At 37.2% G+C, this 72,089-nt stretch overlaps 1 protein-coding gene and 2 non-coding genes across 4 annotated transcripts; all 3 read left to right on the top strand.

Moving 5' to 3' along the window:
• The first annotated feature begins 23,713 nt into the window (after positions 1-23,713).
• Positions 23,714-23,784, top strand: TRNAG-GCC (transfer RNA glycine (anticodon GCC)). The gene has a single exon. It is a non-coding gene; the product is annotated as a tRNA-Gly (tRNA).
• A 24,940-nt stretch (positions 23,785-48,724) lies between these two features.
• On the top strand, positions 48,725-54,422 carry LOC114280514 (proteasome inhibitor-like protein). Of its 2 annotated transcripts, none has more exons than XM_082919166.1 (9): positions 48,725-49,071; positions 49,145-49,316; positions 49,430-49,576; positions 50,267-50,332; positions 52,110-52,187; positions 52,320-52,357; positions 52,448-52,514; positions 52,616-52,693; positions 54,108-54,422. In XM_082919166.1, exons 1-9 carry the CDS (start codon positions 48,897-48,899, stop codon positions 54,178-54,180), a joined length of 894 nt encoding a protein of 297 aa, XP_082775292.1. In that variant the 5' UTR covers positions 48,725-48,896; the 3' UTR covers positions 54,181-54,422. The 2 variants fall into 2 exon arrangements, with proteins under 2 accessions (XP_082775292.1, XP_082775291.1); XM_082919165.1 differs by having other exon boundaries at positions 48,756-49,071; positions 52,613-52,693.
• Positions 54,423-54,812: 390 nt separating this feature from the next.
• TRNAS-AGA (transfer RNA serine (anticodon AGA)) lies at positions 54,813-54,894 on the top strand. Its single transcript has one exon. It is a non-coding gene; the product is annotated as a tRNA-Ser (tRNA).
• Positions 54,895-72,089: the final 17,195 nt, after the last annotated feature.

The raw sequence follows: 72,089 nt of genomic DNA, 5'->3' as shown, positions 1-72,089 counted from the left end.
CCACCCTTTTCTTATTTGTGATTCTCACATCACTCGGCCCTCAGGCTCTGTTTTTCTGAAAAAGCCCTTTCCTCACTTTTTCTCTCAGCGCATATCTCTCTATTCTTCAATCTCTCATTTTTTATCCCTCCCCTGGGTGGTTGATGGATAAACAGAAAGTTGCGGGTTCTTGCCCAACATAATCAGTTCGCGGGTATTTCTTCCGGTGACATCTGTCGATGCGCCGGATGAGGGAATGGAGTATCTTGATCCGTTCCAATCTTGTGCTTCGCATTTGGCTTGATATCTCGCTGCTTGGAGGATGAGAGAGCTTTCAACCCTTTCGCTGTCGCCTTCAGTTGTGCCTTTTATGGCCGGTAGAGTGCCCTTCTTGGCAAATATGGCGCCTTTTCTGGCATGTATGTTGACAATGGGGAAAAAACAGAACACCTGACTCAACTGTGCCCCTAGTTCATCATTTTGACCATTTTTTTTGTTTTTGACATTCTGTTAAAACAATTTTGACCAACATGAGAGTTAGATTAACATGCTTGTTTGATTTTCTGATTTAAAATCATGCAAGTTAGGTTATGAGCACTAAAAATTTTCCTTTTTGGGTCCAAGAAATGGTCCAGTTTTGGAAAAATTGAATAATTTTTCGAGAAAATTAGTCAATTTCATTAAAAAATTCTCAAAACTGTTTTTACAAACAACCGCTACTCAACGAGCACGGAACCTACTCTTGAGATGCACAACCTCAGATCCGAAGGAAAATTTCCCCTTGCTTGGAGGACATTGCATGGCAACGGAAAGTTGTCCTTTGTTTGAACGGCACCACGGCGCATTGAATGGCAACGGAAAGTTGCTCCTTGTTTGAATGGCACCGCAGCGCATTGTAGTCAATCCTCAGAGTGACGATCATAACCGAACTCCCGGATACAAAAAAAAGACAAAGATGACCAGAACCATCACATGGACATAGTTGAGTTTGAAGTGTTTTACAGTTGGACTTCAGAATGAAGTTGCCTACGTATCCCAAAGATGGGAATCAAGCCTTACGTAGTTCGGGGTTAAGGTACACTCGGGTATTTAACCTCTCCTTTTGTGCTCTAACTTTTGCCAAGGCCGCCCTTCCGGGTTTTCAACCTTGCGAGCTATGTTCTTCTTTTCTTTTCAATTCTTTTCATTTCTTTTATACTTTGTTCATTCTTTTTCAAAATTTTTCATTTCTTTTTCTTTATTTCTTTTTTTGTTCTTTGCATTTTTGTTCTTTTTTTTTTTTTGTTCTTTTTCTTGCTCTAACTTTTGCCTGGGTCGCCCTTCCGGGTTTTCGGCCCAGCGAGCCTCACAAGGGTAAAAGTGTAGCTTGGTCCATATCAAATGGTTCTGAGATCTCGAATCCGTCTGAATCCAAGAGAGTGGCCGCTGTTCGCTGACAATGCAGGAGTCCATCCCGTGGAGGCTGAATTTGCCCCTAGTGTTGTAGATCGGAACTCAGTTTTTCTTCAGCAATACTTTCTTCTTTCTTCCCCTCTGGGATTTGGCATTCTTGCCGATCTTTGTTAGCTTGAGAAACATCCCAATTTTTTTGACTCTTCGAGCACATCTGAAAATTTTGCCCCTAGTTTGAGGGCTTTTGATCTAACTTCGCAAGCTTCTTTTGAAAACACTTGATCTTCTTGATCTGACTTTTCTTGCTCCTAGTTCGAGGGCTGCTTCGAATCTGGCTACGCATGCCTTACATTATGGTTGACCTTTGAACTTTCTGAGTCCGAGTTTGAGGTTTGAAAGCAAGGAGTCGAGTCTTGAGGCTGAGAGCGATCCTAGGCTGCACAATCTCAAGAGCGATTCCACACAGGTATTCGCAAGACCGCGCAAAACATTTTTTGAAATCTTTTAAGAAAGCGACTAGTCACTTGCGCTGAAGACAATGTAGAACCAATCTGGATCAAGCCAGGATCCTTCTCAGTACTCACATTAACAAGCATGATCTCATTCATTAAGGGCTTAGCACGCCTCTCTTTCTCTCAGTTGATCAAATTTTTGTAAATCCCGAGGAATTCCTTCCTCTTTGTTTTCACCACAGTGTTAGAAAAAGTTTTAAAAACTTAGGTCAATGCAATGAGTTCAAGGCACAGAAAAGACACAGTTCTGGTCAAATACTGCCATCTCAATCAGAACTTTTGGCACAACTGGCACACGGCAGAAACAAATACAAGAGCGTGAAAATTACCGCTATTCCATTCAAATTTGTTGGTGTAACTGGCTCCAAGCAGGAACAGACTCAAAGAAAAATGAAAAGACAAACACAAAACAAAATGGTGATGCCCGAGGTAACACCCCCGGAATCACCCGACCTTTGTACAATAGGACTGACTCGATACAACAAGACAAACCCTTAATCAAGAAGACTGACTCAAGACAATGAGACAGACTCAAAACAAAACTACAGAATTGACTCAATACCCAAGTCAGAAACTACAAAACTAGCATTCGCAAATGCTCAAAATAGTGCGTGCCATACGCCACATCCGAGGTAAACCGCTTGCCGCCAGCAGGTGGTCCAACCCCTGATCACATACTCATACTGTCCTCGAAGTTCACTGACCCAGTGATGGTAGACTTCGCCGAGCTTGGCTGGAGGACAACCCCGTTGTCAAACAGATCCTGTACTTCGTGGCGAAGACAGAAGCAGTTGTCGGTGCTGTGACCAGTTTGCTGGTGGTACGCGCAGTACTGGGTACCATCATACTTAGCTGGAAGGGGACTCGGGAGAGGCCGAGGCTCGAGGGGTTTGAGATGCCCTTTTTTGACGAGGATTTTAAGGGCCTTAGACAAAGGAATGTAGAGGGCATGGAAGACCCTGCGACCTCGGGGCGGATACTTCGAGGTTTGCTGACTTTTGCTGGATGCACTCAAAAAAGGGTCGGCAGGTGCTGCGTTGGCTTTCTGATCTTTTCCAGGTGCAGGGTTAGGATTGGAAGGAACTGTTCTGGTACGACGGTCCCCATCTCGATTTTCCCTCTGGCTTAAACTGCTCTCGGCCTAAGTGGGAAAGATGTCATCCACAATTTTTACAGCAACAACGAGCACCTGCTATTTATTCAATCCTCCGGCTTTCAAAGCCTCAACAGCCCACAGGAGTTGTTCGTAGGGATCGGTGTCCACCTTCATCTTGTTCTTACCACTTACCTCTGCTTGGTAGAAGGTTTGAGTTGCTACATCAGAGTGGAGCCCCGTTGTTGTCGACATGCCATTGCCGGAACTTGGGATGGCTTCAGGTTGGCTAAGTTCGATTACAATTCGTCCCAATAGTGGGGGCTCCTCCAGTATGAAGTTCCCGGCATACGATGTGGTTGGTGGTGGAGCCGACATTCCGTAGGCTAGATCAGCCACGGATCTCTGAAGGTCGCCAATCATTCCCATCAACTCAAACGTGGTGGGCTCACGAGCTTGAAACAACTAGGGTGTCCAGACCGGGTGCGCGGCAGGTGACCTAGGTGGGTGTGGTACTTCAACGTCGGTCTCACCCTACAATGTGATTCCTTGGTCTATTGCGGCTGCCATAACCGCAATTTCTTCCGAATTTTGCGTCATCACAAGTTTTGTTGAACTGAACAAAGGTGATGTGACTGGTGACTGACGGATCAGATGGACTGGACTGGTGACTGATGGATCTAATGGACTGGTGGGCCTCGACTGGCCTCTTTCTGTCCTACCTTAGCGAAGGAGAACACTGGTTGCTCTAAACTGAATCTCTGATCCCCCCTTAAAGAGAAAACAGGCAGCATCTCAGCCCAATTTTACCAGAACAGATGTAAACAAAGCTGAATAACTGTATTCGACCACTGATCATTATTCTCAAATCACTACCCAAAACTAAATCTGATACCCGCAGATAACTGATTCTGAAAATGCTGAACTGGTGCCCACAGGCCCTTGATACCCAGAAACACTGAACTGGTACCCGCAGGCCTGATGCCCAAACTTGCAAACTGATACATGCATTCATATAGAGACGCACTCTAAAAGCACATAACAAACAAGTGAGAGCCAAAATACCCCTATGTTGGGGTAAGATTTCCCTGTCCTATTTTGTCAGGAGCTAGGGTTTCACTACGCACGCATCGGTTTCAAACAACCTATAATCAGGTAAGCAACCTGTCCTAGTTTGGAGTGGTCACTATGGATTCCGAATATGCACTAGGTCGAATGGTCAAAAAGGGTGCCCCGGTAAAACCGGGGTTTGTGCTCCCATACTGGCAGAGCCCGTAACCGGTCAGCCTTATGGCATGCTTCTCGAAGCAAGCCTCCGGTAAACCGTTCAGGAATAGTAGAAGGCAAACACGGTGTCATAGGCGCACCAATGCAAATGTAATGCAAAGAAACACATAAGTGTAGTCAAAACAAGATATCATGAGTTCGAGTTAAGTTCTCTAAATCCCCAGTAGAGTCGCCAAAAACTGTAGACGTCCCCGAACGCCCCGGGAGGATGAGTCCCGTTCTGTTCATTTGGGCTCACTACATGTTCGGACTCTCAAATTGTCATGGTTCTTAATCTGAACCAAAGAGTCCAAATCCGGCAAATCGTTTTGAGAAAACAGATTTTAAAAGAAGTGCCAAACATGGACTGCTTTGCCAGATACAGAGTCGCCACCTAAATGTTTTATTTTGGGGAAATTTAGGAAACCCTGACTCGTTTGCCTAAGGCCACGTGTCCGTCATCACCAAAGTTGCCTCGGCTCGGGAACTTAGGTCCGATTGGGGAAGGTCACTTCGTGAGCACCCCCGCTCGCCCGATCAAAGATCGGCCTCTACCAACCATGATATCTATTTTTGAAAACATTATACGTTCTTATTCCGGTTATTAGCCTAGATTTACTATATGATGCGCATAGCATACAAGTATAGACTGGGTCGCCTGAATTGGAACAAAACATTTCCTGTTTGTTTATTTGAAAATAGTTTGATGGTGCTACCCGCAAGTAGGCTAAGACGTGGATTTGCCACCCTCGGGTGGGCTTAGAAAACATGATTTTGCCACTATCTAGTGGGCTTTAAAACTCACAATTAATGAATTGTTCCAATCTAAATAACCTAACCTTCACCCACAGGCATTTAGGCAGTTTATATCACATAAGCATATAACCTCATGGTAAGCATGCTATCATGGCAGTCACTCACACGCATGCAAGGATGCTAAAGCATAAAACCTACCGAGTACTCCAAGCCAAAACAGAAGCTTATTAGAAATCCATGCATGATTCTAACTATACAGAAATGCCTAATGCAACACATACAAAAATGCAACTATAGAAGGCTCGGCTATTCTAAAGATGGCATGCGAAATGCTACAACTAACAAGTATTCAACTTGGAATTGAACTATAATGCAGTTAGTATGATGCGCCGAGCCCGGTGCATGCAAGACAGATGAATGAATGCAAACATGCTATCATACTGTATGCTAATTGAAACATGCCGTGATCTAACCATCATAAACTGATAAATAAAGGGAGAAAGACATGGGGTTGGAAGACATACATCACACACACGCACACTTATTACAACATTGCCCTCGCGCAGAGGGTCCGAATAAATAATATACAGTCCCAAATGAGTAATTACAGTCCAAATATGTACAAAACCCTAATTAATTAACAAATTAAACTAGGAAAGCAATAAATTGGCATGCAAGCCAGGGACTACCTCAAATCTGCTCCGGATGATGAATGATGCATGCTCGGGTTGCCTTGTGCGGAGAATCCCTCGCGATGCCCCGGTTTGCCTCTGTTTGCAATTGTTCTTGGAATGCGTGTCAAGCTCCGGAAGGCTGCTGATTTCTGATTTGCTGCAACAGAGAGCAACAAAGGGGCATGGCAAAGTATTTTCACATATGTATGCATGACTACTCTTCATGGAGTGTAGTCCTCGATTCTCGTGCCACCAATCATGCATATCGATGCATGACGGCCGAGGAGTCGAATTGCACGGCTCAATATGAAATGAATGCACATATAAACACAACAAGACCTAAACTCCATCATGGATAATCCGGAGTGTCGGTGACTGGGAATTGAGACACATTCCGTCACTCGAAGTACGAAACGTCCCTCGTTTCCCGTGCTCGGGCTAACTCCTATCCCAAGCACGATGCAACATGCATGACATGCATGAATGCAACTAATATACAACCTAGCATGCACAATGCTATGAAATGGCATACACAATGCACGAGGTAACATGGCATACACAATGCGCTAACATACAACCTAGCATACACAATGCTATGAAACGAAATGGCATACACAATGCACAATGGACTTACACCAACATGAGTGGGCCTCAGCCACACTCACATCAGTAGCCATGAGATGAAAATGAGACACTCGAGATGCATGCACACATGCACGCAAATCGAGGACCAAGCCTAAGGCATCAAATGTCACTCTACCCAAAGCATGGCAAGGCATGGAACATGATATGCAAACATGCGAATTTCAGCGCTGAAATGTGATACAAATCAACCCCGAAACATGGAAACATGGCACCTGATGCATGGAATGAACCCCGAAATTCGAAACTAGGCACATGGAATGACTTACAGCTATACAAAGCATGTATTATTTGATCATGAAGAATGAAGAAAGATGCAAGACAGTCCCAAAACATGCATATTTTCAGTTTATAACAAGTCTCAAAAATGAACACAAATAGGGCTAATCTATCATGTAAAAATGGCCCTAAAAGAGAGATCAAACACAAAGAGACAGCAGATGGCCCCAAATGGCAAAGAACTCTTCAACAAAGTTGAAGAGGGTCTCAAAACAAGGCACTTTACAGTTTATATCAAGCCACAAAAATAATCACAAATAAGGCCAAACTATCATGCAAGAAAAGTCCTAAAAGAGGGGTAAAGAGACAAGTGGCAGCTCTTTGACCAATTTTCTGAGCCTTTAACCTCTTCAAAACTGTCCCAAAGTGCTGGAATGAGGGATGGAGGCCTTGTGCTATGAGGTGTAGGGTAAATGGTGTAGAACTTAAGGGGTTTTGGTGCTGGGAGTAAAGAGAGAGAGAGATTGAATACAAGAGCTCCAAACAAGTTTTTGTAACCCTCCCAAATGCAGCTGGAAGTGCTGGTTTTATAAGGAAAGGAGTGCAGGAAAAGGGGGGAAAAACAAATTCAAATTCCCCCCCAAAAGACCCCTCCTCGGATACAGGATCTGGGGGAAAACAGAGGGTACAACTATAAGGAACCAGGTGAGAAGGTCACGGCCGGCCAGGTTCAGAAGGTTCAGGGGGCCGGCCGGCCACCTCCCATGGCCGGCCGACCAAGGGTCAAAAGGGTCAATGACAATTGCTGGTCGGCCACCTCAAAAAGGTGGCCTCCTATGTGTGCACAACACAACTATGTAGTCAAAACCCAGAAAAAGTGAACCAGGAGAGAGAAAAGACCATTTTTTAGAGGGGTTCAAAAGGGTCAGGCATAATTACTGGTCGGCCACCAAATATTGGTGGCCTCCCAGGTGTGTACAACACAAATATGGGGTTTAGGGTTCAAGAAAGTGGCCCCGGGGTGGTCAACATTGGCTTTCAAGTAAGGAAAACGGGCGTCGGAGAGCGATGAAGAAATAAAACTGGCTTTTCAGAAAAATTGCTGGCCTCCCACCCTTCTACAAGCTTCCTAACTATGAAAATAAGGTCTCCACCAAAAATGAACCAAACGGATGCAAAACGGAGATTCGTGGACCGAAACGCACGGCCCGGGGCCCCGAAAATGGGCTGTTAAGCACCGAAGGCGGCGTTCGACCACGAAGTTCGTCTCTCAGACCCTAGTGTTCCCCAAAAGGGAGGAAATAAGGTGTATGCCAAAAACCAGAGCAAATTGAGGTGGTTAAGCGATCCCGAACCGAAACACATGGCCGTCGGCTTCAAAAAATCGAAAATCGGGCTCCAAAATGGGAAAAATGGCCTACAACCACGAAACGTAGCCTACGGCCACTGAGAGATGATCTACGAGACCTCTCTCTCCCTTCGGGAAGAGAAAATAGAGAAAACAAAGCCTGGTTCGCAAACCGAGGCAAGGCACGAAAGAGTCCGGAAGTCCAAAGGCAAGGCTTGCAGCCGGGACTCTGAAACTTCTGAACGAGCACAATATGCAATATCACCGAGCGCTCAACTGGTGACGTCTGAGTCTTAAGGTCGGTAAAAAATGGGGTGTCTACAGTTTGCAGAATTATGAAGAACGAAAATTAGAGTCCTCAAAATCCAAATGAGGGTTGTCCTATTTATAGATAGAATGGTGGCTCTAGGTTTTTGAATTGAACAGGTATGATACCTGTTGGTTTTGAATTCAAACAGATTTGAATCTGTTGGGTTACAATTCAAACAGATAACAAAAAGGGGAAGGGCCTTGTTTGGGTGTACAGTAAATCCGAATCAGATTATTTTCAATTTAATACGGGAAGGGCCCTGTTTGGATGTACAAAAAAACCAAACCAGTTTAATTTGAATTCTGGATTTTATTTTACCAAAAATAAAATTAAATTCATATGTTTTTGGCCCAAAAAGATTAGTATTGGGCCGAACAAGCCCAACCCAACCTCACACCCGCGCCCAAGCCCAGGCCTAGCCCGCCCGACCGAACGGACAGCAGCGGCGGCGCGCGCGCACGTGTGTGGTGATTTTTAGGTCCAATGGGTCTAGCCCATTTTGCCCATAACCTCTCCCTCTAAAACACTTGGGTACCCCTTGGGACACACCCCAAGTACCAAACCCAAGCCTTATAAACCCTTTCAAAACCTCCCACCAAATCAATGTAGGACATGCCATTTTACAACTTTAAGGAATTTTCACCAAAACTCCATTTCCATGGAGCACACTTTGGCTTCAATTTCCCATTCACTCGGTAATGGTTTTGAGCAATCAAATATACCACGTGAATCACAACGTGGCATAGAACGCGTTACCACTTTGACCCGTGAAAATCGACGCACGGGGCCCACCTAAAAAATAGACCGAACTTAGGATAAAATTCTGGTTTTACCCAGAATTTATAACCATTTCCAACAATCCCCCACATGAATGGAATTTGATGACAACGGAAATGCAACAATATGCAGATTTATCGAAAGAGTATAAGTCGAAAATATCTTGCATCAGGATAGGTAGTTTTCGGCCTTGAACCTTCCCTAGTGATAACCTATCGGACTTACTGGCTAACCAATGGACGCGATGCCTTGAATTGTTCAGCCGTTTGTGTAAGCCAAGACAATAGATTTCACACAAAATATCTTCTAACACATCGTGGTTCTCACTGTTATGTTCATTTTGGCCTTGAACGCGCCTAGTTTTCATAAGTGTTTCTAGAGAATTTAGCCTCTTCATTCTCATAGAACAGACCCCAGTTCAACTCTCATATAGGTGATTCTTATTGTGAATATCTCCTTATACTCGTCTTGATTTTATGACTTAATCAAGATATAAGTAATCATTAAAAGCAAAGCATATCCTTATACCCCTACAGACAACATATGTTGCAGATATCACTCTCACCATAGGAATGGGTAGGAATTTTAATCCCTTGGTGATTTCTGGCGAGCCATACATAACTTAGTTGTCCCTTTGAACTTAGTTCTTGGGATCTCCAGTCATATAAGTAGGGTTACCATTATGACGACTCTTATGTAATAGGCTTTAATCCCATCCCCTTTGATGAACTATACACTAGCTCTTTTGTCAAACCTTTTGTTAACGGATCCGCAATATTCTCTTTAGATTTTATATAATCTATTGAGATTATTCCATTTGACAACAATTGTCTTACGGTATTATGTCGACGACGAATATGTCGTGACTTACCGTTATACATGTGATTCTGTGCCCCGCCTATTGCAGATTGACTATCACAATGAATGCAAATAGCTGGCACAGGTTTTGGCCACATTGGAATGTCTTCTAAGAAGTGATGAAGTCATTCTGCTTCTTCACCTGCTTTGTCTAAAGCAATGAACTCGGATTCCATTGTGGATCGTGCGATGCAAGTTTGTTTCGTGGACTTCCAAGAAACAACAGTGCCTCCTAGAGTAAAGACATATCCACTAGTGGATTTTGAATCTTTAGTATCCGATATCCAATTGGCATCACAATAACCTTCGAGTACTGCTGGATATCGAGTAAAGTTCAAACCATGATCACGAGTAAATCTTAGATATCTAAGAACCCGAATGATCGCTTTCTAATGGTCTTCTCCAGGGTTACTAGTGTACCTACTCAATTTACTGATAGCATAAACTATATCAGGACGAGTACAATTCATTAGGTACATTAGGCTTCCAATGATTTGGGAGTATTTTAACTGAGACACTGCATCACCTTTATTTTTCGATAAATAAAGACTGATGTCTACAGGTGTTCTAGCTAAATTCAAACCATCCTTGATAAATTTATCAAGAATTTTCTCAATATAATGAGATTGAGATAATACATATCCGTCAGATGGTTTAGTAATTTTCATTCCTAATATAACATCTGCGACCCCCATATCTTTCATATCAAATCTTTTGTTAAGCATCTGCTTAGTTGATTTGATCATGTTTTGACTGCTTCCAATGATAAGCATGTCATCCACATAAAGACAAACTATGACATATCCTTGGTCAGTGTTTTTAACATAGACGCATTTGTTACATTCGTTTATCTTAAACCCAATAGTAAGCATTGCATGATCAAATTTTTCATGCCATTGCTTAGGTGCTTGTTTTAATCCATAAAGGGATTTTACAAGTCGACAAACTTTCTTTTCTTGCCCCGAAACTACAAACCCTTCGGGTTGCTCCATATAGATCACTGCATTTAGATCACCGTTTAAGAAAGCTGTCTTAACATCCATTTGATGTATTTTTAAATTAAACAACGTTGCTATAGAAATAAGCATGTGAATGGATGTTATTCTTGTCACAAAGGAATATGTGTCAAAAAAATCCAGACCTTCCTTTTGTCTGTAACCTTTAACTACAGGTCTTGCTTTATACTTGTCAATTGAACCATCTGCTTTCATTTTTCTCTTGAATAGCCATTTATATCCAAGAGGTTTAGAACCTGGTGGAAGATCCACCAATTCCCAAGTATGATTTTGCATAATGGATTCAATTTCATTATTAACAACGTCTTTCCACAAAGGTGCTTCAGGACCTGTCATTGCTGCCTTAAAGCTTTGAGGTTCATTTTCTAACAGGTATGTCATAAAATCTGGACCAAAGGATTTTGATATTCTCGTTCTCTTACTTCGTCTTGGTTCATCATCAGTTAAATCCTGTTGGTCGAGACTATTACTAGTCTCTTGTGTTTGATTATCATTAGTTTCTTGACTTTGTGTACAATCATAAGTTCTTTTCTGTGAACTTAATTCCTGTCCTTTCTTATAAGGAAAGACATGTTCAAAAAACACAGCATTCCTTGACTCTATAATAGTATTCACATTTATATCAGGTATTTCTGATTTATAAGTCAGAAACCGATATGCACTACTATTCTGAGCATAACCAATAAACACACAGTCTACTGTTTTTGGTCCAATCTTAGTCTTTTTAGGAACAGGAACTTCAACTTTTGCCAAACACCCCTACACTTTTAAGTATTTGTAGGAAGGCGGTCGACCTTTCCACAATTCATAAGGAGTGTTGTTGGTTTTCTTGTGGAATATTCTATTAAGAACATAATTAGCAGACAATATTGCTTCCCCCCACAAGTTCTATAGTAAGCTTGAACTTAGTAACATGGCATTCATCATTTCTTTGAGGGTTCTATTCTTCCTTTCAGCAATTCCATTTTGCTGCGGAGAATAAGGGGCTGTAGTTTGGTGAATAATGCCATGTTGTGCACAAAATTCATTTAATGGTGCATCATATTCACCACCCCTATCACTTCTAATATAAATCAATGAATTTTAAAACATATTCAAGAAAAAACCAAAATAATTATGACTACTCAAGTCAGAATTAATGTTTTGACAAAATCATATCCTCATAAAAAATTTTGCCTAAGAATCAAACAATTCAAAAACCTATTTGATTGTATACATTCTTGCAACTCAATAACAAATAAATGTCACTATCATAAAAATATTTGTGACAGAAGAAAATTAAATTATCTCAACTAATGCAAGAGATACACCCCCATATTAATAAAATGGTTCATGGTTTAACAAATTCTACTACGCAAGTAAAATAATTATTAATGACATCTCATGTCACATAATTCAATAATCAACATAAAAGATTTCTTAAATTACTTCCCAATTAAACGGGCCGATATAATTACATACATCTTCATGTTTAAATTTCTCTGGTGTTTAAACACCCATTCAAAAATTGATTAGAAATATTCAAATTAACCTGCTTATGTCCAAAGTCGACATAACAATTTATCATTCCAAATCACTTGAAATTATTGTTAAGAAATAACTTGAGTTGATATCATACATGCATATCAAACGCATCAACTAAAAATAATGAATTAACAAAATAAATTAATCATGCATGATCCCATCACTTGCATCATGAAATAAAAAGATTCTCAACTCATAAATAAAATCCAACGCATTTAAATTTTAAACTTCAAAATGACAAAACATACCTTCATTTAATAAGTTTGATTTGTACATAAATAAATAAATTAAATATGCATTAAAATGTTCTTGTGAATATATATATATATATATATATATTTCCGACTCAAGTGCAAAAACAATTCAAGACTATGAATCCACATTGTAATAAAAATAAAATTAGTTTGTAAAACTAATATTTTACTCTAGAAACAAATTCTTCCAAGTATACTCACAATGAACTATGATAAAGTCAAAATAATTAACACATTTTCACAAAAGGTTCCAAAATAAGTGGTCTACCAAACGAAACCATAAGTTACTTACAAAATTAACAGATTGTGACCAAGTCACAAAATTACATGATTGATTAACAAAATTAATTTTCTAGTTACTAAAATCAGAAAATAAATTACAATACAAAATAATTTTATTTTTCCTGTTACTAAAACTAGTAAAATAAAATACCGAAATAATATCTGATTACAAAAATCAGAAAACCAAACCACAACTTAATTTTCTAGTTGCTAAAACCAGAAAATTAATTATAACACAAAATCATTTTATTTTTCTTATTACTAAAACTAGAAAATACTGTAATTTTATTTTCCTTGTTACTGAAACTAGAAAATAAAATACCACAAAACTATTTGATTACAAAAATCAGAACAAACACAAAATAATTTTCTAGTTACCAAAATCAGAAAATAAATTAAAACACAAAATAATTTTATTTTCTTTGTTACTAAAACTAGAAAATAATATAATTTTATTTTCCTTGTTACTAAAACTAGAAAAATAAAATACCAAAATAATTTTCTATAACACCAAATAATATTCTGCAATTGTTAATGACACCAGTATATTACTACTAGTTGTCAAAGAAAAGAGACAGTATATTACTACTATCTGTCAAATAGCATAAATCACTATTTGTTTTTCCAACAAGAATATTAGTTTGAAAACACAGAAAATTAAATACAATGAAGATACCAAAAAGGAATCTGTCTTAAGATTATTGGACACTCTTCACTGTATTTAAAAGATTTAATTCTATTGTGTACAAAACAACAACTAGAATTTAAAGAAATAAAGAAAATGAGAGAATTTGTTTGATTACAAAAATCAAACTCGAAATAATAAATAAATAAATAAAATAGATTTTATTCTGTTACAAAAATAAAATTAAAATCTGATTTAAATAAATAACAATAACACAAAAATTAATTAAATAACTTACTTGATTTAATTTGTTTGAATTATAATCTGATCAAGTCCAGTGTTTGACACTGTGTCCTTAAGACAAATTCGTCCTTTCCACGGTGCTTTCAGAATGTGGACGTCTATCTCCCAGGATAAAATGATCTACTACAAACAATAGCAGCACTACAAATTGTTTGTCTAACGAACATACAAAGTGTTTATACTCTCTCTGACAAGAAAATAATACAACAAAATGAAGAGGATGTTTGCAGAATTATGAAGGACGAAAATTAGAGTTCTCAAAATCCAAATGAGGGCTGTCCTATTTATAGATGGAATGGTGGCTCTAGGTTTTTGAATTCAACAGGTATGATACCTGTTGGTTTTGAATTCAAACAGATTTGAATCTGTTGGGTTACAATTCAAACAATTATTTCCGGTTTAATACGGGAATGGCCCTGTTTGGATGTACAGAAAAACCAAACCAGTTTAATTTGAATTCTGGATTTTATTTTACCAAAAATAAAATTAAATTCAAATATTTTTGGCCCAAAAAGATTAGTATTGGGCCGAACAAGCCCAACCCAACCTCACACCTGCGCCCAAGCCCAGCCCGCTCGACCAGACGGACGGACGGCGGCGGCGCGCGCGTGTGTGGTGATTTTTGGGTCCAATGGGTCTAGCCCATAACCTCTCCCTCTAAAACACTTGGGTACCCCTTGGGGCACACCCCAAGTACCAAACCCAAGCCTTATAAACCCTTTCAAAACCTCCCACCAAATCAATATGGGACAAGCCATTTTACAACTTTAAGGAATTTCCACCAAAACTCCATTTCCATGGAGCACACTTTGGCTTCAATTTCCCATTCACTCGGTAATGGTTTTGAGCAACCAAATATACCACATGAATCACAACGCGGCATAGAACGCGTTACCGCTTTGACCCATGAAAATCGACGCACGGGGCCCACCTAAAAATAGACCGAACTTAGGATAAAATTCTGGTTTTACCCAGAATTTATAACCATTTCCAACACTTTGTTATCTATTATTCATGATATTCTTTTTGAGATATGATGTCAATTATAAACGATAGTAGAGTACTTGTGCAAATCCCATTTTGATAAGATTATTGAAGATCCAACTGTACCATTATTTGATGCAACACATGATGGTTGGTTGGTTGTTTGACAAATCCCACAATTTTACCTGCAACAATCAAGATTAACCAATTGAGAAAGTACTACTATTACTATAATATGATTTGTGGGAATATGGAGGCCAATAGAAATAAAGAGACAGAAACTCAAAATCAGAAAGAGAAAATCACCATTTTATTAGGGTTCCAATTGCTAGAAGCTACAAAAAACAGAGGAACAAACAGTTAGTATAGCAAGTACAGTGAAGTCGAGTAATAAAAATGTCTATAGAGGAGAAATATGTACATTTGGGGCCGAAACAGAAACAAGGTGTCAGACTGTGAACACCTTCGAATTCCAAAACATATTTGTCTACATTCTCAATAGAAAGAATAAGGTAAAGCATTAAAAACTTAATCTTATTAAGAAGAAGGATGACATAACTTTTCTTTCAGTCACTCTTCAACTACAAATATTCTTCCCCATCCTAAGCTGCTTACAAATCCATCGCCATCCACATTCTTCACCACTATGCACAACTGTCAAGCCCCAAAAATACCCTCATCTCCAGCACTAGCACTGACCCACCACCAGAGACTTCAGATGTTCTTTTTTATTTTATGTTATTATTTTTATTAACAATACTCATTACATAGTTTGTAATATGGTTGGTAACATAATCAACATGAGTCCCACCCTTAATTGTTGCAATCGAATTTACAAAGCTGACCCGGAAAGTCATCAACCCATCAAAATTAAACATTTTCATCAATACAGTGTATATTATATACATCCTATTTATAGAACTACATTCCAATTCGAACACCATCTGTACCTGCTGAAACTGCCCTTCGGTAAGACTGACACATATCTCCCACCTATTGTTAACCTTTTCAGCAATCTTGATGAAATTGTTGAATTTGATTAGTAGCCTTCACAGGGGGAACTGTCCATATAGGCATGGCACTATACACTAATAAAATATTATATAAATTAATAAATTATATATATATATTTACTAATTAATATAATAATATGCAGTAATAAAATTTTGAACAATTTTATTTTTATAATTTATTTTGTGTGTTAATTTGATCTGTGTAATTCCAATTATATTAAATTCGCATTTTTAATTTTTTACTTCAATTGATAATATCATTAAGAAATAGGACAAAATGGCCTATTAAAAAAAGATTGAAATATTTTAAATTGCACACCAAATCCAAAATCACTCTGAGAAGAATAAAACTATTTTGCCTTTGGATTTAATACTAATTTCTAAAGGAATTTTGGCAATGGAATTGAATTGATGTAATGTGAAAAGTTTAAGAATAAACGAAGGACTAAATTGACACAGTTGCTCTAAAATTTTCTTTAAAATATGACACATTGATATAAGGTACACTAATAAAACTCTGGTATCTGAAACTAGAAACTAGAGCTCTAATAATGTGATATCATGTTACATATGCAAATAAACAAAAAGACAAATATTAATAAGTGTCCTTAATGCACTTATTAATATTGAGTGAGATAGTGTATTGAAAAAGTGTAAAAAAAAGCATGATTTATAAAAAAAACTATTTTAAATTTAATAATAAGCTTCTTGATATCTATAGATTCTCTTTCTTTTTCATGTGCTACCAAGATCCAAGATATATATACATAAGGTTTACAGTAATCAGTTCTGAATTCTGATAATTTTCCAACCAGTTGCTGTCAAATACACTGTTAGAGAGGGACAACATATATTTTGGGGAGATATGGGGGCAAGCCATCATAAATAAGCTTGGGCCCTGAGGGAACACTCCATGACCCTACAATCCACTGATAATGCATGCTAACTTTTCATATCATGCTCCCCGCCCCATCATCACACAAAGTGTTTGGCCAAAAAGAAAAGAAAAGAAAATAATAAGGGGGCAGCCCAATGGCCAATGGTTTGAAAAATAATTTTGTTCACAATCCTCTTTCTTGGGTGAAATCAGGAGAGTTTTGTTCACCTAATCAGACTTATTAGGGGCTTTAACCATTGTAGGGTTCTTTCAATTCAAAAAATTACACAAATAGTGTATAGAAAAACTTTATTATTTAATTGTGGTAGAGCATGATTAGCAATTACATTTTTTTTTTCAAATCTTTATTGCTAATAAAGTTTTTACTTAGAATTAGACAATTACACATTGTATAAAAAAAATGTAATTACTAACCATATTTTACTATAAAGTTTGTTCGTATACTATTTTATTTAATTTTGAACTTAAAAAAAATACAATGGTTAAAGGTCTTACCTTCATTCTTTCTCAGTTTTTGCTAAATAAGCCAGGCAGAGCAAGACCAAAAAGAAAAGATCATCACAAGAGTTCCTAACACCACTTTTCACAGATCCCACCGTGATCATGAGTCATGATTATTCATCCATCCATCCCAGAAGAGGGTCCACATTAGAAGTATGAAAGAAATTATAGAGAAGACCAATCACCTCAACCCCGACCACCTCAAATCTTATTGTACTTTTTAATTATACAAAATTACATAAAGATATGAATCTCAACTTTTGAGGAAACGAAATAATTTAGTTATCAGATTACTGTGTTTAATGAATCTTTCACTTTGATGAATCTTTCACTTTTTGGAGGTTGCACCTATATCCAGTTTATGGCTCTACAGTATGAACAAATTATGAATTTAAAAATTATAAAAGAGCATAATTATCAACAAAAGCTTGGAAGCAAAAGGAAAGAGCTAAAGAGCATTTATCAAACTGACAAGTGTATGGAATTCAAATGAAAAAGCTAGAGTAGATTGCCATCTGCCATAAAGTGTAATTATCCCCACAAATTTGTATTTGAGAGAAAAGAAAAGAAACCTAAAATCAAGGCCAAAAAAGCAAAAGCTAAAGCTAAAGAAACCTTTAACAAAATGGATCCATAAAATTAATGAATAAAATACAAAGCAAAATGAAAATACCTTCATGTAGCTTGTTGAGTTCTATCAGTCCATGGAGGCAAACCAACATTTACAGAAGAATTAAGCATGTGGGCATCTGAAGAACTTGTGAATTTGCCCTTCTTAGACCACAACCAGATCTTGGAGACTGAAAAGCTTTCACCTTTGCTTCTACTGCTAATTTTCTTCCCCTCTGTATCTCCATCAGTTGTGAAATTCACATTTTGTCCTCCTCTCCCTTTCACAAATTTCCCAAATTTCCCAAACCCAAACCCAAATTTCCCAAGAGCTTCAACGGGCAGCTTTCAAGAAAAAATCACAAAATCCCCAAATTTTAGAATCAATTTAGAACAAATCAAACCCAAATTTCAGTCAAGCAAAAATCAACCCAAATTTCACAAATTTAAATAAATTTCTGAAACGAATTTAGAAAATAAGACCTGGATTCCAGTACGATTGATGAACTTTTTCTTTGGGATTGATTTGCAGATGAGCTTCTTCTTTGGGATCGATTTGCAACCGTAGTTAATCCCAGTAGACTTCTCTGCTACAATATAAAACAGATATATATATATATATACATAAACCCTAAAACCATCGTAAAACCCTAAATCAATGACACTGAACAACACAGTCATACAAAATCAACTCACATGTCGTCAATGTAGATGTGGCCTAGAAGATGAATCGAGTAGGGCCATTCGTCCTGGAATGTAATCCCCTGCGTTGAAACCTAGAGAGAGAGAGAGAGAGAGAGTAAATTAGGGTTTGATAAGAAGAGAGATCAATAATAGAATAGAAGGATGGGTAGTGTATGTGCCTGGAGGATGAGGTCGTCGCAGATATCGGCGATCTTGTCGTAGGATTTGGAAGCCATTGCGTCACTGTGGATCGCTCACGACGGTTAGATCTCGACCTAGGATTCAAATCTGATTTAGATTTCGATGATCTTCTCGGATCCGGTAGAGACACCAGTGGAGAAGGAGGAGGATTATCAACGGCAGTGGGTGTTTAGGAGAGAGAGAGAGAGAGAGAGAGAGAGAGAGAGAGAGAGAGAGGCACCAGCGGAGGATGGAGGAGGATCATTGACGGCAGTGGGGATCTGCGGCGATGGCCGTGGCGATCTGTGCCGGTGGTGTTGGTCTGCGGTGAGGTGAGGCTTGGTGGTGAAGGAGAATTTGTGTGAGAGGTTTGAACAAATGGTTGTAAACAAAGAACAGGGGCGGTAATATATATCCCACTAAAAAAACATTTCACCTTTAGCGACTGAATTTGTTTTTTGTCGTAGACTCTTAACATATAACGACTAAAATTTGGTCGGCCATTGTCTACCAGTGCATTTAGATATCAAAACGACGTCGTTTTGATATCTGCGACTAAATTGTGTTAGTCGCTAAAAGATTTTACTGTTTTCGCCCAATTTTTCACCTCCTGACATCATTTTTAGCGACTAATATTTTAAATTGGTGGCAAAAAATCACCTTTTTGCAACAAAATTACTTTAGTCGGTAATAGTATCAACTTTTAGCTACGAAATGTATTTTGGTCGGCAAATGTCATTTTTTTGCGACAAAAATTTTTTTGGTCAACAAAAGTGGTCAGCAAATATGTAGATTCTTGTAGTGATTTCACATTTTCACTGTGCTAAAATCATTAACTGACATAATTGTTGGAACACTTGTTTTAATTATTTTTATTTCATTAACTATATTTATCTATTGTGCTAGTCATAATTTTTATTAAGGTATTATTATTTTTATTTGTAAAAACCTAATTCACCCCCTCTTACGTTGTCTTTTGGGTAACACAACGTAAACTTATTTTTTGAGTTTACTTTTTTTTTCACAGATTTATAACTGAGACAACCATTTATAAACAAAAAAAAATATCAAACAAGTTTTTATGACAATTTTTTTAATTTTTGTAAACATAAACTAAAAACTGAAAACGAAATGGTTACTAAACAGATCCTGGTGTTTAGCTTGTTAAAAAATCATACTAAATTGATTCATTATATAAATAAGGTAAGGCCTCGTTTGGGAATATATTATTTTAGTAATTTTTTGATTTTTTACGAAATGATATACAGAAAAGTAAAGAGAGTGATGTGACAACTTATAGGGTTCGTTTGACATAAAGGTTTGGGTTGGGTTGGGGCTATTTTAATCACAAAAAGAAAAAATAAGTTTTTTAATCTAATAAGACAAAATGTCACATCTAAACTACAATCATTTTATTTTTTCTCTCACAAAAGTCAAAAAATCCATTTCAAACGAGACTTTTTAACCCCATGCTAAAATAGTCAAAAAGCCAACCCACATCCCAAGCGAAAGGATATTGATTTTTTAACTTTTTAGCTAAAATTTATAGTTGACAAATGAGACCAGTTTAAACTTAATTTTAAGCTCATTAAAATCAAGTTTGAACAATCTACTATTTGACACGACCCATTTTCATCCCTAATTACCACATACTTGCATATTTTAATTTCTCTAGTATTGCCCAAAATGTTATCATATATAGGGAAGTTATTGGGTGCTCCTAGAGCACTGTCATATGGAGTTTCAAGAATGTTATGATTGGTGAAAAATGTGAGGCCCATGATTTTGTATTGAATAATTAAAAAATATGAGAAATATATAATATATGGTGATTAGTGGATGAATATGAATACGTAACGTTGCACTCAATAATTTTCCTCACATAATGCTTTTGAAACCTGCATGTATTGTGATAAATAAAAACACCGCATAGAAAGAAAATAAATGAGATTGACTTAATAAATCATCATAATCGATCAAGATAGATGTAAGTCAATTTTATCATTTCTTAACGATTGCTATTATTTGTCTGAAAGCACACTATACCAATTTGCACTTTTGGTGACTCCAAAAGTTATAGAATAGGCGACTAATAAACATTACATTGGTCAGCATTGAAAATAGTTTTAGCTACCAAATTTTTTTAGTAGCTGTATATTAATTATTGGCGATTAAAAAAAAATTAGTTGCCAATTATGCCACAATAGGTGACTAAAATTATTTTAGTCGGCATTAGTTTATGTTTTAGGCTACTAAAGTTTGTTTTAGTCATGATATACTAATTTTTGCATACTAAAATAAATTTAGTCGCCAAAAAGTAGCTTAGTGTTTGCTATTAATCTTTGGTGACCAAAGTTTTGGTCGGCAAATACTAATTTTCCGTGACCAAAACATTTTCAGTTGCTGTAAAGTAATTTTTGCCTACTAAATAATTTAGTCGCTAAATAAAAAGCATAAATTTCACTTTTATCTTTGGTAATCAAAAATTTAGTCAGTGAATATTTCTTTTCAGTGACCAAAATAACTTTATTCACCAAAAGTACTACAATAGGGGACCAAAATTTATATTGGTTGGCAATGATAGAAAATTTTTAGTTGCTCGTTCAATATACAAAATATATTTAACAACTATATCCAGGAGAAAGAACAACCAAAGAAATACAGGGAAGACATTTAGCAACAATTTACAATGAAGCATAATTTACAACGCTGAGAATTCTCCTCTTGTCCTGTGTTCAGGAACACCAATATGTCTTAGCTGAACTTTGTAATTATTAGTCCGTCCTTCAATTGATCCAACCAAGGCGAAGATTGTCTCTAGCAAGCAAATACTGCTGTAAATGTAAAGAATGATTCACTTGTCCACTTTCCGATATTTTTCTGCACAATGTACATTTCCTTTGAAGAAGATGAACAGTTTAATTCACTCATCATAACCTCTGATCTTTTTACCTTTGACTACCAAGTTTTACATGCATTTTTCTAGTATTAATGGGTGCAATTTTGTTTGTCGATGGCTTTTAGCATGGACTTGTAGATATTTTATTTTTTTGTACGGAGGACAATTTACACTTTTGTATAATCCTGCTAATTTTGTCATCCTCTACTTTTGGATGGATTAATATTACTTGTACAGATAACTTTTGGCATCGAACTAATAATTACTAGCGCGGTATATAGATTACCTTTTTTGTTGTGGTAGTGAATATATTTTTTGTATACAAAGGGCTTCATTTTTGTATGATTGTTTGTTTTGTATGGAATTATTATTTTTGTTTGGACTATAGTTGATTTGTATGAAATTTAACATATATAGTTATTCCTTTTTGGATGGCTGGAAATGAAACGGATGTAGATTGTGGAATAATTAATAATATATGTATTGTTATGTTTTTATGCATTTTACATGTTGCACGAAATACATGTAGGTTGTGAACAAATTAGAATTTTGAAAAAAAGCACATAAAATCATATTTTTGGCAACTAAACAATTGGCAGCCAAAAAGGAAGTACATATTTTAGTAACTAAATAGTTAGTAGCTAAAAAAATGAAAATGGAAAAAAAAAAAAAAAATTGGCGACTAAAAGTTTAGTAGACAAAAAACAATCAGACTTTAGGCGACTAAAATATTTAATAGCTAAAAAAAATGAGATGAATAACCAAAAAAAATTGGAGATTAAAAATTTAGTAGCAAAAAAAATTAGACTTTAGGCGACTAAAATATTTAGTAACTAAAAAAAATAAGATAAACAAAAAAAATTTGGTGACTAAAAGTTTAATAGCTAAAAAAATTAGACTTTAGGCAACTAAAATATGTAGTAGCTAAAAAAAAATAGAATGAAAAAAAAAATATTTGGCAACTAAAACTTTAGTCGTTATAAATAATTGAAGTTTTTGGTGACAACAGGTTTTAGTCGTTGAAAATGCGATATGTAATTTTATTTTAATGTTTTTGGTGACTAAAAAATTAGTCGGCAATTCAGTACTTTTGGCGAATAAACTTTTTTTAGTCGCCAATTATCATTTCCGACAATTCTTCAACAACTAATCTGGCGACCAAAAATTTTAGTCACTAAAAACCTTCGGCGACTAAAACTTGACTTTTGACGACTAAAAATTTAATTGTCAAAAGTAGTGTTGTAGTGACAAACAAGTATAATTGTAGATATATTAAATTTGGATAAATTACACTTACACCCCTGAAGTTTGGGTTTAATACCTATCACTTTCTAACGTTTGAAAAATTACACTAACCCCTTTATTATTGTAATTATTTAGACGGAATGAAAATATTGAACTCATGTACTCTCTTTTTTCTTACTTTGCTTTACTTTCTCTGTCTCTTTCTTTTTTTTCCTTTGCTTTACTTCTTTTTTTTTTTAAATGTAATTTCATCTGTTTTTCAACTAGGAGTTGTTGACTTTTATATAAGCAAGAAGTTTGTGAAATAGGAATATTAGCCATAGGGATAGGAATGTAATTTCTAGAACGTCAGGGAGTGAGATGTAATTAGACCAAATCTCAGGGGTGTTAGTGTAATTTATCCATTAAATTTGGATAAATTACATTGACACCCCTTGAGATTTGATCCAATTACTACCAACCCCCTGACATTTTGGAAATTACATTCCCACCTCTATAGTTAATAATCTCATTTTACAAATCCCCCATACTTATATAAAATGTAACAACTCCTAGTAGAAAAATAGAGGAAATTGCATTTTAAAAAAAAAAGTAAAGAAAAGGGGAAAAAAAAGAGAAAGTAAAACAAAGCAAAAAAAAGAGAGAGTGTATGAGTTCAATGTCTTCATTCCGTCTAAATAATTGCAATGATAGGGAAGGTTAGTGCAATTTCCTAAACGTTAGGAGGTGATATGTATTAAACTCAAATCTTAGAGGGTGTAAGTGTAATTTACCCCTAAAATTTTCATACCAAATATACCAAGAAAGACAATGTTGATTTAATTCATTATAGTGTTAATTTCAAAATATTTCAGCTGCTTGAGTCATGAAGCACCAGTGGTCTAGTGGTAGAATAGTACCCTGCCACGGTACAGACCCGGGTTCGATTCCCGGCTGGTGCAGTATATACATTTTTGGTCTGGTCTATGCTAATCCAAACACAGGTTACCCAATAAACAGTGACCGAACAACACCACATAAACTCCACTGATCCTAATTTGAGGAAGATTAAAACTACAACCATATAATTAAGGTCTATTTTGATAATTAGAAAAAAAATTAATTTATTGATTTATTTGAGTCATTATTTTTTTATATGTTTTTTTTAAAAACAATAAATAAATAAATAAATCACTTCTGCAAACTAGGCCTAAAGCCAAAGTCACGTACAAGACAACCATACAATTACTGATAACAAACACGAAAACCATGAGAAGAAAGTACTAAAACCCGTCCAACCAAAAAAAAAACACTAAAACCCCCCAAAAGGCCCACCAAGGCTAGCATAAGGATCTTCAAACAGCAACACCAGCCTCAAAGATCAAGTCACTGATGAAGATCCTACATTTTCTACTTTTGTTTAAGTTCATACTGCCTAATATTGCGGTGTGAGTTATCTATGGAATCGTAACTACTATGATGGATTTCTATAATCTATTAACGATTTTTTAAAATTCTGTAAATATTACAACTAATACTCTCGATATTGATACTTTACAATTGATACTCTTACATGTTTCGATACCGCGATTTATAATTTTAATCCCCAACAACCACTACTTTTTTGGGGGGTGGGGGGAGAATTCTTCCTCTCCTGCCCACTATGGTGGCCTCTTTTTCTCCTCTAGAAGTTGGGTTTATGTTCAATTTTACTTTAAATATTTTGTTCTCTCTCTCTCTCTATATGCATTTGTTTTAGATACTGTGGAAGCTATGAACCCAAAAGCATATACATACCCATTGGCTGATGCCCTGAACATAACCATAATGGACCCAAATTCAACAAGTTGCGAATTCCATATACATACATTCTTCTTTAAATTCACTTCCTCTTTCTATCTTGATGCACTTCTAATCATTAGATCATGTCTTAAATTTCATATAATTCAAAAATTCACACAATCAAATAGTTGGATGTGGCTGTTGAGGGGGACACCCCACATGCAAAAATGACCAGAATATTCATAAGCTGGCACGACATAAGATTTGCCAGCAAACAACTTGTGTCTTAAAATTAACATAATAAACCTACTACTCTGCTAATCAATCAGAATCCCCATAATGCAAGAGACATTGACTGACATGAACTACTCTCTCTGTTTTATTCAAATGCAAATACTCTGCTATTGCTATATATTGTCTCTTCTTCACTCCACGTTGTCCCAAAACGAACTATTACTTTTTCCCATATAATGGGGAATCTCTCTTTATTCAATTTGCTTAAATTATATGATTAATTGTACATTATGTCCCTCATTTCCAAAGCACTCCACCATTAGTCTAGCTCTGTGTTAACAGAGAGAGTAGTTCATGTCAGTCTCATTACATCCATTTGATCAATCTTATTAATCATTGACCATGTAAGACCGTGTCACCCTGCCTAATATTTGAAGTACCTTGTGAAGCTTTTTTATTTATTTACTATAGGATCTATAGACCACTCACAATTAATACATTGGAGTCTAGACGATTCAATATATCAAGAGAATCCAATGCATTAATTGTGAACAGTCTGTAAATTTCATGACCCATGGAGTCCATTGTAGAGCCTATTATTGGCCTCTCCTTGATGGTCCAATGCATTAGAGAGAAGCCGATCCCACCTAGTTGTTCATCTATGCATATGCACTTATTTATGTTGTGTTTGGTTTGGAGATTTGAGGAGAGATTTGAAAATAAAAATAGAAAAGGTAGATGAAATATGAATAAAATATACTTAAATTTTACATAGTTTACATTTTCCCTTTCCCTTTCCAAATCCTTCTCCAAATCCCCAAACCAAACACAGCATTAGTGACTCACATGCTATAGAACCCCCCAAATCATCAAAACCAGCCACCACTTAGATGCATGTATGAAGACAAAACATTCATGTAAATGTAATGTGTGTACTCATGCATTTGTATATAATCTGAGGCTATACATAAATTGAAACATTAGAAATCCATTGTCTGTAGATGTTTACAGACAAGTGATACCTCCTGCAATTTTGCTTCTTAAACACTGTGTTGACATGATTTAACAAGTTTTTCATTGGACTTGCCTATTAACCTTGAAGCTTTTCCTCAATCAACATTTAGATTTTTCAATTACAAAGGTCCATGTCTGATTCTTGTTCGATTCTTCCATTCATTTGTCTCCTATGTAATCTAATTTAAGATTGTCTTTCTAATTTTAATTGTTTCAATTTTGAATTTAGTCCAATTGATAATATCTGTTAATATGAAAAATTATAGGATCAAATTGACACAACAAATAAATTACAAGGACTAATGTTGTGATTTGCTCAAAAAGAAATTAAGAATCACAAAATATGTGTTCTCTAACCCTTTTTTTTTTTTTTTTTCTTTCAGCTCACAAATCTAATTTTAAATTTGTAAAAATAGAATTCCATAAGAAATAAAAAGAAAATAGAATTCCATAAGAAATGAAAAGAAAATATCTTAGAAAATTGTTTATTGGATTGATACTGTCAATATTACAATTACCAACAACTATGATTCCAAGATAAGTTTTATGAAGAAGAATTTACCTCAAATTACATTATTTATTGGCTCAAATTTCCTGAAACGACTTTATTTAACTTTTCCAACAATCTTCCTACAAATTATTGATAGATTTGTTGGAAATTGAGAAATTTTCAATTTCTAAAAGCCTATTTCTTTAACAATACAATCATAAATGCGTCACAATTTTAAAAATAAACACAGTAGGGATCGTGTCTCCTTAATTTTAATCCCTGTTGTACTCCAAATATTGTAATGCTGCCACGTGCATCGATCATTGATGATTCCTCCATTCTGCAGACAGCTCAATGAAAACTGACAAGAAGGTCACATAAACAAATCCCCCAATCGAGCAAGGGAAATTTCCATCAAAATACACCTTTATGAGATATTCTAATGCTAACCATGGTTTAAAAATAATGGTATTCTGATATGTATCTGTATTGATTGTGATGTAAGTATTTGGACTATAGGTATTGAGAATTGGGTGTTGTGGTTTTAAACTTTTTCTAAATCAGATATTGTAAAAAGAATTTTTATAGCAATTGAACTGGTTATATATCAATTGTGAATTGGCTATAAACTGATACATATTTAGAATGGGTCTGGCTTTGGTCCAGTCCATCATCGGACTGGACCGTGCTGTTGGGCCCGTGGGGGCCATCACAGGTCTCGTTTTGAAAATTTGAACCGTCAATGTGTAGAACTCTTCGAATACTATATATCTGTAAAAAATCACGTTGATCGGATATCGATAGTTATGTGATCAAATCAGTTTTGTATAAAAAAAAATAGATGGTGAATAAATTAACGGTTGACAAAAAACGGATTTGATCACATAACTATCGATATTCGATCAACGTGATTTTTTGCAGGCATATAATACTTGAAGAGTTCTACACATTGAACGGTTCAGATTTTTAAAACGGGACCCATGGTGGGCTCCCACGGGCCCAACAGCACGGTCCAGTCCGATGGTGGACTGGACCAAAGCCAGACCCATTTAGAATTGACCAATACAAATAATTTTCATTCCAACTAATATATTGAATTGTATCATCAGTATTGAAAAGATGAAAATTTAATGTTATGTTGAAAAGTTTGAATTTTTTATATTATGTCAAATTAGTCTAATTAATGACTCTCTTTTGGAAATTGAATTAAAATTAAGAGACATAACTGTTCATTAAGTCAATTAACAGTTTTTAATAATGTTAAAAATATGTTTCAATTAATAATTTAGGTAATTTTATTATTGAATAGCAGAGCAATTATGAATTTTATTTTTTCAGTTAATTCTGTTAAATAAAAAATTATAATAAGAGGGTATTTGTAATTTTTTAAACTACAGGGACTAATCTGTATTTTAGCAAATCTCGAGAGTGTATTTGTAATTTACCCATCATTTTATCCTTGATTTATGTTTAATAATATCAAGATTTAAAAAGTAAAATCGATACAATTCAAATTATAAGTATCAAATTAAAACAAGAGACAAATTATAGGACAACAACTATAATTTGTCTTATTTAAAACCATGATGCTAAGCTACCATAACCACTATATATAAGAACCAAGGTCACTGTCTAACCTACATTGCCTCAAACACCACAAAGCATTTCCATACATCTAATTTCCTCACAATGTCTCAGTTTCTTGTTCTCTTCTTGATCTTATCAGATGTTTTTTTCCTTCTAGCAACTGCCAATGAACCACCTCACACCATGGTTGAGCCAAATGCAGTAACTTTCTCAAACCCACCACCATCTCCTAGGCCATCTGCCACAGCTGAACCACCTACAATCCCAAAACTCAAAAACCACCATAGGAAAGCTGTGAAGTCATCCATTGTTGCACCATCTCTAAGCCCATCCATAGCACCACAAGCCGAAGATTTGCATTCTACGAAAGCAATCATCAATGCTTCAGATCAGCAGACTGAAATTGTCCAGGTGCAGATAAAGAAGAGGCGGCATTCGACTGATAAGTCAGTGGCTGGAGGCGGTGTGATTCTGGGGGGACTTGCCACCACATTCATGGTGGCTATTTTCTGTTACATTCGAGCTACTGGAAAGAAAAACGATGCAGATACTAATGGTGTTTAAATTTTTTTTGTAGTTTCAGAATTTGTAAATATATGTATGGGTGTGGCATTGCTTATAAGTTGCCTAGTTTGATGGATACTGTGAAGAAATGATTTATAGATTAATATGATTTTGCAGGCTTCATTATTATTTTAACATAAATAAATAAGATCATCTGTTCATTAAATTTTACTGTGTTTTTTGAATGATACTGGTGTGGAATGGTGTAGTGTCATCTGTCACTTATTACAACCAGTCCAAATGAAATTTTAAAAAGATTCAATCCCAATCTTCTCTATATATTTGTGTCAAAACTATTTTTCACCGTAAATTGATATACCAAATTAATTACATCATAAAAAACCCACAAAATGCATCTTTGATGATAAAATTTATTAAGAATCAATTACACAATTGAATGTGGGATGAGTTAATGAATAATTGCAACTAAATCATAATTTTTTTCTTTTCCCTAAAAAATCTTGAATTTTAATTTCAAACTCTCCCATGTCCCAAATACTATTTTCCGTAACATAATTAACGTTTCCCTTTTTCCCCAAACTTAAGGTAATTTTACTTTTTTTTAAATATAATTTCATTTCAGTGTATATTTAGAAAAATATTTTTAAATTGGTGATGAAATTTACAAATATTAAAAAATAAAATTCTAAACTTTTTTTTTTTTTTTTACAAATATATAATTAATGTTTAAAAATTTCACTAACATGTAATTTCCCCTAAATATTAACCCTGTAGGTTTTGGAAAATTTAGGAGGAAAGTAGACTTTTTAATAAATTTTTATTTTTATATTTTTTGTCTTTATTATCTTATTGTAATTTTTTTTATAATTATTTTAGAAGCATTTACAATCATGAATATGTGACTTTATATGTGTTGTTACCAATATAACCTATTTGGGCTTCGCCCTCTTCTTCTGAGAAGTGATTTATAAATCAATTTATTAATTTTTGATTTATTTAGATTATATTATTCTCTTACTTTTTATATATTTTTTATAATAATAAAAAAAATTAACTTTTTTAACACTTTTCAAATAGGCCTTATTCCCGAAAATTTATAGTTTATTATACCTAATCTTGTTTGGATCAGGCTTTTGTGTGCGTCAGCAATCAAACCCTGTGTTTCTTTTGGCGGCATGTGGAGTTAGTTAAAATACTCACAAAATAAAATAAATAAATAAATAAATAAAATATTATATTTAAATTATAATTATCTTTTTTTTTTCTTACAAAAATAAAGAAAAAATCATTTCAAACAAGATTTTTTAATCAAGTTAAAATCTATATATATATATATACAAAAAGATAATGGTCTTTTTAAGAACAATGATTGTGGAAATTCCAAACTCCTAAGCTAATTTTGTTAATTTGTTAATTTTTAAAGAAATAAAAAAAAATCTATTGGTTAGTTTCTTAAGTCAAAAATCAAAAAACAAAAAAAAAAGTTCTAATTATCTACAATTTTGAATTTTAAAATTCAAAACTGTTAGACTTATTTATTTTGATGATTTATTTGGAAGAGAAAAATAGATTGAAAACTTATGTTATTCCATTATTTTTTACCTAAACTTTTATCCTAAACTTTTATCCTAAATGTTTTTGGAGTGTATATATATATATATATATATTTGCTCAAATCAGGATGTAAATTCAGTCCAAAAACAATGCCTAAAACAGAGCCCAAAATACCCAGCACAGCAGCAGTTCAAACAGTCCAACTCAACAAGGCATCGGACGTCCGGGTGGACATCCGGCCGATCATCCGACTAGACGACCGACCAACAACTTTTTGCCTAATTTTGCTTCAGTTCAAATTTTCTTCTCACCAGCTGTCTACCCAACAGTATCCTCGACATCCGCGGAAGCCATCCTTGACGATCGAGACCCACCGGACATCCGGGTGGACGTCCCTCTAGAACAAAATTTCATTTTGGACAGACCACTCTGTTCTACAACGGCTTTTTTTCGAAGAGAGTTGTCATCTATCAGACCTAGGCTTTGTCTACATGCTTTGCCTCCTTCAAGATCTAATCAGTAATTGAGGAATACATCATTTTGAGTAGACTCAAACCATTTCAATGCACGCAACAGTCAACGGCTCCATAATCTTCTCCTTGATAAATAGCAAAGCTTCTGCTGAACAATATACAAGAAAATATACAAGCTAGAAAACATTCTCTGATTAATCATCACTCTCACCTTTCATTTACTCTCTGAAAAGTGTTCTTCAAATTTTGGTTTACATTTTTCTCTCAGAAATTATACACAGAGCCTTATAGCTTTAAGTTTATCTTACCGATGTAAGGTTTACAGAAAAATCAAAGTTTCATCATATATATCTATCTTTGAGAGATAACTCATGTAGCTTTCTTTGAAAGCAAAAACAACTTCATTTCAACCTTGTAAAAGTGTAATACACTCAGTGTTCTTGACTTTTTGAGTCTAATTGAAAGTCAGCTAAAGAATGCAATGGTTTAGACTTAAAAAGTCTGTGTAAAATATGTGGAGGATTGCTCCATTTGTGAAGAGGTTGCTAGCACCCCTGTTAAGCTAGAGTATAGTAAAAAATCTCAAGTGAAACTTGAGGAGTCGATGTAAGCTTGGTTGAAGCGAACCACTATAAATCTGTTGTCTCTCTCTTCCTTATCTCTTTATTTTGTTTAATTGTCATAGCTATATCTCACATTTTCACTATGCCAAATTCATTAACTTATGTAGCTGTTAGAACACTTGTTTTAATTATCTTTGTTTCATTAGCTATATTTATCTGTTGTGCTAGTTGTAATTTTTATTGGGGTATTATTATTTGTAAAAACCTAATTCATTCCTCCTTTTAGGTTGTCTTTTGGGTAACAATTGATATCAGAGCCTAGACTCTTACTTTAGATTTAACCATCTAGGAGTTTCGATCTATGGCAACCTTAGCTAGCACTAGCACTGCTGAAAGACAAGCCACTAATAAGCCACCATTGTTTGATGAAAACAACTATAGTTATTAGAAAGATAAGATGACTTTGTACCTTTAAGCCACTGATTATGCCATGTGGATTATTGTCACCAAAGGTCCAAAAATTCCTACCAAATTTGTAGACAATATTAGTGTACCTAAAACTGAAGATGAATGTGATAAGAGGGATCACAAATTAGTGCAAGTCAATGCTAAAGCAAAACTCACCCTTGTTTGTGGATTAGATTCTAAAGAGTATAATAGGATTTCAAGTTATGATTCGGCAAAGGAAATTTGGAACAAACTTGAGGTAACGTATGAAGGTACAAACCAAGTGAAAGAATCTCGTATTGATATGCTTGTTCATAGTTATGAATTGTTTAAAATGAACTCTAATGAATCTATTTCAGGTATGTTTACTAGATTTACTGAAATTGTAAACTCTCTGAAATCTCTTAGCAAAATTTATACTAACAGTGAATTGGTGAGAAAAATTCTTAGGTGTTTACCAAAGAATTAGGAAGCAAAAGTCACCGCCATTACAGAAGCCAAGAATCTCTCCACACTTAGATTGGATGAGCTTATGAGTTCCTTTATGACTCATGAGATCACTATAAAAAGGACATGAGGATGTTGAAAACAAAAAGAAAAGTGGTATTGCATTCAAAGCTTCATCCAATGAAGAAGAATATGAAAACTCCAGTGAGGATGAAAACAATGTCATGTTTAGTAGAAATCTCAAAAAGCAATTCAAGAAAAACAATTATTGAGGAAGAAGACCTTTCAAGAAAGAGTACAACAAAGAAAACAAGAAAGAACCTATTATTTGCTATAAGTGCAAAAATCTTCGACATATGAAGATGGATTGTCCAAAATTGAAAATCATGGAAAAGATTACGAAAGGAACAAAAAGGCCATGTTAGCAGCTTGGGGTGAAAGTGAAGAAGAAAGCTCAAGTGATGAAGTTGAAAATGAAGTAGCCAACTTGTGTCTCATGGCTCTTGAAGATGAAAACTTTACTTAAGATAAAGACTCTACTCAAGATGAGGTAACTACTCTTTATGAAAAATTTGAGAGTGCATTCCATGAATTACAAGATGAATTTAGAAAAGTTTGTGCTAAAATAATGTGTTGAAGAAATCTATTGCATCTTTTTCTAGTAATGTAGAAGAATTAAATAAAGAGAAAATTGTTTTGAAAAATGATTTTGACACCATCTCTAATAAGAAAACTACTTTAAAAAAAATATTAATGTTTTAACAAAAATACTTGAAAATTTTGTAAAAGGTAGAGATAATCTCAACATGCTTCTTGAAAATCAAATATGTGTTTTCGATAAAGTAGGCATTGGATATGACCCTATTAAGGAACAAAAGAATCTCAATACAATTTTTGAAAATGCACCTGTCATGACACACCCTCATATTACTTGTTATTATTATAGAAAGAAAGGTCATTATATATCTTTTTGTCCATTCAAAAAGAATATGAACATAGGAATTAAAAAGATTTGAATTGTTAAAAGATCTAAAAAAACTAACCAAACAGGACCCAAGAAATTATGGGTACCAAAAACCAACATTTGATTGCCATCTTATAGGTTTGCTTTAAGTCCAAAGCTAAAGAAGGGAATTAGTACCTTGATAGTGGATGTTCCAAGTACATGACCAGAGATAAATCCTTTTTTACTATACTATCATCCAAAGATAGAGGATTTGTTACTTTTGGAGACAACAATAAAGGAAAAATCATCGGTATTGGTAGCATCGGTATCTCTCCTAACCCTTCCATTGAAAATGTTTTACTTGTTGATGGATTTAAGCATAATCTACTTAGTATTAGTCAATTATGTAATAAGGGTAATCGTGTTATTTTTGAAAAATCACATTGCACAATTGAAAGAAAAAATAATCATAAAGCTTTATTCGTTGGTAATTGCCATGATAATGTTTATGTTTTTCATCTTAATGATCTCTATGCTCTAGTGATGTTAAATGTTTATATGCTAACAGTGATAATAGTTGGTTATGGCATAGAAGACTTAGGCATGCTCATATGGATTTAACTACTAAAATTTTGAGAAAGGATTTGGTCATTGGACTTCCAAAAATTAAATTTGAAAAAGATCGACTTTGTAGTGCTTGTCCATAAGGAAAACAAACTAAAATATCGTTTAAATCAAAATCTCATATTTCCACAACTAGATCATTACAATTATTGCATATAAATTTATTTGGTTCCTCAAGGACATCTAGTCTAGGTGATAAACATTATTGTCTTGTTGTTGTTGATGATTATTCAAGACTTACATGAGTAATATTTTTGGCACACAAAGATGAAACTTTTTCTTCATTCACAAAACTTTGTCATAGAATTCAAAATGAAAAAAAGATTTCTTACTACTAATATTTGAACCGACCATGGTAGAGAACTTGAAAATGAGAAATTTGAATTGTTTTGTGATGAACATAGTATTGGACACAATTTTTCAGCCCCTAGAACTCCTCAACAAAATGGTATAGTAGAAAGGAAGAATAGAACTTTAAAAGAGATGAGTAGGACAATGCTTTGCGAAAATAATATTTCTAAATATTTTGGGGTCGAGGCTGTTCACACCGTTTGCTATATTTTAAATCGCGCATTGATTAGACCTATTCTCAAAAAGACTCCTTATAAATTTTGGCATGATAGAAAGCCAAACATTAGTCACTTGCATGTGTTTGGATGTAGATGTTATGTGCATAATAATGGTAAGGACAACTTAGGTAAATTTGATTCAAAATCTAATAAAGCAATTTTTCTTGGCTATTCCTAACTAGCAAAGCTTATCGTGTTTTTAATAAAAGAACTCTTGTTGTGGCAGAATTTATACATGTGGCATTTGATGAAACTAATATCTCTTCTTAAAAGCAAATTGCTAGTGATGATATAGATTTGAAACCAAACGTGGAAGATTCAAGTATCTACAAATAAGAGAACCAACTGTGTGAGTTGAACAAAGAGGTTGAACAACCTATTTTCCCACCTCAAGAAGAAGAAGGAAACAACGATGATTTTCCAAGAGAATGGAAGTTTGTTCATAATCACCCTAAGGATTTAATCTTAGGTGACCCTACCAAAGGTATTGCCATTCACTCTTCATTTAGAAACATTTGTAGTAATTTGGCTTTTCTCTCACGGATTTAGCTTAAGAACTTTCAAGAAGCCGAATTCGATGAACATTTAATGATGGCCATGCATGAAGAGCTCAACCAATTTGAGAGAAACAAAGTGTGGGAACTAGTGCAAAAACCTAAAGATCATACCATTATCGGCACCAAATGAATCTTTCGAAACAAGCTTGATGAATTCGGTACAATTGTAAGAAACAAGGCTAGACTTGTCGCACAAGCATACAATCAAGAATAATGTATCGATTTCGATGAAATCTTTGCTCCGATTGCTAGATTAGAAGCCATTCGCATGTTACTTGCATTTGCATGTTATAGAGATTTCAAACTTTATCAAATAGAGGTAAAAAGTGCTTTTCTAAATGGTTTCATAAATGAAAAAGTTTATGTAAAACAACCCTCAGGTTTTGAAGATCATGTTTTTCCAAATCATGTTTTTAAACTATCGAAAGCTTTGTATGGTTTGAAACAAGTACCTCGTGCATAGTATGAACGCTTAAGTAAATTTTTGATTGAAAATGATTTTACTAGAGAAAAGATTGACACAACACTTTTTGTTAAAACAAAAAATGATGATTTACTTATTGTGCAAATATATGTAGATGACATTATATTTGGTGCTACTAATGAAATCTTGTGTAAGGAATTTGCTAAGTGTACGCAAGGTGAGTTTGAGCTGAGCATGATGGGGGAGCTAAATTATTTCCTTGGGTTTCAAATCAAACAATGTAAGGAAGGAATTTTCATCAACCAAGCTAAGTACACAAGTGTAGGCGCGCCCTTGGGCTTTGCTACTACAGTTCGGACTCAAATGTCACAGTTCTGGATCTAATCCCGCAAAGTACAATGCGAGATCGATAAATCACCAAAGAGTTCAAATCCGGCAAATCATTTTGGAAAACTGATTTTTAAGAAAGAAGTGCCAAACATAGACTACTTTGCCAGATACAGAGTCGCCACCTAAATATTTTATTTTGGGAGAATTTAGGAAACCCTGACTCGTTGCCTAAGGCCACATGTCTGTCATCACCAACGTTGCCTCGGCTCGGGAACTTGGGTACGATTAGGGAAGGTCATGCAATGAGCACCCCCGCTCGCCCGATCGAAGATTGACCTGTACTAAGCATAACATTTTGTTTTTGAAAACACATGTGTTCTTATTCCGATTTATTAGCCTAAAAATTACTATGTGATGCGCACAACACACAAGTATAGACTGGATCGCCTAAATTGGAACAAAACATTTCATATTTGTTTATTTGAAAATGGTTTGATGGTGCTACTCGCAAGTAGGCTAAGATGTGGATTTGCCACCCTCGGGTGGGCTTAGAAAACATGATTTTTGCCACTCCGCAAAGTGGGCTTAAAACACACATTTCGATGAATTGTTCCAATTCGAGTAATCCAACCTTCACCCACAAACATTCAGGCAGTTATATCATTTAAGCAAATAGCCTCATGGCAAGCATGCTATCATGGCAACACTCATACTCATACAAGATACTAAAGCTTAAACGCTTACCTAGTACTCCGAGCCAAAACAATAGCTAGTTAGTAACCAAATGCATGATTCTAGTTTATGTTAAGATAGCTAATGCAACACATGCAAAAATACAACTAGAATAGGCTCGGCCAATCTAAGAATGACATGTGAAATGCGACAACTCGATACACGTATTCAAGTTAGAATTGAAATACTATGCAGTTAGTATGATGCGCCGAGCCTGGTGCATGCAATACAGATGAATGGATACAAACATGCGAGCATAAGAATGCTAATTGAAACGTGACCTAAAACTAACCATTGAAAGCAGGTAAGTAAAAAGGAGAAAGACGTGGGGTTGGAAGACATTCACACACTCACGCACACTTGTTACAAAAGTTGGCCCTCTCGACGGAGGGTCTGAATAAATAATACAAACCGAATAATTAATCAACTACCCTAGCTAATTAAATATTACAAAACCCTTAACTAATTTAAACAAATTAACTAAGCTATGAAACTAAAGAGGCCGCCGCAGCTCCACCTCGGAATTGAATGATGCATGCTCGATCGCTTCACTCGGAAACCCGTTGCCATGCCACATGTTGCTTCTGTTTGCACTGTTTTACACCTCTGAAAACTGCACAAGTCCCAAGGATGCTTCCGAACCACTCCCTGAGCACTGTGGGATGTCACCGGCCAAAATATAGGAACATCGGCCATGCGGAATTGGTCATCGACCATTTGTGAGGATTTCGGCCAACAATGTTTAGTCGATCGGCACTGAAGATGGCCGACCAGCTATATCTTCTTGCAGAATGCTGTTTTGCTGCAGCAGAGGACAAACAGAGCATGACAATGCATTTTCAAGGCAATGTGTGCACAACCACCCTTCCTATCATGTCATGAACTCAAGGGAGTATGGTTCTCGACCCTCGGACCATCAATCGCGCATTTCAATGCATGATGGCCAAAGGAGCCAAGTGTGCAAATAAATATGGAATGAATACAACAAAAACATATGAATGCCTAGGACTCTATCATGCTTGATCAAGAGCGTCGGCGACCGAGGATTGAGGCACGTTTCGTCACTTCAAGTACGAACGCTCCTCATTCCTCGTGTTTGGTTTGACACCCCAAACCAAACACAATGTAATGCAATGCAACATGGAAAAGCTATGCAATGCAACATGAGTATGCCAAATGCAGTATGCCTCAAACATGCACACAAGGTCACGGTAACAAGCATGCCAAATGCAGTGCAACCTAAGTAAGCATGTGACAAAATACAAGCTAGCAAGCATGCAAAATGCAACCTAAACATACAAACATGCATGGCATGCAAAGATGGACAAGCATGCAACAACATGCAACATGTCAAGCATGCAACAACATGCAAAGATCATGCAAGATGGACTTAAACCAAAAAGGGACAGACCTCAGCCATGCCCAAAATCAGTGGCCATAAGTGCTAAAAAATGATGGTCTAAAAGTATATACAAGCATGCTAGTCAATTGGTTCACAAACCAAGCATGGAAGCACCAACTCTCAAGAGCATGGAAGAGGTACAAAATGTGAGGGTATGGCAGTGAAATAGGCTCTGAAATCATGCAAGGAATGATGCCAAACCATGCACATATGATAAACATAGCATGCAAATGGACTCAAAGATTAAAACTAGCCAAGGAACTTAAACCATGGCCATGCAAAGCAAGCCTGAAAGCGGCAAGGGCGATCAAAACAGTCCCAAGGCAGGTCAAGATGAGGCCAAAAACAAGCTTGAACCTAGCCAACACAAGCTAGAACAAGGGTCCAAAAGGCATGAGGCATGCAAAGCTAACAAGGGAGATTACACTACACTTATTACACCCAAACATGGCATGACTTAACCAATAAAAATCAGAGTTATGGCATGTCAAAATAAGCCCCAAAACCCACTTATATGGCATCCCAAATGCCTAAGCATGGTGGCATGCACAGTGATGCACTTTTAAGGCATGAAACACAAACCTTTCAATGCATGGAAAAGGTGATGAACGTGAATGCATGGCCACACTATATGGACTGAAATCTCATATGGGATGATGCCAAATCATGAAAAAGGTCTAAGTAGTGCATGCTAATGGCGTGGACACTCGAAGCTAACAAGCTAGGATATATGGTAGCTATACAAAGCAATGTATGTATGATCAAAGCAACATGAAACAGAGCTTTAGCATGCTGAAATATGTCTAAAAGTTCCTTTGAGTTGAGCCAAAGTGTGCAAGCATGATGGTCTAAATGCATAATACATGTTAAGACAAATAAGAAGATTGCAAGGCAAGTGCATGATGCATGTTAGAGGCTATTAAACCAACTTTGGACAGAGGTGTAACATGGCAAAATAAGGCCTAATACATGCTGAAATGAAGTCAAAATATGCTAAGCAATCATGTTACCATTATGAGCCAATAATGCAAGCAAATGAGACACAAGGAGAGAGGGGTGTCCCTCTCCTATACAAGATTCTAAAACCACCTTTCCACCACTGAAAATCCTCTGGATTTCAGTGGTAGAAAGGTCAAGCCAAAGCAAGAACAAAGGCCAAAAAGGATGACCCAAAATAATGCCAAACAAGGCCTAAGAGGGGGTGGACAACCCCCTACCCAAAAAAGACATTAAACAATCATCTTAAACATATAAAAACAAAACTTTTTTTCAGTTTATAGTTAAGCTTGAAACAAAATACAAATAGGTCTAAAAGCTTAAACCAAAATGGGGAAACAAAAGGTTAGTTGCTCACCCTTGAAGAACACCTTCAAGAACACAACTCTAGCCACTCCCTTGGATCAAAACCAACCCAAGAACTTTGAAACTAACTTCCTAGTGCCTCAGCAACCAAAGGAAGGTATTCTACTAGGTGCTACTAGGTGCTCTAGTGCAAAAGTATGAACAAAAACACACTTTAGGTCACAAACACACACACAAAATCTAGAGAGAGAGAGATATATATATCTTCTATATCAATTTGCTGAACCTCTGGAAAGGGAGGGGAGGCTCCCCTCTTATAGGAAATCAAATTCAAAGCTTCTTAGAGAAACTAAGTTTTGGTTCAAATCCCTCTATACACGTGTATGGAGGGAAGAGTCTGTGCTCACCAGCTGGCACAGTTGGCATGCACAATGCTTGAAAAAGGCAAAGAAAAGGCCTCAGCCAGAAAATATGACCGATCGACCAAAATAAGTGCCGACCGACCAACAAAAGTGCCGACCGGCCAACATTTATGGCCGATGGCAAGGAAACAAGGCCGATGGCATCACGCCATAGCCGATGGGGTGTGGGGATGGCCAACAAGCCACCCCCTTCCCTCAAAAGCTGAACCACAAGTGTTTGGTCCACAACCAAGCACAAAACAGACAAGTTGAGAGATCCTAAGGCAAGGCGCGCAGCCGAGGCCTTCGGGAACTCAAAACGAACACGAGCATGGATGATCATCGAGTGTTCAAACGATGACGTCTAAGTCTTAAGGACGGTCAAAAATGGGGTGTCTACAACAAGTTAACTACTTAAAAAGTTTGGTATGTATGACTCAAAAATAGCCGGAACACCTATGCGCACATCCATTAAGCTAGACAATGATAAAAATGGTAAGTCCATTGATCAAACAAAATATTGAGGTATGATCGGCTCACTTCTCTATTTAACCGCAAGTAGACCCGATATTATGTTTAGTGTTTGTGTGTGTGCTAGATAGCAATCAAATCCTAAGAAATCACATCTTAGTGCTGTTAAAAGAATTTTTAGATATCTTGTTGGCATTTAAAATTTAGGACTGTTTTATCCTAGAGGTGTTGCATTTGATTTGATTGGTTACTCGGATGCCAACTTTGCCGGATGCAAACTTGATAGAAAAAAGCACCAGTGGCTCTTGTCACTTCCTTGGTAACTCGTTAGTATCTTGGTTTAGCAAAAAACAAAATTTTGTTGCTTTATTAACGACTGAAGCTAAATATATAGCTTCCGGAAGTTGTTGTGCCCAAGTACTTTGGATGAAACAACAATTGGAGGACTTTGATTTGCATTATGATCATATCCCTATTAAATGTGATAATACTAGTGCCATCAATTTAAGCAAAAATCTGGTTCAACACTCATAAACAAAACATATTGAAATTCGACATCATTTTTTAAGAGATTATGTTCAAAAAAGGAGATATTGTACTTGAGTTTGTAAATATCGACAAGCAATTGGCAGATATTTTCACAAAACTCCTAAGCGAGGATCGCTTCACTTTTATTCGTGGTGAACTTGGAATGTCGAATTCAACTTAAAGTTTTTATTGTGACTGTGAAACTTGAATTTTTCTTAAAATGAATATATGTGTACTGCTACATTGATATGGAAACTTTTATATCAGTTGAATGCTATCAAGTATCTCATACATTTCTTTTTTGTTATCAATTTTGAGATCAGTATGTGTATTGTTACATTTCTTTTCTGATTATCAATTTTTGCTATCAAGTATCCCATAATTTGCTGTTATTAATTTTGTAGCATTTCTTTTGTTAGTAAATCTTTTTTACATCTTGAGATTAGTATGAATTCACATATACATTGACTTGTTATTGTGTTAAAACCTCATCATGTTCAGAAGCCCCAGATATGCCCTTCCAGCAACACAGCAGTTCCATATTAAATAAATAAATAAATAAAACATACCCAACTGGTCAACCGGTGCCCACCTGGACCGTTTTAAATGCCTCCCACCATCTACTCTGTCCAGCTTCCCATTTCTTCTTCGACTCTGTGCCCTAACCCCTCACTCTTCTTCTTCCATTTCTCTAAAATCCCATATTTTATCCAATCTTTGTACCAAATCAGGTAAGTTTTCCTGCTCTCCTTGTTTTATTCACTTTAACATTATGATTTTCCTTTTATATTTCCATGTTTCTACTTGAAATTATACATTCATATGTGGGTTTTGTTTAAAACTCAAAAATGGTGAAATACTTCCATGATTCTTGTTTACTCCTCAAAAATTTTACTTAGCATAGCTTAGATTGATAAAGCTTGGTTCATAGTCCATGATTTGTGCTTGATTTGTTTTTAACCCTGTACTTCCATACATATATTTATGTATTTATATATATATATCTCTATATATATATTTTTGCTCTTTGTGGCTGACTTGCAGACCCTCCAATTTTTTTTTCCTTTGTGGTCAATTCCTATATTAATTTGCAGAATCTACAGAGCCTCTATATGCTCACTTTAGTTCTGCTATATTAGGATAAATTCATTTTTTTTTTTCAATTATGCCTCTATTTGGGTTTGCCATATGAATCCACATTTTGCCTAAAAGTCAATTATGCATTGCCTCTCTCTCTTGAAATTTGTTTTACCTCTCCAATTTTATTTGCTCTCACATCAGTGATTGCATTTTTTTAAAAGCCTTTGTATTCTTCATTAACCCTCAGCGCCTGAATTTTTTTTTAAAAAAAGCTCTCAATTTGTTTTCTCACATCAGTGCTTGAATCTTTTTACTCTCCAAATTTTTTTCGTATCACTGCATTTCCCTTTATCTTGTGTTAACCTCATTTGAAATTTTTTTTTTACTTGCTTATCAACCCTTGTAAATTGCTTATTTATTTTGCTTTTCACACAGTTATGGCTCCTTGCACTAAAAAGCCTTGAACCAGAGAGAAAGGTCAGTATTCACAGTCCACACGTGAATATCCAACTCCTGACTTCCTTACCCCCGTCAACGAGCAAGCTTTTGGCGTCTTGGTATCCCGCTCCATCATTACCAGTCGCCGAGTTAGTCTTGCGCAACAATATGATGCTCTTCTAATGACTAAACTTGAACAAATGGGTTGGCAAAATTTGGTCAATTTACCAAAAAAGGTATATCCTTGACTCCTTGCCTTATTTTATGTCCACATACAATCTTCTGGTATTAACGCGGAAATTTACACTAGTAACTCCTATGTGAAAGACACTTATATTGAGTTTAATGTTAACACTTTGGCCATTATTCTCAATGTTGACACTAGTCCTTACCAAGCCTATTTCCAAACCGAGGCCCAAATGGCTCAAATTGTGGGTAACATTGAAGTTTATACAACCATTTGTCTTAACAAAACCACCAGGTCCCATCTTCAAGCTAAACACCTTGAACCCCATCTTCACTTTCTTCACCGATTTTTATTAGAAAATGTCACTCCAAAGGCCGGTCATTATGATGCTATTCCTACTTTTAATGTCTATCTACTTTATTGTTTTGAGATTGAGTACCCTCTTGATTTATACTACATCATCATAAGGGAAATGAACCTTGTTTCTCAATCATGTGACAAATCATTAGTTTTTGGCGCTTTATTGACAAAACTCTTTAAACACGTCAAAGTCAAATTTTTCAAAGAGCCCGAAATACCTATTGCTTCCGATATCAGTGAATACACCATCACCCGTGCTGGAGCAGGTGATGTTCTATTAGCCAGTATGGCTGCCCCTAATGTTCCCATGGAGGAGCCTCAAGATCCTCCTCCCGTTGCTATGCCACCACCTCATTAACCGCCTCTTGCTTATTGGATGGATTTTTTAGCTTTGGAACAAGACCGCTATAACCAACACCTTGCCTGGGAACAAGAAATGAGTCGGTAATTTGGCGCCCTCAACACCCGTATTGATTATATTGAGGCCCGCGTTGATGTCATTTATCATTATCATTTCCCTCCTCCTCCTCCAGATTTTGAGCAGTGATTTCCTTTTGATAATGTCAGAAAGGGAGAAACTGTGGTAATGTTTTGTATTGTGGTAACTGTGGTTATGTTTTGTATGTGATGTTTTGTATTGTGGTATTATGGTTTTATTTTTTAACCTGATGAAGACCAACTTGTTTTTATACTGATGATATTTGTTTTGGAAAACTATTGTGTTAAAACATCTACAGTTTGATATCTTAATCTCATATCATGACTTTGATTAAATCATATTTATTGCTAATGTGCTAACTTATGTATCTAGTATGAATAATCATTTAGGGAGCATGACTGGAGGGGGAGTTTTTCTTACTCTCAAACAAATCGAAATATCATGGTGTGCCATCATCAAAAAAAGAGGAGATTGTTAGACTTATTTATTTTGATGATTTATTTAATTCTGTTTTTGATTTATTTGGAAGAGAAAAATAGATTGAAAACTTAATTTATTCCATTATTTTTCACCTAAACTTTTATCTTAAATATTTTTGGAGTATATATATATTTGCTCTAATTATGAGGTAATTTCAGCTCAAAAGCAGTGCCCAAAATAACCCAGCACAGCAGCAGTTCAAGCAGTAATTCAAATAGTCCAGCTCAACAAGGCATCGGACGTCTAGGTGGACATCCGACCGGTCAGCCGGCCGGACGACAGGCCAACGGATTTTTGCCCAGTTTTGCTTCAATTCAAATTTTCTTCTCACCGGCTGTCTACCCAACAGTATCCTCGACATCCGCGGAAGCCATCCTTGACAACCGAGACCCACCGGACGTCTGGGTGGACATCCAGGTGGACGTCCCTCTAGAACAAAATTTCATTTTGGACAGACCACTCTGTTCTATTTTTCAAAGAGAGCTGTCATCTATCAGACCCATGCTTTGCCTCATTCAAGATCTAATTAGTAATAGAGGAATGCATCATTTTGAGTAAACTCAATCTTTTTGAATACACGCAGCAATCAACAGCTCCATAATCTTCTCCTTGATAAATAGCAGAGCTTCTGCTGAACAATATATAAGAAAATATACAAGTTAGAAAACATTCTCTGATTAATCATCACTCTCACCTTTCATTTACTCTCTGAAAAGTGTTCCTCAAATTTTGGTTTACATTTTTCTCTCAGAAATTATACACTAAGCCTTATAACTTTAAGCTTATTTTACTTGTATGAGGTTTACAAAAAAATCAGAGTTTCATCTTATATATCTATCTTTGAGAGACAACTCATGTAGCTTTCTTTGAAAGCAAAAACAACTTTATTTCAACCTTGTAAGAGTGTAGTACACTCAGTGTTCTTGACTCCTTGAGTCTGATTGAAAATCAGCTAAAGAAGGCAATGGTTTGGATTTAAAAAGTCTGTGTAAAATATGTGAAGGATTGCTCCATTTATGAAGAGGTTGCTAGCACCCCTGTGAAGCTAAAGTATAGTGAAAAATCTCAAGTGAAGCTTGAGGAGTGGATGTAGGCTTGGTTGAAACTGAACCACTACAAATCTGTTTGTCTCTCTCTTTCTTATCTCTTTATTTTGTTTAATTGTCATAGCTATATCTCACATTTTCACTGTGCCAAATTCATTAACTGATATAGTTGTTAGAACACTTGTTTTAATTATCTTTGTTTCATTAGCTATATTTATATGTTGTGTCAGTTGTAATTTTATTGGGGTATTATTATTATTTCATCATACTCTCACCTTTTTTGAAAATAATATAAATCTAAAATTTTAAAAATCCAATCAAATTAAAAATTCAATACAATTCTCTCTTTAAAATACTCAACATTTTATCTTTTTTGCAACCTGGCCAACTTCTCCCCAAATGTAATAATTATTCTCTCTCTTTGCCAATAGTCTAAACTTATTTTAAGTTTGTTTGCTTGTGTTTTTTTTTTTTTTGTAAATTTATATTTTCGTGTGAGTATATATTTTTTTCTTTCTATATGACTTTTTTTTTGTTTTCAATGCATTTTTTTTCAACTAAATTAAAAATAAATATATATTTGTTAACTATATTTATTTTGGGAGTTGATTTGAAGTTTTTTTTTTTTTGGTATGGATGTTTGTGTATTTTTTATATTGTTGTTATTACTTCTTTTGATATATGTGAATTGATAATATAATTATGATTTATTTTATTTTATTTTTTTATTTTGTAGAAAAAAACGTCTTATATTGTTATTTATGATTTGGCCATTTTTCAAATTTCTTAAACAAAACTTTCAAATTTTTTATTTGTAAAAAATTAAAAATATTTAATTGACTTACCCATCAATAAATAAAATTTTAAATAATGAACACTATTCCATAATTTATGGATTTAAAAAAAAAATTAACACTTATATATGGAATAAGAAAACCTAAAATTACGCATTTTTTTTATTTTTCATTTTTAACTATTTAAAACTCTAACGGTTTCTTTTTATTTTCACAATATTGTCTTTTTATATTTACAAAGATAAAAAATAGACCGGAGTTGCATAATGGTTAGTGTAGGTAGTGAGTAGGACTGGCAACGGGGCGGGGCGGGGCGGGGCCGGGGACTACCCCCCCGTCCCCGATCCCCGAAAGTAATACTCCCCCCCGTCCCCGTCCCCGATCCCCGACGGGGACCCCTATCCCGGCCCTATCCCCGCCCCCGATCGGGGATCGGGGATCCCCGACCCCGGATAATCCCCGATTTTTGTTTTTTTTTTTTTTATGAACTTGAAACTCAGACATCAACCAGCCAATATGTTCCAACAACCAGTTTCACTACTTTGGACTCCACTATTTTCCCTTTTTGCTTTTGTACAACATGTTGCTTTGACAAAAATACTAAATGATCTAGTGTGAAAGGGAATGTTGATTTCATTGGACCATTGTTGACAGACCCACCAAATATATTCTCCTCTTGAAAAATGATTCAAACCTCTAAAATATACAAAATATTTACAGATCTATATATATATAAAATATATTCTCCTCTTGAAAAATGATTCAAACCTCAGATATATATATATATATATATATGTAAACCCTAGAAAGAGAGAGAGAGAGAGAGAGAGAGAGAGAGAGATACCGAAACAGAGAGAGCCGGAGGAGCGGCGGTAAGGGACGATCGGAGGATCGCCGGTGAGGAGGGAGGCTCGACGGTGACAGATGAAAGAGAGAGGGAGAGACCAGTGGCGAGCGAGAGGGAGAGACCAGTGGTGAGCGAGAGAGAGAGAGAGGAGCGCCGTGGGTGAGTGAGAGGCTCGGTGGTGATGGAGGATCGCCGGTGAGGAGGGTCGCCGGTGAGGAGGATCGTCGGTGAGGAGGGAGAGACCAGTGGCGAGCTGCGAGAGAGGGAGAGGAGCGCCGTGTGTGACAGTGTGAGAGGGAGTTTGGTGTGGTGTCTGAATGAAAGGAAAGGAACCCTAATCAAATACAAAGCATATATGATATATATATATGCAAGGATAAAAAGGTAATTTCGTCTCGGGGAATTAGCGGGGCGGGGCCGGGGCCGGGGAGCGGGGCCGGGTCCGGGTATGAAACATATATCCCCGTCCCCGGCCCGGATATCATCGGGGATGAAATTTTAAATACCGTCCCCGGCCCGTAGGGGATATTTTTCGGTGAATAACCATTAAATTTGGGGACGGGGGTCGGGTCACCGTCGGGCCGGTTTCAGATTGCCATCTCTAGTAGTGAGCATGGCAACAACAAGGGTGATGATGAGCTCGGCTAGAGTATTGTTTGGGTGGATTTTGAAAAGGTGAATATTAAAATAATAGTAGATAGTTTGGGTGATGAATTGATTTAGAAAATTAATGTGTGGTTGAGATTAAGTGTGAATTTTACTATATAAAAATTGAATATGAATTATATATATATTTTTTTATATAATTTTGGATACTTTTGTATAACTATAAAAAATTATTGTGATCACATGTTACTTATCATTTGATATATTATTGTTGTATTATCGTAATGAATTTTATTATTAATGTCTATTATCAATGCAGTGGTGAGATATCATATGATAAATAAAAATATGTTTTGTTATTATTATTATTGATAATATATTTCTTTATTTGCCTTTTTACAATGTTCAAAAAATTAATTTATGTTTATTGTTAATTTTTGTAGATGAGAAGTCAAAAATAAATTTTAACCAAATTCAAGCTATAACTAATTTGATATTGAGAAAAGGAAATTTCAAAAGAAATTATAATTATATATAATTTTAAAATATTTTTAAAAAAATACAAGGAAAAATTGGAACTATAAATTAAAACTATCAAACAACCTAATTCTATGAAAAAATTTAAATGAAAAATTTATCAAATTTGAATTTATAATTATTAAATATTTTTAATAAGCCATTAGTTTTTTATTTAGGTTCTAGCCTGATCTGATCTTAAATAGTTTTTCAGATATAAATATATCTTAATATTGATACATTCAAAATTAAACATATTTTAAGAAGGCTAAATTATATCGATAGTTATTGCATTTTGCCTCTTGTGTCAATTTGGCCTTTGTAATTTCAATTAGTTCGATTTTTACCCATAATTTTAGATTTTGTATTAATTTAGTCTAATTGATAATGCCGGTCAAGATTTTTGAAATAAAATAGTTATTGCATTGGTTGAGATTAACTTATTGAGTTGAACAAGTTTATAATTTTGTCTATAAAAGTATAACAGATACTACTCATGTATGTATTTTTAATAAAAAAAATATTAGCAATTATAACAATTGGACCAAATTAAGACAAAATTATAAATTAGGGTCAAAATTGAGCAAATTAAAATTGCTAAGGACAAAAATAACACAAGAGTTCAAATATAGGAATTACCAATGTAATTTATCTTTTTAAGAATAAGTACATAATTTCTTAATTAATTTTGAAATTGTTAATAAATATACCAAATATTTTTGTTATAATTTTTTTTTAAAAATATATTTACTAATTAAAAATTAAATAAATAGGTAGGTCTACTAACTCATAGATTGGACATGAATTAGACGATTCTCTAAGGACAAGGCTTAAATCAAGAATCATTGGCAAAAAAAGATCAACTTAAACTAAATTTTTTTGGCTACTTTTTAGTATTTAATCCAATATTAGAACCCTAAAATTAGCTCATATCAGTCATGAACTGACAAATTATGATATAATTTAAATTTATTAAGACTATAATATGACCTACAATTTAGGATGACTATATCTTAAATAATTTTTTATACATAAATATATATAACTATTCATTTAATTGTTTTAAACATAAATATATAAATTTTTTTTTAAACTATAGTTCAAACTTTTTAATAAGTATGCATAAAATAAGTCCATATTTAGTATTTTTATTATAAAAAAATATTTACAAATATTTATTTACTAATTTAATAAATAGATAGGTTAAATGATTCATACAAGTTAGGAATAGAACAAGACAATTTTTAATGATTAAGTGAATAACAAGTTGGCGTAAATCTAATGTTAAGCCCAAATTTAATATCACAAGTGAATCCTAATTCATTTTTATGTAAATCTTATAACATAAGACAAATTATAATTTTTGGACTTCACAAAATAAAAAAAAAAATTAATATATTGACAAATGTAATTTACCACTATCATATGATAAATTAAATTTACAAAACTCATAAGACAAAATATATTTATTTTTTATCATAAATATAATTTTTGTGATTTATTTTTACTTTTTATCGCTTAAATTATGACATATATTTGTTATTAAGAACTTAAAACATATGATTAATGACATAACAATAAAAAAAATTCTCTTATATGTAATTCTGATAAAAATGAATAAATTTTAATTAATTTTAAATTATTTTTACAACGTATTGTAGATAATTTTTTAAATTATTATTTAATTTTAAAAATTAATTTTTAATTATTTATTTATAGTCGTAACCAATTCCCAAACGAAGGCTTTGCTTGGCAAGTAAGCCAGTCCGCAATCGAGTAGTAGAGTCCAGTCCATTCGATTCGATTCGGTGCCGACTTCAAAACCAGAACTTTTTTTGTGTTGTTCATATTCTCTCTCTCTCGCTCTCAATCTGCAACAATGGCGGATGAGAAATCAGTGTTGGCAGTGATTAGGGCAGCGAGACCCTCCTTCAGAAACGCCTCCGACAAGATGGCCTTCGCAGTTCACTCCTCCTTCCTCGCCTCCGGCTACCTTCTCCACTCCACCGGCCCCCCCGCCTTCTCCGACAACGCCCTCTCCTCCTCCTCCACCGGTAAACCACCTCTCTCTCTCTCTCTCTCTCTCTCTCTCTCTAGGTTATGAATAATTTGTTTTTTGATGTATAGATGAGGTGGGGATTGATAATTGGAATGAGTTCGAGGATGATTACGCTTTTCTGTACTCGAACCCTGAAAAGGATTCAAAGAAGGTGTTGGTGAAGTGTGTCGCCATGAACGATAAGTTGCTTGTTGATGCTTTGAAAGTAGGCAGTTCTGAGCCTGCTCATCTCCAAATCAAGTTAGGGTTTTTCTTTCTCTTCAATTTGGTTTCTTGTTCGTGACTTTGAAATTAATTGCTTAATTTTTTTATTATTTTTATTTTTTGAATTTTTGGGTTTTTTTTTTTTGTAGCATTCCGGATTATGATAAAGAGAATGGTGGCACCAATTATGGTGAGCAGTATAAGAATTTGGATAAGCTGGTGAGCAGTATAGACAAAGAGATTTTGTCTAAATTGAATCGTACTTCAACAGAGAGTTCATCAACTCAGCCTTCAAGGTGATTATTTTGCAATTTTTTTTTCTTCTTCTTAAGTTGTATATTTTTATGTAATTGGTTTCAATGGGTGTGTGATAAGATTAAGAAAGAAAGAATGAAAATATGGTTAAGTCAGTACCATGAAAACATATTGATGCAACGTTAGTTTCCTAGGCATTATTTGGCATGTGATGCAATAGTAAAAGGATATGAATTTGTTTAAATTAACTGAGGATGTAGTCTTTGACATAGTAGAATGATGAAAAAGAATTTAAGTATTGGGAATTTTTGAGATTTTCAGCGCACAACTGGGGTGTTAATTTATTTTCTGTGGAACTAATATGTTATAAAGCTGTAGTGTAGCCAACATAATTTGGTTTTAGGGGCGCATAGATTTCTAAGGGAGAATTTTTTCATAGTTTGGTTTTGGACATCAAGAGAATTTTTTTGTCATGTTGCCATCATATTTCTGATCAAATTCTTGCCAGTTATGTTGGCCATTTGCCAAAAGAAAATTTGCTTGCTGTGTCACTTTGTTTTTCTGCAGTCACTAACTCACTAACATGCTAATTGACTTACTTTAATGTTTGTATTGACATTTGAGGTTTTTTGTGTGATGTTCTTGTATTCCTACTCCCATTCCTTATTATAATTTTGCATACCAAGGACTCCCTCTCAACTGACTGATATATTGTTATATTTTATTTGCAGTTCTAGAACAAGGGATGTGGAAGTTACTGAACCCCCGATTCATAGACCTCAACCTCCTCCTGCAGGGTACTTTTAAACTAAAAAGTTTCATTTGGTTGATGCATTCCTTCAATAGAAGCCTTATGAGTCATTGCATGCATCGTTTTATGTTTGATCCACAGATCATTGCTGACAATATGATTTTTGGATTTTGAAGTTTTAGTGTTGTGTTATTCTAGACTCTAATATGTAACTATGATGGTATTTATAAATATTTTTCCTGTGTGTGTTTGTTTTGTAATGCAATAATGCTTCCTCTTTTAGATATCACAACAATCTAAATGGTGAAGAGTGTTAATGATTAGATTACAGTAGATGATTAAACAGTTCGAACTTTTTAAGAAATAGCACTTGCAGTTTCTTGTAGATTAAGTGATGTGGACAATTTATTTTGATTCCTTCCCTATGTAAAAATTACCCATTTGTGTTTTCCATTGGGCTGTGGGTTTAGTTGGTTGGATTTAATCCAAGTTGAGCACAATGAGGACAGGAAAGTTTGGCTCAGACTATTTGAGCTCTGGGTTTGGGGTACCTAACCATGTGGTAGCCAAACTTAGGACCTTGGAATGTATGAGTTGAAACTTGCAAGACAAGAAAAAGGTGGAATATGGAGAAGGCTTTTCCTAATGAATGACAAGGTTCATTTGTCAATTTTTTTTAAAGCCTAATTAGCTAAACTATATTCCTTTGAATTGAGGAACTTGTCTACCTTAATAGTAGAAGAATGAGCGGCCTTTCCAAATGTCCTAAGTCTGAGTTACCTAATAAAAATGAAGGTGAGTTTTCTACTGCCGTGAAAGGAACTTTCAGCTGAGTTTTGATGGAACTGGGAAATTATGTCCATTCAGATGAGTTCACAATTTTGGTCTTACAGATTGCTGCTTTACTGGTGTCTTTATATAATATACATGCTATATGGTCAGGTGACTCATCAAAATATGAGGCTCATATCATATTTGCTTGTCTAGTTGATGTGGCCATCTGAATGCAAATGGTAATATGTTTTGGACTAGGCTGAAGTCATTTTTAATATCCTCTAGGATCAGGAAAACTAGTGTTGTCGCTTGACTTAGGATGGTCCCCTCCACAATAAGGATGCATTTTTATGTCTGGGCCTTTCTGGCCAAATCCCTTGCTCCATCTAGTCTGACAGAGCTGATCTTTTTGCAATTGTGGTCAAACAAATTAGGTCTTATTAGGTTCAATGGTGGCTTTCCTTTTCTTTCTTTTTTTTCTCTTCCTATTTCCTTTCTTGAACATTTTTACTTTTATCATCCGATTTAGCTTAGAGATTGACCCCACTAGTTGAATTAGATTGAGCCAGTTTGACCTACTCTTCAGGTTGATGTCCATTTGGTTAGAAGGAATAACAGCACAATATCAGGTTTCCAAAAGGGTGTTGGAACTTCTTATGTAGTCTGAAGTTCTGAACACAAAACTGGCATTCAATCTCAACAGGAGACCAAGTAGCTCCTGATGGGGAACAATTCATTTGATGGTAGACCGAATGACTCTATGATATTATGTCGGTACGAAGGCTTATAACCGTCTTCTAATCCTATAACTTTCATCAACCAATATTGAGAATTGTTGAAACTATCATATTGGAAGATCAATCGGCCACAGTAATTTTGCTTGCTTTCTTCTGCCGCCATTGGTGGTTGACACACATGTGAACAATACACGAGACCTCATTGCTGCTGTACTAGTGTTATCTTTATATTATACACGTGCTATATGGTCTGGTGACTTGTCAAAATATGAGGCTCATATCATATTTCCTTATTTGTTGTCTGCTGTGCAGAATTGTGTATCCTCCAGTTTATCCTGTGGGTGCCAGTGATCTGTTTCCTGGGCCTGGTGCTGGAATGTACCCAACCAGGTATTGCTGGTCCTGATTGTTGTATTTCTTTTTATTGTATTAGATGCAGTTGCTTGGTCAGTTTTCCATTTTAGTAAGTAGTTTGAAATTCCCGAATTGATAATTTTATTATTTGTTTCAACTGTCTATCAGAGGTGATTTTGGCATCGGTGGTGGCGGCATGTTTGTAGGTTTGTCAAATGGTCTTATTTTTCAACTTTTTAATCAATGGATACATTAAACTCTTTTGAGGCTTATATCTGTTCATTATGTGGGGACAGGACCTGACCATCCTATGTTTGGTGGGATGGGAAGAGGGATAGGTCCCATTTTGCCTGGTGGACTACCGTGAGTTATTCAGACCGTGTTTCTCTCTTCCCCTTTTCTCTCTTAGTTTGAATAACTATCATTCGAGCTGGGTTGTAATTGGAATTTATTAATTGAAGCAGGGGTGTTCCACTGGGTGCTCGTTTTGATCCTTATGGGCCGCCGGGCGTTCCTGGATTTGAGCCTAATCGATTTGCCAGGTATCTCGATGCAAATGAAATGGATTTTTATTTTCTTGATGATTGTATGAACTACGAGACTAAATGGGGAAATTCAAAGCTCAATGGCTGTTGTTTCAATATAAGTATATATTATTATTCCTTCCGTCTCATATTTTGTGTTAAGTTTAAGAAAACATCTTTGCATGTTAAATTTACACAAGTATCCTTTCTGTATAATTGGTATAAATTTCTTGGGAATTATGATTGTATTTAACATAAATGTAAAGAAGGGTAATATCTAATATGGGGAAGTGATGATCAAATTTTAAACTTTTCAAACTAAAACACATAAAATGGGACTTACAGAAATGAAAAATAAGATGAATAAAATGGGACGGTGGCAGTATCAGTTTCTGGGGTGCTTTTTGAACCCTTAAATGCAGCTAATAGGGCACAGTTCAACATTAGATCATTGCTATGGTGCTCAGTGAACAAGCTGGGCTAACATCAAATTTATTTTTGTCAACTCTTTTTAAATGGCTTTTCTCAAATTGCTTCCTCTTGAATTGGGATCAGAACTTTCCTGGTTTCCTATTGATATGATTTCCAAAAATAATTTCTTTTCTATTTGTGGAACTGTGGAAGATAGAGTTGAGCCATCATTTTTTTTTCAAGGGGGTCTTTGATCTGGTCAGGTCGTCTGTTTTTTCTCTCTTTTCTGTTTCTTCTCCCAAAAATCTGGCATTTGGACACAAGTGAGCATCTTCTAAATCATCAAATAAAGTGGGTTGTATGACCTCTCATTTGATCTTATCTTCATGCCTTCCAGCCATCTGAATGCAAATTGTAATATGGTTCCAAATGGGTTCTGGACTCCACTAAAGTCAGGAAAACTAGTGTTGTCATTTGACTTAGGACCATCCCCTCCATAATATGGGCTTATTTTTATGTTTTGGCCAGCCAGGCCAAATCCTCGGGTCATCTAGTCTGACGTGGCTGATCCTTTTGCAATTGTGGTTGAACCAAATTAGGTCATGTTGGTTTCAATGGTGGTTTGCTTTTTTTTTTTTTTCCCCAAACATTTTTAATTAAATCATTAAATTTGGCTTAGGTTGTCCCCACTAGTTGAAATAGGGTGAGACAGTTTGACCAGTTCTTCAGGTTGACGGCCAGTCTGGTTGGGAAGAATAACAGCACAATGCTAGGTTTCCAAACTTCTTATTTGGTCTGAACACAAAGCTGGCAGTCAAATCTCAACAGGAGACCACATTGCCCAGTTTTGGAGTTCTTTCGATCTGCTTATGCATTCGATTAAACATGTGTGTATATAGCTGACAAATCTGCGTCATAGTGTTGCTTTGGTGCTTTTAAGCTTATGAGAACATTATTTTGCTTGCTTTCTTCTACTGCTACGTTGGTGGTTGACATGTATTTTTCTTATAATGTTTCGCAGAGACCCACGGAGGCCGGGGCGTGGAACACATCCAGACCTTGAGCATTACCGAGATGGTTCCGACTATATATAAAGATTAGGAAACTCGTTTACCCCCAATCAGAAGTGAAGTTTAGAATAACTAATTGGTGGTTTAATCATATGTTTTTGTTTTTTGGCTTTCACTTTGTCAATGTGATAATATCACTTTTTCTATTCTTTTTGTTTTTGCTTGCTTCCTCCCAAGGGATGAATTGTCTTTGTCTGCTACCAAAGTTTTTGTTCAATAGGATTTGAGAACCACCTGTATATGGTTCGATGTGCTTTTGATGCTTTTATTGTTGGGTTTTGATGCTTTTATGATTGTTTGGCAAACCAAATCTGCGGAATCATTGTACAAAGAACCTGCCATGTTTATACCACGAAACCAAAATGGAGTTCTGTTTGTGTTTTTCTGATCTTCAGGAAAGATGTTCCAATTTTTCTTTCCTTGTTTTGTTGCTCATGCTCCTCAAATCTTGTCAAAGAAATCTCTCTCTCTCTCTCTCTCTCTCTCTCTCTCTCTGTGTACTGTACAAAATAAACATATTTGTTTCAAGTACTGAAAATTTTTAAGTTCTTAGCGGAGGTACTGTCCAAAACGTAAATTGTACTTTGGAGAACGTGGAATCTTTGTCGAATGGCATTTAGGTTTGTATAATTATTTTGACCAATGAGTGACCTACAGTGGGCGTGCCGGAGTGGTTATCGGGCATGACTAGAAATCATGTGGGCTCTGCCCGCGAAGGTCCGAATCCTGCCGCTCACGGCTTATAAGGTAATCAATCAGCTAATTGTTTTACTAATCTTTTTGTGTTAATTAACTTTATTATTTCTTTTTTTTAAATGAATGAATTTTTTTTTTCTTTTTTTTCGTTTCTTTTGCTCAACTGAGTTTTTATTAATTAAATTTATTTTGATTTTGTTTTTTGCTTAAGAAAAATAGTATGATCAGAAAAATGAGCGTTACAAGTCTACAATCAACTTTGTCTAGTTTGTTTCTAGTCCAAACCATGTTGTGTGGAGTCATGGGATCTGCCAAGAGTCTTATCTGAATGATTTGAACTGTTCATTATTTAGACAATAACGTGTAGATTATCATAAAAAAAATTTGATCGATCCTATAATAATAGCCATGTTAGTTTATTGAATTTGTCTCTAAAAAAATGGATGGTTTTTTTAATATATGTCATTCTTTTTATTTTTTTTTTCTTTTTTGCTGAATAAATGTTATAACTAACATGACTACAGTTATCGAATTAACTTGATTTTTTTGATTTTTTATAGATAATTTATATGTTGTAGTTTAAAAATAAATAATACATATCATCAAGATGAAATAAGTGATAGGTCTTACATGCCCAAATAGCTTGGTGTAGCTCACTGGACTCTATTTTTATGAACACTAGCGGCTGAGACACACGTAATGCGTGTGCAAATTAAAAAAAAAATAAAACTATATTATGTAAATTGTGTTTGTATATATATATTTTTTATATTATGTAATTCATATTTTTTTAAGGGGAAGACATGCTTTTAAATGTTGTCTACGTTATGAAAAACTTTAAAATGATATATGGAGAAATATTTTAAAAAGTGTTTTGATATATATATATATATATATGCATACATTTTTGTATTTGAGATGGCATCACATTGTTTGGTTTTATGTCTTCTTGCCAATATACAATTGTTTTTAGCAAAATTCTTTCTGAATCATGTCATTTTAATGTAAGGTATTTTTGTTGCTACCGGATTATTTGGAGATCATAGTCACTCAATAGGCGGTAATGGTAAGCAAATTTACTTGCATATTCTGATAAAATGCAAAATATAAACCAAAAAAAAAGAGATCACTTTTTTTGACTAAATAATTATAGAATTTGTACTAAAATAAATAAATAGATACTGATAGACCACGTACAGTAAAAAGCCAATTGCATTTCTAATTTCTAAATTAAAAATACGTGGTAAAAAGTCATCACATACCATTTGAATTGGTTGATTGGAATTTTTATGATACATCATAATAAAGTAATAAAATTAAAAAAAAATTGAGAAAAATTGAAGAAAAGAGTTTTAGTTAAAAAGAAATTTAGAAAGAACTGGAAGAAAAAAAAAAAAAAACTTTACAATACTCAATCCGTATTTTACATACCAATAATATAAAAATAAATTGTATGAAAAAAACAGACCTAATACTGCTTATTTTTATATTTTTATTTGAGGAACAATTGCTTCCAAAATTAACAAAATGGTTAAGGTTAAAAATAAAAATAACAATAGTATAGTTTGATTGAGAAAATTAAAGTGAGCAACTTTAGTAAGAAAAAGACAACAGAAATGTGCAAACTTGTCAATGATTTGATGGAAATAAATTTTTTAAAAGGTTTGTGGAACTGTGAAACAATAAAATGAAAGTAAGGGAACAGAATGTGTATGTAGATATAGGGATGAAGTATTTTTTCTTTTTTTTTAAAAAAAAAAAAATCTAATTGGACAGTAGTTAAATGAGAGAAGTTGTAGGTGTGGAGCAATAAAAGATGAGGGTATAAAATGTGGGCAGTTAAACAGTGTAGGTGTAAGTTTTTTTCTTTTAAATTATATAATTTCCAGGTGACAAAAGCTTTAGAAATGAGAGCAAAACAAAAATGAAAGTAAAAAATGCAGCAAAAAAATATAAGAAAAAGGGGAAAATAGAAAAACTTGAGGAGAATATTATTAGAAATTTTATAAAAATGAAATATTTTATTGAAAAAAAAAGGAAAACTAATTGGAGACATATACAAATACTTGGATGGTTTCTAAATTTTTTAGTTATATAGTTTATTAATTTTTTTTTCCCCACTCATTTCTAATTTTATGTTTGTAGAAAACTTTAATACTATATGAAATAAATAAAAAATCATTATAAAATTTCATTAATTTTCATTTACACCAAATATGTTTCAAACAACTTGAACAATACATCAATAGTAAACTCATATTTTTGTTATTGCATTTTCTATCACACATGCATAAATCATAAAAAGTGATAAACACCCACAATTGAACATCGATTCAACGTGCAGGTCAAGTTTGAAACTTTCATAATACATCCAATTTAGGCTTGGTTTGGAAAGTGGGTTGGCTTTTTGGCTTTTTGGCTTTTTTGGTTATTTTAGCCTGGGCTTAAAAGCTTGGTTTGGGAAGGGCTTTTTGGCTTTTTGGCTTTTTTGAGTTTTTTTGTGAGAGAAGAATGTAATGATTATGGGTTGGATGTGATGTTTTGTTTGTTATGGCTAAAATAGCCTATTTTGTTTTTTATGGCTAAAATAGCCAAAAAAGCCTCCAACCCCACTTGCCAAACAGAGGCTACGGATAATCTTTTACTTAGTCACGAGACGAATTATTGATAGTTTGCTTATAATGTATGATTAAAGGCTCGTTTTGAAAAATATTATTTTAATAATTTTTTAATTTTTTATAAAAAAATATGCAAAAAAAATAGAGAGTAATGTAACACCTTATAATAACTTTTTAACTTTTTAACTAAAATATATAATTGTCAACCGAAGTCTAAGTTTCGTTCATAAACAAAGTGTGATAATAAAACTATTTTTTCAAGAGACGATGTAATAACTTTTTCAATACAAAAAAATTCAAATGTCTTTCTTAGAGCATCCACACCAGCCTCTTTAAATTTTTAGTCAAATTAGAGCTTCAAAACTTATTTTGCTATTTTAGTTAGTCACCTTTTTAGTACCTCCAGTATCAAACTCTCTATTATAATTTAATCTTATTAAAATATTATTTTCTTATTGTGTTTGTTATTCTTTTATTTTTTATTAAATTGATGAGTTATCAGTCAAACAATTCTTAAAAAATACAAAAAATAAAAAAAATTGCCGTTGATCGGTTGACTGGCCGGACTTCCGGTAACACTAATCTGCTTATTGTAGTGATAAACAGTACCTCACTACAACAAACGAGATACTGTAACAATCACAAAAGGAAACGAGCTGCAAGTGAGACTAATAGAGTTAATTTTTTAAAGTTTATATCTCTAATTTAATTAAAAAATAATTTTATCAAATTTGATGAGGACGCTCTCAGAAGCAACTTATCTCGAACTAGGTTGTGTCCCTTAATTTTATCCCAACCAAACATTGGTTTTTGGTAAAATTATATAATCACTATATATATCATTGACTACAATGTTGACTGAAGATTTTATTGGTGCAAAGACTTGGGGAGCTGTGCCGGCGAAATTTAACAACTTTCCCTTTGTTTTTGTTTTCACTTTTGAACTTTCAAATGCATGAATGGAAGACCTCATATTGCTATCTAGTAAGTAAAATGACTGGTGAAAGTTGCTTGTTAACTGCTTATACTATCATCCTTATGTTTTAAGTCATATAGATTGATGATTACTTTATTATAGTTTGCTTTAGCCTTTAGTTGAGATTTATATAAAGAGATTTTTTTTAAGGGAAAAATGAATAGTTTATAGGAGTACTTCATTTTCATTTCTCTTTTTTTTTTTCAAATTTTATTCTCAAATTGATTAAAGTTGTTTGACCCCATCTAAATAAAACTTATTTGAAATAAGCTTGTTTATGACATGGATAAGCCTATAAAGATCATAGCCCACCATTTAGGGTCCAATACACAACTCAAATATTAAGGCCCAGCACTTCCGAAGCCCCATGTAGCAAAAAGAACCAATGACATCAAGACACATATCAAGAGAAGGGCAAGCCATATAAGCAGACAAAGATCTGCAAAGTTATTGCCACTGCACATCGCCATTAATAAAGCCCCTCACAGCATTTATTGCGACAAGCCCTCTCCATCGAGACAGAACGTCTTCACCATGAACAAGGTAAGCTAGAGCATAGACTTTCGGCCAAGGTGACAGGTCGGAAGGGACGACGAAATGATTACCAGAGGATATAAGCAAAGGTCCAAGACAGAAAGAAAGTTAAGCTTTTCTATCTCTAAACTATCTCTACAATCCACTTCTCTTTCTAACTTGCTCGTCGGAGGGTTCGCTGGGGGACTCCCCGTTCCCCATTGAACTCTTGTGCAGGTTCTCTGGTGGGCTTGATCACTCAGATACCGGTTGGAGAAGCGTGGATCAGTCCGACCCATCCAAGTCTCTTGTAGCATCATCAGTTGGCGCCGTCTGTGGGAAGCACTTACTTCGCGCGCCAGTTGTGCTCATTGTCGCTGGAGGCTCTTCCCCAATAACCCCTTTCCTACCACCTGCCAAGGTGTATGGTCACGACTAGATCCATGGCTTCTCACCCCAATGTTCCCGATCATCAAGCCGACCTCCCCAACCCAAATAACCCACCACCGTATTTCACCGAGCTCACCAACAGCATTAACCGCTTGGCCGAGCAAAACCAAGCCCTGATTAATGCTCTTCTCCAAAGAAACCTTCCTATGCCTCCTCCACCACCTCCAGATATTCCCCCTAACCAAGAATGAGCCCCGAGCCATACTATCCTGCAGCCTAATCCACCCAACTTGGAAGGCTTATAACTCCCTCCCCCAGGTATAAACCTGCCACCTCGGGGCCCACAGCCATCGATCCCGGCACCGACCCTTGAAGGAGAGGCCAGCAGGGTCCAACCCCCGCTGCCCTCCGGTGGTGAAAACATCCCTCTCTGGGACGCAGAACTCCGAGCTATGAAGCTCCAACTCCAAGGGGTCATGCAGAACATACAACATAAACCATCTACCATAGCCAACTCCCCATTTGTTGCTTCCATCAGGGACAAACCTCTACCCCCCAAATTCAAAATGCCCACCATCGACTCTTTTGACGGTACGACGGACCCAGTCGACCACTTGGAGACCTACAGAACCCTTATGATCCTCCATGCATTCTCTGACGAAATTATGTGTCGAGCTTTGCCCGTGACACTCAAGGGGCCAGCTCCACTTTGGTTTAGTTAGCTGCTGGCGGACTCTGTCTCCACTTTCCAGTACCTCAGTGACTCCTTCCTCAACCATTTCATTAGAGCTCAGCGCCAGCGACGTCCGGCAACCCAACTCCTTAACATCCGTCAGACCGAGGGGAGTCGTTACGCAGTTTCGTTACCCGCTTCAACACTGAAGCCTTGCAGGTAGCGGAAAACGATGACAAAGTCATCCTTACAGCTTTCATGGCCGATCTGCGGTCATCTGACTTCCTCTTCTCTTTCTTAAAAAACCCCCCGACTTCCATGGCAGCCCTACTCTCCAAAGCCCAAAAATACATGAATGCCGAAGATTCCCTAGCCGCTCGCCAAGACCCTACAGCCAAAAACCCCACCATCAGGGAGAAGAGAAAGGACTCAGACACCAGAAACACCCAATACAATAACTGAACACCTCATTATACTAACCGACCCCCCCGAGCCGACCGGTCGGCACCAGCCGGACCGCCCGGTCGGTTCGAGCGGTACACACCCCTCAATTCACCCATGGAACAAGTCCTCAATCAGATCCAGCGTAACTACCCCCTAAAATGGCCTCCATCATCGCGGACTCCTTCCAATTGGGGAGACCAGTCCAAATACTACCGTTTTCACCAGGACCACGACCATAACATCGAAGAGTGTGTTAACCTCAAAGATCAGGTCAAGGGCTTGATTTGTCAAGGTCGTCTCAGTCGATTCACGAAAACTCGCCCTCAGCAGAGACAACGGACAAAACCCATCAGAAACAACCGCTGGCACACCCCTCCCCGACAACCAGCACAACCTAACCAAGGTCATGATTGCCTCCACAGCAACCTCGGGCACAAGGTAACCTCGCCCCACCTGTTAGAGAAATCAGAGTTATTTCTGGTGGGCTTGCTTGTGGAGGATCATCTTGCTCGGCCCAGCAGAAGAACTCAGAAAAATAAGGCAGGGCTCAGACAAAGATGTTTCCATGTTGAACCGACCCCCCAAATAGCCTAAACAGTGGATCGAGCCTATCACCTTTACAGACGCCGATTGCACAGGCATCCGTTACCCCCATGACGACGCTCTCGTCATCTCCGCCCTCCTCTTCAATTACAAGGTTAGACGGGTTCTCGTCGACAACGGCAGTTCTTCAGACATCATCTTTCTCAATTGCTTCTGCCAGCTCAAGATCAGGGAAGAAAGTCTGTCCCCTCTCCAAACCCCTTTGGTCGGTTTCACGGGCGACCGGGTGACCTCCATTGGCTCCATCGATCTTCTCATCACAATCGATGAGCACTCTCGACAGACCACAAAGTTGCTCACCTTCCTTGTGGTCGACTGCCCCTCTGCCTACAATATCATCCTTGGCCGTATCGCCCTAAATGCTTTCCAAGCTATCACATCCACTTTTCACCTTGCCATCAAGTTCCCCACCGATCTTGGGGTTGGCATAGTGGGGGGAGAACAGACCGTGGCCAGAGAATGTTATGTCGCCTCACTTAAAGAAGTCAAGCTCAGGGAGGCTATGATCATTGAAGGACTTGACGTCAGAGACGAGGACGAGCTGGTCAGAGGGGAACCAATGGAAGAGCTTGTCGAGGTCCTCATCGATCCCACCAACCCAGCCAAAACTACCAAGATCGGCAGCCAACTATCCCCCCACGCCAAGGCCGACCTTACCGCCCTCCTGATTGAGCACAACGATGTATTTGCATGGACCCACTCCGATATGCAGGGTATTGACCCCTCTTTCACCACACACTGTCTCAGCATTAAGCCTTATTTCGGACCTATTCGCCAGAAACAACACATCTGTCACCCGAAGCACAATAACCTTATTGCTTCTGAAGTTGATAAGCTCCTTAAAGCACAGTTCATCACAAATGTAGACTACCCCAGATGGCTGTTGAATGTGGTTCTGGTTCGTAAAAATAATGGTAAGTGGCGGCTCTATGTCGACTACTCCGATTTCAACCGAGCTTGCCCGAAGGACAGCTATCCTTTCCCTCGCATAGATCTCCTGGTTGATGCCATGGCCGGTCATCAAATGCTCAGCTTCATGGATACCTTCTCTGGGTACAACCAAATTCTGATGGACCCGTCTGATTGGGAACGTACCTCCTTCATCACCGACCGAGGTACCTATCATTACCGTGTGATGCCGTTTAGGTTGAAAAATGATGGGGCCACCTACCAACGGTTAGTCAATGCTGTCTTTCATCACCAGATAGGCCGAAACATGGAGATATATGTCGACGACATGCTAGTCAAGAGCAAGCTCTCCACTGATCATCTGGCTGACCTGCGAGAGACCTTCACCACCCTACAAAAATACCAAATGAAGCTCAATCCGGAGAAATGCGTCTTCGGCATAGGATCTGGGAATTTTTTGGGTTTCATGGTCAGTTAGCGGGGCATTGAAGCTTACCCTGAAAAGATCAAGGCCTTGATTAAAATGCAGTCTCCCAGAACAGTTAAGGAGGTTCAGAGGCTTACTGGCCGAGTGGCCACCCTCAACCGCTTCATTTCCCGCGCAACGAATAAGTGCCTCCCCTTCTTCAAAGTTCTACGGCAAACTTTTGAGTGGTCGGCCGAATCCGAAAAGGCCTTGCAACAGTTGAAGCAGTGCATGGCCAACCCCCCCTCCTCTCTCAAGCAATCACGGGCGAACTCCTCTTCCTCTATTTAGCCGTGTCAAACACCGCAGTTAGTGCAGCTCTTATCATTGAAGATAGCTCTGTCCAACGGTCAGTCTACTACATCAGTCGGGCTCTTAGAGGAGCGGAACAAAATTACCTACTGTTAGAAAAAATGTCCTTGGCTTTGGTCACCATCTCCAGATGGCTCCGTCCTTACTTCCAAGCCCATTCCATAGTGGTAGTCACTGACCAACCATTGAAGAAGATAATGCAACAACCCGAGCTTTCTGGTAGACTTATGCAGTGGTCGGTCGAACTCAGCCAGCTTGACATCTCCTACTGGCCTCGGACAGCGATTAAGGGGCAGGCTGTTGCCGATTTCATTCTGGAATTCACTAATCCCCCTCCAACCACAGCTCTTTCGCCTCCACCAACCCCTACCGAGCCAGAAGACCCCCACTCTTGGACCCTCAACGTCGACGGATCATCCTGCAAGGAAGGCAGTGGGGCTGGCCTCATCCTCACCGCCACCGACGGTGGATATTTCAAGTGTGTTCTCTATTTCCTATTTGATGCAAGCAATAATGAGGCTGAATATGAGGCGTTGATTGCAGGTCTTCGCCTCGCCCGAGACATTGGTGTTAGCCATATCCAAGTGTTTAGCGATTCCCAGCTCGTCGTCGGGCAAATCATAGGGAAATTCGATGCTAAGAAAGATTTCATGCTGGCTTATAGGGATATTGCACTCCCCATCACTCGCCTCTTCAATAAATTCCACATCAAGCACCTCCCTCGAGCGGAAAACTCTAAGGCAGATGAAATAGCTCAGTTGGCTTCGGCAGACCAGTCAGACCTCAGCCACGGTGTCCGCCTCGAGTACTTGGCCCACCCTGCCATTTCCCCAAACCAGCAGTAAGTCTACTTCCTCCAAAATGAACCTATCCCCTGGGCGTTCGACATCTTTTTATTTTTGACAACGCGGGAATTGCCAGATGACAAACAGCAGGCCGCCAAAGTCAGGGCCCGGTTGTCTAATTACATTCTTGTCGATGGTCTTTTGTACAAAAAGGGTGTAGACGCGCCCCAAACGCCCCGGGAGGGTGAGTCCCGTTTTGTTCATATTGGGCTCACTATAGTTCAGACTCTCGAATTGTCACGGTTCTTAATCTGAACCAAAGAGTCCAAATCCGGCAAATTGTTTTGAGAAAAAAACAGATTTTTAGAAAAGAAGTGCCAAACATGGACTACTTTGCCAGATACAGAGTCGCCACCTAAATATTTTATTTTGGGAAATTTAGGAAACCCTGACTCGGTGCCAAAGGCCACGTGTCCGTCATCACCAAAGTTGCCTCGGCTCGGGAACTTTGGTACGATTGGAGAAGGTCAGCTATGAGCACCCCCTCTCGCCCGATCAAAGATCGGCCTCTACTAACCGTGATATCTTGTTTTGAAAGCATTATGTGTTCCTATTCCGGTTATTAGCCTAGAATTACTATGTTATGCGCACAACAAACAAGTATAGACCAAATCGCCTAAGTTGGAACAAAACATTTCATGTCCGTTTGTTTGAAAAACAGTTTGAAATTTGCTACTCGCAAGTAGGCTAAAGCACGGATTTCAATGAGTTGTTCCAACTCAAACGATCCAACCTTCACCCACAGGCATTCAAGCAGTTTATATCACATAAGCATCTAGCCACATGGTAAGCATGCTGTCATGTTGACATTCACACTCATGCGAGATGCTAAAGCATAAAAATACTTACAATGTACTCCAAGCCAAGACAAGAACACGTTAGCAATCAATGCATGATCCAAGTCCATGTTAAGTGGCTAATGCAACGCATACAGAATGCAATCTAGAATAGGCTCGGCTAATCTAAGGATGACTTGTGAAAATGCACAAATAGCATGTATTCAAGTTGGATTTGAAATAATTATGCAGTTAGCATGATGCGCTAAGCCCGGTGCATGCAAGACTAATGAATGATGCACGCATGCATAGCATAAGGTATGCTAAAGTAAACATGTCCTAATACTAACCATCAAAAGCAGGTAAGTAAAAAGGAGAAAGAAGTGGGGGTTGGAAGACATGCATACACGCACCCACATTTATTACAAATTTGCCTTCGCTCAGAGGGACCGAAAGAATAATATAAATTAATTAACCTACAAGCTAATTAAATATTACAGACCAATTAATTAATTAACAAATTAACTAATCTAATGAAAGCAGTAAACAGCCTCGGGAAGAGGGCCCAATGCAATGCGCGCTCGGCTCCGCTCGGAAAGCCACTGCCATGCACAAATTGCCTCTGCTTTGACTGTTATCCTTCTCTGAAGACTGCACAAATCTCAGGGTTGCTTCCCTGAATGCTGTGGAACACCACCGGGCTGAGGGAATTGGTCACCGGCCATGTAGAATGGTCACCGGCCACAAATTAATACATCGGCCACTTATGGATGGCCGGTCGGCACTTCAAATGGCCGGCCGGCCAAATCTTCCGGCAGAATCTGTTTTTGACAGCAACAGAGGGCAAAACATAGCATGACAATGCATTTCAAGCAATGTATGCACCAATCACACCCCTTATCATATTCATGACTCAAAGGGATATGATTCTCGATTCTCGGACCACCAATCGCGTATTTCCATGCATGATGGCCCAAGGAACCAAGTATGCATTTTGATATGGAATGCAATGCACGTAATCAAGCAAAGGGGGCTCAACCTCTATCATACTCAACTCAAGAGGTGAAGCATGCATGCCAATGCAATGCATCCTAGGTATGGAGGCTAGTATGCAACATGGCAATGCAATGTGTAATGTAGGTTAGGCACACAACCTAAGTAAAGGCATGAAGCAATGCAACCTACAAGTATGCAAGACACAATATGGATGTTCAAGCATGCAAGCAAGCATGTGACTTCATTCAATCATGCAACAACACACTAGTATGCAACAACACACAAGGTGAGCATGCAATAATATGCAAAGGGTTGCACTTAAACTAATTTAGGCAGCCCTCAAACAAGCCTAAAACAGTGGCCAATGCTATGGAAATGAGGGCCTACACACACACACATGTACATGTTGATGGGCCAACACTTAAGCATCAAACAAGCAATCTTTAAGCACACTTAAAAGAGCCTACACATGGATAATTAGCATGCAATGTAAACTCTAGAAATCATGTTAATAATGGTGCCAAACCAATTTAAACAAGACAAACATGGCATGCAATTGGTCCAAGTATTTGAGGCAAGTCAAGGAAACTTAAATCACGGCTAAGTCAACCAAGCCTCACAAGGCCAAGAGGACTTAAAACAGGTTTAAGGCAGACCTAGACAATGCTAAGAGAACACCTATATAGCATCTAAATGGCTTAAACATGCAAGCATACAAAGAAGCATATTCATGGAGCATGAGGTAACAACCTTCTAAAGCAATAAAGGAGTATCAAATGCAATTATGCAAGCATGTTATAAGGATTGAAATAACATGGTAAGTGGTTCTAAACCACTGAAATAATGCAAGTAATGCATGCTACACACTCACACACCTAAGGCTAACAAGCCAAAATGCAAGGTGGCTATACTAAGCATGCTATGGTCGACCAAAACAACCAAGAACAGAACTTAAGCATGCTAAAACAAACACAAAAGCTTCACAAAGTTTGGACAAAATCATGTTAGAATAAGGATCAAAACCTAAAGCATGTTAAGGCCAAAACATGGCATTACAAGGCATGTATGCTAAACAAGCATGGTGTACCTAAACCAACTTAACACAATGCTATATCATGGCAATATAAGCACAAAAATCAGTTAAGGCATGATCAACATGAACCTAAACTAGATGCTTCCTCAAGAGGCAAAAATGGCCATTTTCAAGGACAACAAGGAGAGGGGGTGGCCCTCTCCTTCTTATGACCTCAAGGCATCATCCTCACCACTGAAATCCCTCAAGATTTCAGTGGTGACGAGGTCTAAACACAATGGTCCCGGAGCTCACCAAAATGGCACAAAAAAAGGGTCAAATAAGCCCTAAGAGGGGTCAAACAACCTCAAGGCTCAAAACACACTTAACCAACTATTTAGAGTAGGCAAAAAAAAAAAATTTATATGTTATACACCAAGTCTAAAAACAGTTGCAAGGTAGTCGAAAAAGCTATGCAAAAATGGGGTAAAAAAGGCAAAAATGTTACCCTTGAAGACCTTCTTCACAAATGGTGGACCAGCTGCTTCTTTGAGCTCAAAACCACCCAAGAACACCAAGAACAGACCTCTGGCCCCTCAGTAACCAAGAAAAGGTGTAAGACTAGGTGTTTGTGTGCAATAGTAAGACTAAAACACACACAAGGCAAAGAAAAAGAGAGATATAGAGATAGAATGGATACAAAACCTAACCCTAATATCAGAGGTCTCTCTAGAGATTTTTTTGTCTAACCTAGAGGAGGAAGGAGAGGTCTCCTCTTATAGAAGGTTCAATCTTGCAAGCTTACAAGACAAGCTAGATAAGAGGAAAATCCCTCCATACACGTGTATGGAAGGGAGCAGAGTGTATGCCAGCTATCACAGTTGGCATGAAAATATCTGCAAAAGCAGATGAACAGTGGTCGGCTAGCCAAAAATGCAATTTGGCCAAAAAAGATGGCCGGTCGACCATCTATAGTGCCGGCCGGCCAAACATTTGGCCAGTGGCAACAAAACACAGCCAGTGGCCTCAAGCCATGGCCGGTGATGTGTGGGGATGGCCCACAAGCCATTCTCTGCCCCTCCAAGGCAAAACACAAGTGTTTGGTGCAAAACCAGACACAAAACAGTCGAGTCGAGAGATCTTGAGGCAAGGCGCGTAGTCGAGACCTCCGGGAACTCAAGACAAACACAAACAAGGATGATCACCGGGTGTTCAAGCGGTGACGTCCAAGTCTTGAGGACGGTCAAAAATGGGGTGTCTACAAAGGGCTTTTCACGCCCATACCTAAGATGCCTTAATCCTGCTCAGGCGACCTATGTGATGAGAGAAGTCCATGAGAATGTATGTGGCAATCATTCGGGTGGCAGGTACCTAGCCCACAAAATACTTCGCACTGGTTATTTCTGGCCTACACTTAATCAAGATGCGATAGACTTTGTGCTCAAATGTGATAAGTGCCAACATTTTGCCAACATCCCCCATACTCCTCCCATAGAATTGATCACACTCTGCAGCCCTTACCCATTCGCCAAATGGGGGATCGACTTGATTGGCCCGTTGCCTACTGGCTGGGGGCAAACCAAATTCACCATTGTTGACATCAATTACTTCACTAAATGGGTGGAAGCAGAACCTCTTGCCACAATTACCGAGCGGAATACAACCAGATTCATCTTGCAGTCGATCGTCTGTTGGTTTGGCATCCCTCAAGCCATCGTCTCCGACAACAGTAAACAATTTGACAATGCCAAGTTCAGGAAATTTTGTGCCGAGCTTCAAATCCAGCCATATTTCTCTTCCCCAGGCCATCCCTAAGCCAATGGCCAAGTTAAGGTCACCAACCATTCTCTTCTGAAGATCATCCAAACTAAGCTGGAAGCTCCTAAGAGACTTTGGGCTGAGGAATTACCAAATGTACTTTGGGCCTACCGCACTACCGCCTGAACTCCCATTGGGGAGACCCCCTTTCGCTTAACATACAGCGCTGAGGCAATTATCCTAGTGGAAATCGGTCTGCCTACCCCAAGGGTTCTACATCCCAATCCAGAACTAACTGAAGAGCTGCGTCGGGCAGACCTTGACCTAATTGAAGAGCTCTGAGAAACCACTACAGTCAGACGCGCCTTATACCAACAGGAAATGAGAGCTCAGTACAACCGTAGAGTCCGACCGAGGGAGTTCGCCGTGGGGGACCTTGTTTTACGCGAAGTAACTCTCACCACCAAGAATCCGGCTGAGGGCAAGCTGGCACCCAAATGGGAAGGACCTTATGTTGTTAAAGCCAGACCTCGTCCGGGCACTTACCGACTTCAGGACATGGAGGGCTGAGATCTCCCCCACTCGTGGAACGCCGAGCACTTGAAGCGTTACTTTCAATAATTTTCCATTCTTGTACTGATCAGTTATTGTATTTTCTTCTTGGCTATTTACACACTTGAATGTTCTTGTTCTTCTCTTACATGATGTAAATTTTTGATCATATGGGCTACATTTTAATGACAACAAACTTATATCTCAATTATCTATGTGGTATTCCAATAACGCTTTGATCGCAGCCTCAACTAGACTGAGCATGAAGAGCTCGGCCAAACCGAGTAACTTAAAGCCTCAGCCAAACTGAGTAACTTAAAGCCTCAGGTAGACTGAGCATGAAGAGCTCGGCTAGACCGAGTTACTTAAAGCCTCAGCCAGACTGAGCATGAAGAGCTCGGCCAGACTGAGTTACTTAAACTACTAAATCACTTGAAGAATCAGCTAATCATAGCTTAACCCAAATGGAGCGGGAATAAGGAGCTCGGTCAAGGCCATCCATGTAAACTTCATTTCTTTTTGACAACATTCTTTACGTTTTTACAACACTCTTTACGTTTTTTCTTTTTGACTTTCATTTCCCAACTTAATCTTTCATTTATCAACACCCTTACGCCGTGATTTAAAAATTTCACTCTTGTGGACCCTTACAAGCCAGACTGACTCCATCTTTGGGTCATGATTTGAACCTTTAAACTTTTTGGCATTCTTACATTTTGAACTTCATAATGATTTGTACACAAGCAACTACATTTTTAACATCCTTACCTTCTTACAGTTTGTGCAAGTCACCATTCTCATTCATTGCAGAATTACACACACACAAAAAACAATATGCCGAACACCATTCATAATTTTATTCATTCACAAACTTGTACATAAGTTTATTACAACAATTCCAAAAAAAAAAAAAAAACCAAAACTCTGCGTACAACTTTTCTTTACCCACTCACTCCTCTTCACTTGCGACGAGATCCTCTTCTTCAACGCCCTCGTCTAGGGGGGTCTGGGCCGCGTCGTCTTCGTCAATCTTGACACTACTAAGGTCTAAGTCTGGGAACAGCTCTTCAGCTTTACACTTGAACATCTTCCACCCACTATTCCAGAACTTAGCCATTTCGTGTTTGTAGAAGTCCGACCGCTGGAAGCTCTGGATTACTTCTTCTTCACTCCTTCCTCCAGCGGTCGCCCCCGACGAGCCAGCCCCCCCAGACCATTCTCTCGCCAGGTGGCTGGCGATCACAGCATCGATAGCCATCTGAAAGTCAGCAGACCCCTTGAACTGCTCTACTACTGCAATGCACAGATCGGGGTATGCTGCCCTCTCTAAGGCTGACTTGGTTTTCTCCTCCCCCAACTCCTTCTCCAGCGCTACCTTTTTTGCCTCAGCCTTGGCGCGTTCGTCCGCAATATCTTGCTCCAACCCAGTGATCTTCAGGTCTGTTTCATCATTCTCTTTGATCTACTGGGCGCGCAGATGTTCATTGTTGGTCATGGCCTCTTCAAAACGCTCGTTGGCGATCGTGCAGGCATTTTGAGCATCTTCCAGCTTCTTCTGCTCGCCAGCCAGCTGGAACTTGAGCGATACCACCTTACGATGTTCGTCCTCCAGCTCCACCTTGGCTGTGCACAGCTCAACATGGGCACGATCGGCAACATTGCCCTGCACGATCGCTAAAACCTCCATCGGCTTATAACCCCCTCCCCCAGGTATAAACCTGCCACCTCGGGGCCCACAGCCATCGATCCCAGCACCGACCCTTGAAGGAGAGGCCAGCAGGGTCCAGCCCTCGCTGCCCTCCGGTGGTGATAACATCTCTCTCTGGGATGCAGAACTCTGAGCTATGAAGCTCCAACTCCAAGGGGTCATGCAGAACATACAACATAAACCATCTACCACAGCCAACTCCCCATTTGTTGCTTCCATCAGGGACAAACCTCTACCCCCCAAATTCAAAATGCCCACCATCGACTCTTTTGACGGTACGACGGACCCAGTCGACCACTTGGAGACCTACAGAACCCTTATGATCCTCCATGCATTCCCTGACGAAATTATGTGTCGAGCTTTGCCCGTGACACTCAAGGGGTCAGCTCGACTTTGGTTTATTCAGCTGCCGGTGGACTCTGTCTCCACCTTCCAGTACCTCAGTGACTCCTTCCTCAACCATTTCATTAGAGCTCAGCGCTAGCGACGTCCGGCAACCCAACTCCTTAACATCCGTCAGACCGAGGAGGAGTCGTTGCGCAGTTTCGTTACCCGTTTTAACACTGAAGCCTTGCAGGTAGCGGAAAACGATGACAAAGTCATCCTTACAGCTTTCATGGCCGATCTGCGGTCATCTGACTTCCTCTTCTCATTCTCAAAAAATCCCTCGACTTCCATGGCAGCCCTACTCTCCAAAGTCCAAAAATACATGAATGCCGAAAATTCCCTAGCCGCTCACCAAGACCCTGCAGCCAAAAACCCACCATCAGGGAGAAGAGAAAGGATTCAGACACCAGAAACACCCAATACAATAACCAAACACCTCATTATACCAACCGACCCCCCTGAGCCGACCGGTCGGCACCAGCCGGACCGCCCGGCCGGTTCGAGCGGTACACACCCCTCAATTCACCCATGGAACAAGTCCTCAATCAGATCCAGCGTGACTACCCCCTAAAATGGCCTTCACCATCACGAACTCCTTCCAATCGGAGAGACCAGTCCAAGTACTACCGTTTTCACCAGAACCACGGCCATAGCACCGAAGAATGTGTTAACCTCAAAGATCAGGTTGAGGGCTTGATTCGTCAACGTCGTCTCAGTTGATTCACGAAAACTCGCCCTCAGCATAGACAACGGACAAAACCCATCAGAAACAACCGCTGGCACACCCCTCCCCGACAACCAGCACAACCTAACCAAGGTCATGATTGCCTCCACAGCAACCTCGGGCACAAGGTAATCTCGCCTCACCTGTTAGAAAAATCAGAGTTATTTTCGGTGGGCTTGCTTGTGGAGGATCATCCCGTTCGGCCCAGCGGGAAGAACTCAGAAAAATAAGGCAGGGCTCAGACAAAGAAGTCGTCACGTTGAACCAATCCCCCAAATGGCCTAAACAGTGGACCGAGCCTATCACCTTTACAAACGCCGACTGCACAGGCATCCGTTACCCCCATGACGACCCTCTCGTCATCTCCGCCCTCCTCTTCAATTACAAGGTCAGACGGATTCTCGTCGACAACGGTAGTTTTTCAGACATCATCTTCCTTAATTGCTTCTGCCAGCTCAAGATCAGGGAAGAAAGTTTGTCCCCTCTCCAAACCCCTTTGGTCGGTTTCACGGGCGACCGGGTGACCTCCATTGGCTCCATCGGTCTTCCCATCACAATCGGTGAGTACCCTCGAC

This window comes from Camellia sinensis, chromosome 3 (assembly GCF_055761805.1).
Source record: "Camellia sinensis isolate YWXY chromosome 3, ASM5576180v1, whole genome shotgun sequence".
Lineage (NCBI taxonomy): Eukaryota > Viridiplantae > Streptophyta > Magnoliopsida > Ericales > Theaceae > Camellia > Camellia sinensis.
The sequence above is the reverse complement of the archived record's forward strand: the minus strand, read 5'-3'. Positions and strand labels throughout refer to the sequence as shown.

Excerpts from the sequence above, each read along its gene's own strand:
- LOC114280514 (XM_082919165.1), top strand. The coding sequence starts at position 48,897 with ATGGCGGATGAGAAATCAGTGTTGGCAGTGATTAGGGCAGCGAGACCC. Across the intron at positions 52,188-52,319 it reads GCTGGAATGTACCCAACCAG|AGGTGATTTTGGCATCGGTG; the intron begins GTATTGCTGGTC and ends ACTGTCTATCAG. Across the intron at positions 52,694-54,107 it reads GAGCCTAATCGATTTGCCAG|AGACCCACGGAGGCCGGGGC; the intron begins GTATCTCGATGC and ends AATGTTTCGCAG.